General features: G+C 36.9%; 1 protein-coding gene across 1 annotated transcript; it reads right to left on the reverse strand.

Moving 5' to 3' along the window:
• Positions 1-1,351: 1,351 nt before the first annotated feature.
• On the reverse strand, positions 1,352-48,213 carry IGF1 (insulin like growth factor 1). Its single transcript, XM_041398654.1, has 4 exons — positions 47,905-48,213; positions 43,449-43,605; positions 8,638-8,819; positions 1,352-1,765 (listed from the first exon to the last, which is right to left on the reverse strand). Exons 1-4 carry the CDS (start codon positions 47,965-47,967, stop codon positions 1,706-1,708), a joined length of 462 nt encoding a protein of 153 aa, XP_041254588.1. The 5' UTR covers positions 47,968-48,213; the 3' UTR covers positions 1,352-1,705.
• Between the last annotated feature and the right edge of the window lie 23,876 nt (positions 48,214-72,089).

A 72,089-nucleotide genomic window follows, 5' to 3' on the forward strand; every position in this document is an offset into this window, starting at 1 on the left:
TCCCTTGCCTGAGCCTGCCACATAAAGCATGGTGAGGGGAAAAAGTTGAATGGGACTGCATTGGAGTTCTTGGACAGGGTGGAACAGTGCCTTCCTCTTCCCTCCCTCTTCCTTCCCTTCTCTCACAGACAGGTTTGATGATTACCTTGGGACACTGTTGGCTGCTTATCCGCCTTCACTCTTTGGCCAATCTACACTGGGCTGATTTACAAAAATGCAGCAGAGGTGTTATTCAAGGAAGAACCACTGCAGGGCCTATCAAAGTTACATGGCAGGGATTATCAGGGCATCTCTGACTCCCACAAGAGTGGGTGAATGGCACTTGTAAGTGAGGGTGCAAGGATGTTATGGTTAATCTCTCCTTGAGGACTCATTCTGCAGTAGTAATTTGTTGATTAGACTAGCTTTTCTGATTTAGAGAAATGCAGCCCAGCTCACAGTGAGGTAAGCCACATCTGGTTGTGGGAAGAATTAAAATGGAGGGGAGCTTGAGTACCCCTTTATGATTGAACAGAATGTTGATATTTCAGGAACAGTTAGTCCCTGGTGAACTACTCTTTGAAGTCACTTGTTTTTCAAATTGTTTTTCAAATTGTCTTCTCTGGGCCTACACACATGTTTGCGTTCCACACAATCGGATGTCAAAACACCACCCTTCGAGTACCTAAAAGGAAGCAAGTATTTTCTCTTGAAAATGGTAAAGTTATTTTCATGTTAAAATCTGAAGCTGTTTTAGTTGATTTAAGCTGAATATTTTTGAAAGTTGTTATTTAATCTTTGGCTTGGTCTTTCCATATTTGCTTTTACCTATTACCGTTTTGGCCAGACCCTTTCATGTAACAAACTATAAAATAGCACCGTTGTACTATAAAACAGAGATTTTTTTACATACTGTTTGATATATGTGTATTGTTGATATGCTAAATTTTACATACTGCATTATATGGAGGAAGAAAGAAGTTACCTATACTGTTACAAAATAATTATCTGGAGGAATCATTACTGGTTTGAGAGCCTATGTATGCTTTAACTGCTTTTAAAAACCTTTTGTCTCACAAATTGCAAAAAAAAATTTGCATGTTTGCAAGAGAAGGAAGAATAAAACTGTCTTAAAACAAATGCATCTATAACCCATATTTTGTCGAAATGCCACAGATGGAATTAATGGATGTTTAAAATTGTATATGTTACCTGCTGCTGTTACTGGGAATGTCACACTGTGCAAATATGAAGGGGTAGACAAACAATGTTTTCAGACACTGTAAAACAAACAGCCTGTTGCTTGTAAAGAAGTGCAAATAAAAAAACCCACCACTTAGACAAGGCTGATGAATGACTCCAGCAGCCAGTGTTCATAGGTTAATTTAGTGCAATTGGATCCATCAAAGGCCCAAAAATTTGTAGGCTTTTGAGGGGCACAGGACTTTAAGAGTTTTTGTGCAGGACAGATAAAACAGGTTAACAAACAGCAATATATCAACCACAGAATTTTTTAGGTTTGGTTAAAATGTTCTGTTTTCTAAAGACTTAATATTGGAATGTTTAGTTGCATTGTTCACTGGGAGAATGCCCATTGGTTGAAATTGCATCAAGCTTTTTAAAACAAAGGTTTTTTAAGTCTTCCAATGTTTAACAAATAATTTATTTACAGCAAAGTATCCTGCAGATGGCACATTCATTCTTCATTCTTGTGGATGGCATGTTCTTACATTCTGTAGTTTCTGTTTCCTGTGTTCCCTCTACTTGTGTTCTTCAAATGCACTTCCTGAAAGTTTAGAAAGAAAAATTTGTTACAGGTAGGTTTAAATACATTGTATGATCACGAAACTTATAATAGTGAGAAAACAGTTGTCCAGAGTGCTGGAACTGCTAGATAATTGTGTTTTAATCAATAATTCAGTTATCTACAGAGAACTTAACTATGCGGAACTTCTGTACCTGAAATTCCCTGTTCTCCTAGACATAAACATTTTGACTGTTGTCATTCTTGATCTTGGCGGAGGAGACATCTGCTGCTGGAGCCTGGATGGGCTTAGGGATGCAGCAGGTACCAAAGATTTCCTTTCTTTCCCAAAGATATTTCCAAAAGGAGGATGTAGAGGGGCCAGGGAACTTTTGAGTTGTAACTGCAGGATTTATGGAATCTCTTGGGCTTTGGTACCAGGTATTTTCAAAATTGCTCTGCTAACTACATATTGCATAGATGGCACAATAGTTTTCTTGGATAAGACCTTGAGGAGGAAAAAAGTTGTGGGCTTGCTGTACGAGCTGCAGCCATATAATTTGTGTTTTCAAAACAGACAAGGTGATGTGCCAGGCAAATCAAGGGAGCTTTGGAGTGAATTATGCCCTCAGTTCCCTGTCATTCCACACACAGACCAGAATCAGCAGCAGTGATGGGGGTGGTATATGCATTTCAATTTGATTTCCTTGTTTGCCACTCCAGTAAATACTAGCCAGGCCCAAGACTTCATATTCTGTATCAGACCAAAGCCAGAATTTTTAAGTGACTCTCCATATTTTTAATACTCATCAGAAGTCAAACACTTAGTTCAGTGAAATTATGGGTTTTTTCTAAGAAATGCAAAAACCAAAATGTCTGTAAAAGGTGAACCCATGTGTATGCAGCTCTACCACTGCATTAGCTATTATTTAAGCCCTAAAAATGAGTCTCTAAAATTTAAAGTAATAACATTTTCTTGCTTTTCTAATGGACAGAAATAAAATGGAAGCTAATTCAGTGCATTGGTTTTGTGGGGGTTTTTAGTGATTTCCCATAAAAAATACTCTTCTACATATAACCTTTCAATTTCCCTTCAGTATCTATTGAAAACAAAATCAGAAATTAAATTAAAAATAAAACAAATCAGACACTTTCAAAGGATCACAAAACTTGAACTCATAGAGAGCTTATTAATTTTCACTGGATTTGTATTGCCTTCTGATAGATGTGAGAGGAATTCTTACTTTATGTAAAACAAAAATTAGGCAGTACTAGTAATTGTTAACGTAATTATAGCACCACCAAGTATAAAACATTGAGCCAAACTAGGATTTATCAACACTGACAAGCCAAAGTTGTTAACAGCAAAATAGTCATAATGAAGAAATGTTTTTGTAAGGAATATGCCATTATAGACTAGATTAATCATCTAGTCACTATTTCTGTGAACAGTTCAGAAGGATACTGGCTTGTCCTCATCCAGTTTTGCTAATATTGCTGTAGAATAGCATCAATCAAATACAGAATCAGAAATGTCAACAGAATTCTTCTTATCCTTAAATTAGAATATATTTTGCTTTTCATTGCCTGTTTCTCTTCCAACTTTTCCAAAATGACCTTTGCTGCCTTCACTTTTTCCTAAGTTATACATTAGTTTTCACCCTGAAGAGCTCATTTTGGGTGAAGCCTTAAATTTTCACTGATTAAAGTCATCACTGCCAACACTAAGAATCCTGCCTTATTCTACAAGTGCTTATATTGGTTACAATGAGCTAAGAAAACAGGAATTTCTTTACTCATATGCCCAGGTTTTTTTTTTTCTACACAGCAACAAAACAAAATATTCTCCTCAGTGCTGACCCTAGGTGCTCCTCCTTGAAGAGAGTTTACCAGCATATAGAAAAAGCTCTATTCTTCATTTTATTTGCCAAAAGTCATATATTCTTAAAGATTACAAACTCCCCATCCATAAAATACACAGTGAGAGCCTTAAAACGAAACAACAGCCATTTTGCATTGCAGTGACGTTCAAAGTCTATTTATATTGAAATTTAACTGTGTGTTTCTGAAATGAAAATATAAATTCTCTCTGCTACTGTTGTTGTCTGACTTTGAAATGGCTTTTTCATTCAAGTAAAGCAGGTACTAAGATGCAGGAGTGCTTCACTTACAGATTTTAATAATGACATGTAGGTGGAAAAAGAGTTGTCATGATACAACTAGCTTTGAAATTGAAGGAAGATGGCAGGTTGCTTTTAGAACACTTCCTTCTCCAGAATGAGCATTTTGATACATTACTACCAATAAGTGGTAGCATGCATGCCAGAAAATGCTTTTACCCACATAATACATTTTTTTCAAGCATGAAATAGTGAGACCACTGGGGAAAAAAAAAAACCACAGACCCCAAAACCAGGTGTGAATGCTTGAATTAGGTTCTCAGACCTGCTCTTGTACTGGTGTAGAAAAGTTTGGTTTGTTTCTCAAGACTTTGAGAAGAAGGTAATCGGAAATAAAACTGCTCTGAGCTGATATTCAGGCTCAGACAAAGGCAATCATAATTTTGAGATGAGAGATGCAAAATGTGATCAATTTATAAGTTAGCTAAAGAACAGGGAAGCAGATTTCTAGCCCATCACCTTCAGCATGGATCTTTGGAGATAAGGCAGTATTAGCAGTGGGATTACAACTGCTTCAGTAATGGTCATTTGAGTGAGCTGGAAGGATGCTGGGAAGCAAGCAGCAGCATTCTTATCCCATTAGGGCAGACATTCAAACCTCATATTGGCATTGAAATTTCTCTTGCTCTATTGGTAATAAATGGAAAGTCTAATGTTTGTAGTAACAGGCATGATACCTTAGCTATGAATTCTCTGGGGTCTCTGAAAGCTTTCTAGTTCTGTGGGCAGTGTGATCACTCACATAAAAACAGGGCTGCAAAGCAAGCAATGGGAGAAAATAATTCTCTGAAAAAGCCAAGTCCTTCTATCTGTTACACCTAAACGTTCACTCATTGGCTTGGTAATGTGGCGTGGCTTCAACAGAAATTAGGATTGGTGCCGTGGTGCATATTTTGGCCTGTGAATGTATCTGAGTTGATGCTGAGCCAATTACAAAAGAATCTGCCAGTCTTAGAAAAATTAATGAGAAATAATGCAATACTTTTTCTGTTTTCTTAATGGCATTTTCTGAAACTAAAAATACCAATATCTTTTCCCTTTCTCTCTTAGTCCCACTCAGTATTTATTTAAATTTTGAAGATTAGATAAAATATGAAAAGTGTTTTTGAGAAAGCCCACCTCCTATACATACTTTGTTGGTATATATATTTATGTGTATTTTTCACATATGAGGCCTAAAGAAGAAAAAGGACTGTAAATCTGAGGAAGAGCAAAATTATATCTAGATATGCACCTCTTTTGCCATTTTGCTCAGGTTGTGAGGGGATGACATGGCACAATGTTCATGAACAAGTTCAAGTTGTGCCAGGGCTGGTGTAGATAGCATGGCAGGAAAACTTTTTTTCACAGAAAACATTGTCAAGCACTGTAAAGGGCTGCCTAAGGAAGTTTTGGAGTCATTATCCCTGCAGTTATTTAAAATATATGTAGATGTGGCACTTACAGACAGGATTTACTGGTGGACTTGGCAGTGTTTAGTTAATGGCTGGACTCAATGTTCTTAGAGTTCTTTTCTTACCTAAATGATTGTGTGGTTCTTTTTTTACTGGATTTTAAAATCAGCCTCACCAGCCTTCACATTCAGCAGTAATTTTCAAGGTACCTCGTAATCTTGAATTTACAAGACAATTTTGTGACATTGTTTCTGTGACACTGCTTCATTTGAAAAGGTCACAATCTTCCCTCATGTGTACAGTTGTGGAAATTGTTCAGTTGTTTCCTTTGGTAGGGCAGTTGTTTTTCAAAGAGCTACTCAATAGTTTTCCAAATTGCTGTTAAAACTTAATTCACTTAAGGATAATTGACTAAACTTTAAGCATTTTTCAGAAGAGAAAGAAACAAACAAACGAAAAGCTAGAGGGTACCATGACACCAAAGACAGGACTTAAACTCCCCTTCTTGCTCTTGTTTTGTGCTTTAGAACTCTAAATATAGTGTAGGACTTAGGAGAAACCATTACTTTGTTTTCCAGCAGAAATACTGAAACTGTAAATAAGAGAAGATCCCTACTCCACTGATCTGAGATCATCTACCAAATTGTGCCTAGCAGGAACCATCTGCACAAGGAACTGGGGAAATAGACCTCTTACTTAAGCACTAGAAATATTAAAACAAAACCCAAAATCCTGGACTTGTAATTTAAAAACATTGATGAGATGCTGAACAAAGACTGTCCAATGTATGAAATGAATAAGAAGTCTGAGAGGAACTGTACAACCTCTTATATATTGCATCTAGTCCTACCTTACATCTTGCATCTAAAGATGAAAATTTTGAAAAGATTGTATATATATGATAATAGCTATATATATTCACTTTCTGTGAAAAAGATATAGATCTCATATACAGCATATCATATTGAGAGAAACAGTGTTTAACAGAAAAATAATTTGACTTAAGCATATCTATATTATTTTAGTTAAAATCCGTGTCATATCAACACTATGAACTAGCTAACTACATTCATCCTGGGAGAGTGTGTCCAAAAAAAGTTTGAACACAGTTGCCTTACTTAATGGCAGCATGTACAACTGACTGCAAAAAGAAAAGAGAAAAAAATTAAATGAGGACATGTACTGGTTTTTCCTACTGAGTTCCACTTCTCTTCCCTCCACTGTACTTTCCTTTTATCTATCAGAAATCTGAATAATAGTTTCTCTTACCTGTTCTGTATTTTAATTTCCTCGAACTAATTTACTTCATCCACTGATAAAAATGAAAATTTGTTTGTATTTCCCATCAGATTTGTTACTTTATTGCCAAGTTCCTATTGAGAAGAATTTATGATTTCTTATATTATGTTTAACATGTTCCTTTTTGAGTACAGTTTCCTTAAAGATGTTTTCTTTAATATTAATTTATCTCTTATTTAATTTACTCTTCCATTTTCTAAAAATTCCATCCTTTATTTAGGATGCATGTTGATTCATTCAGTTTTGCAATATTTTACATCTTCTTGACCTCTTTTATCTAATTCCCTCACCTTTTTTTTGACCTCTTGAGCTCCTCATTGTCATTTTACTGCTCTTTTCACCTCTTCATTTTTTTCCCTTTTCAATTTCTGGGATGATTTCTTCAGCAGCTATGCTCTCTCAATTACTCAATTACATACTCCCTTTTATTTTTTTTTCTTTCTTCCAGTATCCCTCCTGAGTGCTACCTCCCCTGATGCTGCAGAAACATACAAGATCTTTTCTGTCTGTAAAAGACAATGCTCTCCTGCTTATGTTTTAAACTGGGAAGAGGACAGCTGCCTAAAGATGACATCATTCCTTAGTTCTCCAAGGAAAATGGTGTGGAGATTCATCAAAGAGCTGGCAGGTATCTTGTCTCCTTTACTCCAATGTTTTATCCATCGCCTTAGCAACAAGTATGGGAAGGAGCACACTGATTCCTGGCCAAGCCTGTTTTCTTCTCTCCAGCTTTCCTTAAATTTATGTGTGCCCAGACAGGAATAAACCTAAACCAGGGGTTTCTTGTCTGCAATTGAGCTCCACCTGAAGAAGCCTTCACTTGTTGCCCTGTGTGCCCTTTGAGGTCTCAAGGTGATATTTCCCAGGAAGGATCATTGATTTTTGGAAAACTCTTGAGGAAGGAAGGGGAAAAGATTGCATTCTATGAATTGACTTATGGAAAAGAATGGATGCTGGAATGACTACAATAGTTCTTTTCATAAAGTTGATATTAAGGATTTTAATATACAGCACTGGTTTCCTGACTTCCTATGAAATCTTAGGTTCCAGGTCTTGTAAGCAAAAATTTTCAGATAACTGCAGGAGTAGTGCCAACATGTGTGTAGGACAGACAGGGTCAACAGTAATAAAATAAATCATGGGGGGCTTACAGCAGAAGACAGATAATATGTAAAACAGATGTTCAGACCTCAAACAGCAGAGACAATTGAACATGAGCTTAATTGTAGCCTAGTCTAGGTTTTCTGAGCTATAGTCTCTATTGCTACATACAGTATACATACAGTACCCAGATGTACAGTACATCTGGTATCAGGGGAGCAAAAATCTGGATACTCAGAACTCCACAGCTCTAAAAAAAAATACCAATCAATATTGGAAGTGGCTTGGAGAATATATATATGTATTAAACTTTAAATAGTTAAAATGAAGTATGCAATGATTACAGTGACTATCCATTTAATTTAGTTCTGATAAATTAAAAAAAAAGGGAAAAATAATGAAGAAAAAAATTTGTTCATTTAAGTGTAAAATGAATAGCAGAATGTCTGATTTCCTTCTTGAGCATCCACTCTACCTCTACCTAACAGGGGAGCATGACTGAAGAGATTCTGGATAGATGAGTTATTAAATATTCAGTGTTTAGTTTCTCTTTTGAAAGAGGTCTTAGTTGGTATTTACGATTGGGTGATGTAGGTACTTGTCACTTACTACCCTATGGCAGGATGAGAGCTCACAACTTCTGGATCAGCAATTCTGTGTTTTATTCAGTAAAGGGATGAGATGGAACACACCTCTTCCCACTCTTAAGTAAAGAGATGAGATGGAACACCACTTCCCACTTATTTCCCACCTTGGCAACTGTTTTCCAAAGTTCTACTAAATCTAGTAGGCAGAACACACCAATTGTTTTCTATGTTACCAGCCTTGATAGAATTTTCCTTCCCTAAAACACGTAGGGGTTTTTTTGGTTGGTTCTTGTTTTGTTGCTTTGGTTTGGTTGTTGCTTGGTCGTCGGGAGTTTTTTGCCAGCCTGACCTACCTTTTGTGCTTTGGGCATGTCGGTGTGGCGCTGGGCGCGTACGGACCGCGCGGATTTGGGCGGTTTTATTGGAGCACAATACATCTCCAGCCTCCTCAGGTCACAGCTCTGGAAGCAGCATTCATCCACTATTCCCTTGTGGTGCAAGCGTCTACTGCTGGATCCATACCCTGTGGGCTTGCCTGTTCAAAACACAAAGGGGAAGTTTTTAGGTTAGAAAGGAAGTGCAAAGGTCTCGGGAGCACTCATATTATTGAGGTGTATTATGTTAACTGAATCACCAGTGGCCATTGTAGAGGCTGCCTGTGTCTATCTATTCTAAGGCCCTGTTCTCAGATACACCTTTGGATATTCCTTTCCAGATATTCCTGGAAATGGACAGCTTTGATCTCTATGTGTGGCTGCTATTTAAGCATTTGAGCAAATCTATGCCTCCTTAGAAAAGTATTATTAAAATATTTTATTGAACTGCAGTAGCCTCAAAAATAGAGAGGGAGGATGCTGAAATCTGACATTTGGACAGAAAAATTACCTTTTAGCTTTTGTATGAAAACATTGTTGAGGTAGCTGGTGTGTAAGTACCATAGATCATGACTGTGTTGTAGGCAAGTATTTCCTAATAAAAAAGGCTACACTGAGGTGCTGTGTGCAGTCAGAGTGTATTCCAAAGGGAAATACTGTGTGCCACTGCACATGTTGTAAGGTCTGCCAGCTCAAAAGTGGGAAGCAGGAATCGAACTTACAAAGTAACCGATGAAATAGGAAGGTTGATGGAACAGATAGAAATGGAAGATTTTTACATTCCATAGATGTGCACAAGATAAGAAATGGGACTGATATCACATGGCTTTCCTGTGCTTTGCATTTGCACCAGCCATCTATGGAAAATAATTAATTGGCAAATATTTTTCACTCAGCTCCAGTAAAGGCCAACATTTTCATTCATAAAACTCTTACACGCTTATATTTTTTGTCTTTTTTTCTGCTGTGGTTTATGATTTCCTTAGTAACTGCTGAATTCTCTGTTGTCCTACACAGAGATTATAGACCCATTATTTCCTGGGATTGTTTGTACACAGCCAAGTCGGATATGCAGTTGCCCTGTTATGACTAACTAGAAATGAAGGAACAGTAAATTCACAAAAAGTAAGTAGTTGCTTACTTACTACATCTATTTTAAAATTCTGATAGAATTTGATTTTAGACAGTAAAATTCTGAAAAGATTAAGTGTTTTGTTTTGACATTTTCAGCATTAAATGTTTCCACTTACAGAATGATCCACATTGGTTAAGAAATGAAAAATATGGAAAAAAAGACAAGCATGCCAAGAGCCAAAACATGAAGTAACTCAATTCAGTCAGCTCTACCAATTTCTTTTCTTCCCTTTTTTTTTCTCTTCTCCTTCTCAGTTATATCACTGAGACCAAAAATCTGTTATTCACAGAGTTTGGCAGGAGTTCACATTTTAAGAATTACTCAAGTTAAATAAAAGTTAGGGATATCAAAAAATATGAATATTCAGTTTCTCTTTGGGAACTTATTGCCCCCAATGCTTATACAGCAAAATCTAGGTTGATGTCCCTGTGTTTGTCCTGCAGTTGTCAATTTGAAAAGGCAGCACAACATTTTACTGTTCCCTGCGATTTAAACATGTATCCACTGATGAAGAACCCTTGAGGCCTTATAATATTAACAAATGAAAAGACCTCTAGTGGTACAGTGTGTTTCACATTTTAGCCAGCAATTCAACCAGTTGAACTAACTATCCCTATGAGCTTTGTAAACCCAGGAAACACCGTTTTTAAATGTCTTTTTTACCCCCAGGGACTATAAATTAAACAAAAAGAAAAATATGCTTACTTAGAATATTGCAATCCACTGGAGGCCTCTATATTGTACATTGCCTGCTAAATTATTTGTTTCATAAAACTAAACAGAACAGCATGCCAGGAATAGATTACAGTAATATTTTGGTTTGCATCTGTGTGTGTGTGTGTGTGTTGTTGTATGTGCATCACTGAAAAGTACTACAAATACTAAGATGTGGAGTTTGGTTTGGGTGGTTTTTTTTGTGGTGTTTTGTGTTTTTTTTTTTTTTCCCCTAGATTATTTTCCCTCACTGAATTATACCCACAGCTGTGCCACATTTGATATTGTTCCCATTTAAAGCAGGGAAAGGCAAATTCTGTTCCTGGATATGCAGGTGCCTGATCCAGCTGAACTGTAGGTACAAGAACTGATTAGTTAACCTTCCTTTTCTTTTATCAGTCTGTCCATTTTTCATAAGCAAGTAAACCCTAAAAACTTCTGCTCAAGTTATTTTACCCTTCAATATCCAAATTTAATAAAGTACCTTTACTATCCTATTCCTGCTGCCTGCTTTATTTAGTAATCAGTAGCAACATTTTCCCACACCATCATAAATATGCATAAATAGTTAATACAAATCCTGAATCCTGGAATCTTTCTGGTGAAAATCTTAGAGTACTTCAAAATCATTTTTAGAGTAGCCAGACCAAAGACATCTACATATTTTTCTTACAGAATAATAATTTTATGAATGACTATATAATGTCAAATAGCTCTTCTAAAAGCTTGTATGGGACATGTAACAAGATGGGAATGGAATCTCTATCACACCAGTGCTGATTTCATAATGAAACGTGACATTAACTTTTTTGTAGGCTTAAATATTCATGCATCATATAGCGTAATAAATCCTCATCCTTTATATAAAGACAACATTAGTATTGGGAAGTTGGAATTTTTTATTCCAATAAATGTTTTCCAAGGCTTTCAGAAGTCCAAAGCAATCAAGTATACTTAAAATTTGTGTGATGTAGAAAGTGATATTGCCTGAAGTGCTGTGCAACAGAGAGAGCAAATTAACAGAAAAAATATTCCTTTCCAGTAATCATGATCCACAATCATAATTGAGAAGTATCTGATGACTAAAGTAATTTTAAAGCAATAGATTTTAAATTGCTCCTGACCTCTTAAGTGCTGCAGTATACCAAGATACTATCACACTGAAAGATGAGATAAAGAATTACAAGGAGATACCACCACTTCTACAGATGTTATCACCATTCAGCCCATCTGTTCTGGCAGGACTTGCAGGGTCAAATGGTCCCGGTTCATCAAGTTAACAAAGTATGCACTTAAATCTAGGCAAATGTTCAAGCTCCTACGTGGTGCGTTGGATTAAATCACATATTAGACAGTGAGCTCTCCTGCATAGGGACTGATATATCTAAGCACTTCAGTTGAGCTTTAGACAAGAGTCCATAATGGTAAAAAATGGCAGGTGGTTCTGCATTTTTAATGTAATTTCTACTCCTTATTTTTATTTCAATAGTATTGCCTTCAGTATAGACTGCACCTTCTGTGTTACTGTACTGGAAACCCACATAGTTCTTTCTCATCTTTCTGACATCATTTGAGTGCTGCCTGCCAGCTGTTATCAAAAGTTCCTTCTATTTACTCAAACTTCAAAGTGCTGCCTGTGGACATACAACAGTCCTAGGCATTCCTTTTCGTTGATGTACACTGATTTCCTTGGAGTTTTCTTTCCTTTTTTGTCAATGGCTAGCTCAAAAGAATTTCATATCATGTAGGTCAAAGTTTACTTAATAAATATTTGGCTCTTATTTAGTCTACTTTATCAAATCTGTGGATGTCTCCTTTGGTGCACATCAAGAAGATACAAAGTCCAGTCGCAGTGATGTCTCCTGAAAGCAGTCCAAGGTATCAGATTCCAGTAGCTCAGGTGGCTTCTCCACTAACAGCACTTCCCTTTAAATGATGCAAAGTCAGTGGAGTAATTCAGCAGGACTTGTTTACACTTGGTTTCTTTCTGTTCTTCCTCATCCCTCCGAAATACCCTCCTGTTGCTGCCACTGGATCTGCTCTGCCACTGGTTTCAATGTGAGAAGAACTGGTGTAGGTGGATTACAGAAGTTTCAAATGTCAAGTTATCCAGGCATTCTGTGTAGAACCATAATCTGCTGTTGTAGTATTAAAATCAGAAATTACATGAGAAATAGCCCAGGATAAATGCAATCTAGGACTCTAGGAAAGAACTGGGGTTATATGTTCTGGAACGTTTATGTGACTCTTTGTATTTGCTGTTGTGTCTTTTTAGCCGAGCAGTAGACATGGCATGTAGACTGTAATTCAGAAATACATCATAAATCTGAAAAACAGTGCATTTAATCCTAATCTAGTATTGGAGTCAATCTTCAACTGCAGCTTTTAAAGTATGGTGAAAGGCCATTGACCTATTAGAGTGCTCTAGTCTTGTAGCAAGAAACTCAAAATGTTTCCATCAAAACATTGGGGTCAGGTGCAGTTTGGAAGCATTGACATCAGGAAGCATCAGGAGGTATGGGAGCATCCTGTAAGGCAGCAGGTCAGTCAGGATTTTCCTGTGGCCTAAACAACAGGCTGAGAGTTTGTGTTGCTCTATTACAGCACAGTAATTGAACAAGAACCTCCTGTGTGCTAGATCCAGACTGGAAGCTGGTGGTTGGAGAGGTTTTGAGTTGCATGTGCTGTGTGCCTTATGGTAGCACAAAAGGCTAGAAATGCTGAGCTTGAGATTCATCTTGCTCATCTTTGGTCTCTGAAAATTTGGGATCTAGTTTAAGATAGTGGAATCAGCAGGCAGATGTGTATTGAGAGTGAATTTTTCTTGTATTGAATGCTTTGTTTAAAATTAAATTTATTCTTGTCCTCTGAAGGAAAGAGTGTTCTCTCATCAGCTACAGATAAAGCTAATTGATCTAGTCTCAGCATACATGCACAGCTTCTTCTAGGAAACTGAACTCAAGGAAAATGAATTAAATTAACAATTATTTGTCCTAAATCACAGAATGTATTCACCTGGTGGAGTACAAAGCTGTTCTTTCATTTCCAATTTAACAATTAAATATGACAAATTGTCCTAAAGAACATGCCAGCCAGTGTGCTGTTTAATTATGTATCTCTGTATCTCTTTGACTAAATTCTGTATGTTAGTCTAGTACTGTCTATTTTTGCATTATAAATGCCTTCATATGCAAAATAAGAGACTGTTGATATCACTTTTCATCTCCCTGTAATCTTGGACAAATGGATTAGTGTTATATTGGTAATACTTCTTGAGGGTGCTCTGGAATTTCTCATCTGTATTTGAAAAATTATGAGTCAATGTTCAATCAGCAGGAAATTCCTGGGTTTTGATACTTCATATAAGTGTTAAAACAAACAAACAAGCAAATAAACAAACAAGCAAATAACAACTCTTGGAGATTGTTGTGAAGTCCCCTACCAGAGAAACCTCAAGGTTTAAATGTGCAAAGTAGGCAATCTGATTTTCATGTAAATAAGTTGCAAGCATTTTGAAGTGACAATATTTAATATTTAGTTTCCATTTTCCTTCAATGTTTTGTTAATGCAAAAAAATTATTATGCTTAGACTGATTTTTGTTTGTATTCATCAAAATGAGCATATATTAGCATTTATAAATGCTCAATGAATGGATGCCCTAGCTCTGAAATCTAATTTAATATGCATGAGAAGAGAGGATAAGCTTTGTCAGTATGCAAAAGTAAAATCTTTATGAAAGCATCTGCATTTGTGAATATTGAGATTGCACTACAGCTACTGCTTTGTGGAATTCTAGATTGTATTAACTACTGAGTCCAATGCATTGAGATGTTTACTCTTTGCTCTGAAATCCTAGCAAGTAAGACTGGTAAAACATGGACACTCAGTATTAATCTATAAGAGAAATATATCAGGACTTCACAGAGTGTTTTGCCTGAAAAAGTGAGATTTATAAGCTTCACCTTTTGAAAAGAAGATAGCTCTTTGATATTTCAAACACAGAGTAAAATAACTATTTCACTTCTTTAAAGTCAGTGAGACAAGTGTATCTTTTTTCCAGAAGATCTTAATTTGTAATTTGTATGACTGTGTTTATTTAGTCTGTTCCATAGTTAAATAATTTTTTTCTTATAGAAACATCCTTTCAGAGACATTTTTTTTCATTTCACTGTAGAATTGGGAAGGAGTTCTTCTTTTGCCCTAAACTTATTTCCAAAATACAGCACTTGTAACATTTTCTTCTCACATACAGGAGTGCTATACTCTGCTCTTGCTGTGGAATAGCTGTTTCGGAGGCCATCAAGTGTATTAAGCATGTGATATAGCCATTATACTTCACATAGTAATTCCCAAGCCATTTGCAATGTGTGAAGAGAAAGCACTACAGTTTTGAATGTTGTGCTGGGATATGAAGCAGGAATTTCAGTGTTTAGATATTTTTGACAAACAACTGGAAAAATAATGGGAAACAATATGATGTCTTATTTTGCACCAAAACAGTGCTCTGGAGGGTGAAAACCTTGCAGACCTAGCACAATTCACAGGCCTACATCAGATTCCAGGGCTGGAAAGTGCCAGATGCTGCCAAAAAATATATATACTTTGGCAGGGGAAATGCTTTGCTGAAAAGAAATTCACTATTGCAAGAATAGCCAGGTTGATCAGGATTTAGGACAAGTTAACTAGAAGCCAGTAGGTCATTGCTAAATTTGAATATTGCCCCTTAAAGTGCATTGAGGAGGGCAATGATAATACAGACATCCATCCATAATGAAAATACATCCTCTTCTCTTCTTATACATGCTCTCACAGGAGATGATTACTGTTTAGCCTTGTGTGTGGTGGAAGTAGGAACAGTCATGGTAGAACCTTTCATATCCTTCTTATCCCAAGCCAGTGTAAAACTGCATTCTATTTGGATTACCTAACTGGGTAAAATATAGCATTGCACATATAACTGGGTGAAATTGTAGCATTGCTGAAGTCACTGGTAAATTAGTGCAGTCAGGATTATGTCTTGATGGATCAGATGCCAGAAGTTACTTACATATAACCTGATCCAAGGTCTGCTAAAATCAATGGAAAGATTTCCACTGTCCTTAGTGGGCTTTTCAACATGCACTTATTGAACACTTGTTATTTATTCCAACTTTAAAGTTCAGTAAGTAAATATTGTCTTAGTGGCATCTAAAGAGATTCAGGCAATGGATGTGATGAGATTCCTTGAGGGAGGTAAGAAGAGGAGGACACTGATGTACAGTGTGAAGCTGAATGACTGATACTTGCTTAATGCCACTGACCACACAACATGCACTACATTGCTTTGTAATCTCACTTTGCAATCAGAATTTTCAGCTCTATAGTTACTCTTTCTCAGCTGTAGGCTGAGAAATGAAAACAAATAGCAAATGCCAAATATGGTACTCTAGCTTTTGCATTTTGGCGTCATCTTAGAGGCAGAAGGTGGGAATGGCTGCTTCAAGTCCCATTGAATACATTTCCCATTGTCCAGGAGTGCATGTATTGGCACACGTTACAATTTTAATTTCTACAGAATAGTCCTTACAGGAGGATTACATAGGTGGGCACAGGCCAATGTCACCTACCAGAGAGGCAGACAACTTTCATTTCCTTATTATAAACAAGTACTGGTTGACAGCAGCTGAACATGAGCCAGCAGTGGGCCCAGGTGGCCAAGAAGGCCAGTGACATCCTGGCTTGTATCAGCAACAGTGTGGCCAGCAGGACCAGTGATGGGCCCTCTGTTCCTGGTGAGGTGACACTTGGAGTGCTGTGCTCACTTTGGAGCTAAAAGAAAGGCATTGAGGTGGTGTCCAGTGAAGGGCAGGGAGCTGGGGAAGGGTCTGGGACACCAGTCTGCTAAGGAGCAGCTGAGGGAGAGAGCTGGGGATGTTTAGCCTGGAGAAAAGGAGACTCAGGGGAGATCACTCTCTACAGCCACCTGTAATGAAGCCATAGTGAGATGAGGGTTGCTTGATTTTCACTTCTTCCAAGTAAAAAGTGATAGGAAAAGGGGAAATGGCCTCAAGTAGTGCCAAGGGAGGTTCAGGTGGGATGTCAGGAAAAATTTCTTCACTAAAAGGGTGATCAAGTGTTGGAACAGACTGATCAGGGGAGGGTGGAGTCACCATCCCTGGAAGTGCTCAAAAAACATGTAGGCACTTTGTGATATGGTTTAGTGAGCAAGGTGGTATGCAGTCAAAGGCTGGACTTGATCTTGAAGGTCTTTTCCAACCTTAATGGTTCTGAAGGTGCAGCAATAGAAGAGAAAGTAGGAGGGGAAAAAAAGGTAAGGCCAGTAAGGGCCTGGCTCACTCCTCTCTGACACCATTAGCTTTAGAGGGCTTGCTCTAATGTGCTCTGAGGTCTATCTAGGAAGGTCTCACATCATTGCCAGGGGCTTTGCCAGGGAAAAGCGCTTAACCTTGTACAATGATGCAGCAACAGAGCCTAAGGAATGAACAAGATTCATTTTTTTGTGCCTATGAAGTCCTGAATCTTTAGACTCTCAGTTATTGAACTTTTCTGTACAATGACATGAATTACTCCAGAAGTTACTTTACACATGGTCAGATGACTTAATGCTTTTGGTGAAAGTCCAGCATGTAGTTTTCTTACAGCCAACAGTTTAGATGTGAATAATTTCCCCAAAAAATTAATTTTTTATTGTTAGCTACTTTTTGCCATATTGGGATGCTTTTACCTGTGAAGATTGACTTGCGAGATTCCTGATTAGAAAGTACAAATTAACCACTACATTCAGAAGGGAAATTAAGACAAAGAGACAGAATTGATACAGATTCTTTTATCTTCTGAGATGCTAAACAGTACTGTATCCTAAATTACAAAAGCTCTTTGTAGGGAAAGATAAGAACTAAATTTGAGTAATATTTATGGAATCTAACTATCAATTATTTGCACCAGAGAAGGCTGTGACACTGCCAGGAACTGAACCTACATCAACATAAGCCCCAGGCTTTAACTATATACCTGTCTTTCTTTAACCACATTTTTGAGTCAGTTGGACATGTAAAAATATAATCTTGAAATGAAACATTCATTTAAGGTCATGATGCTCCTGTTAAATTTGTCAAAGGAGATAAAAGAAAAGTGAAACTTTCCAGAGGAGTACAGAGTCATTAGCGAGTGAGGATGAGGTCATTGGGATGAGAAAGGGACAGTGTATTGTGGCTGGAAAAAAACCCAGAACTAAAACTAGCTAAAATATGGTCACATTTGGTTCATCTTTCTCTCACACTACCAGTTGTAGCTCCATCCTTTAGTGATTTGGTTTGGCAAGTAGGAGCTAGGAAAATCAATTATAATGAAAGGAACATAGAAAAAAAGAAGTCAGTGCTGAATAAGAGATGAAACTACGCTTGCTGTCCTTGTCCTTCCAGCTCACCCTGTTATTGCTGAAGACATGCAAGGGGATTAGAAGGGACCACTGGCATAGTGCAGGGAGAAATTGGCTGCAGTATAACACCTTAAGTACCAAAACTACAGTTTCTGTAGGATCCTTGATAATAGAAGTGCTTGTAAGCAGCAAAGCTGTTTTATGAAACAAAGAGGATGTCTTTTATGCCCCTTCTTTTATGGGGCTGACAATCTCCTCTGCAGTCCCACTTTCTAAAAGGGAATGTAGTTTCTGAATAATTTTTTTTTTCAGTTCTCACTTGCTAAGTTTCAGTGGCCTTTTCAGGGAAGTTCAAAGGTTGTAAAAGTTCATTTCTATTAAAATAAAAGTCTTTATAAATAACCAGAATTATTGTTTTCTTTTATTATTTTCTTTCCAACTTAAGTTTGATTAATGATTTAAAATTTTGCATCAATTAAAGATGTTTTTGAATGGCTTCCCTTATTTTGCAATCCTGTTGTCCTTTTGCTTCACTAGGCTTCTTCTCTGGGTCATATGGGAATACTGTAAACTTTAAAAGGGCAATGTTGATCTGGCCTTTAAATTCTAGGTACTCACTGACTTTTCTTGAGCCACAACATCCACAATTATTTAAGCAAGTGACTCCAGTTCAGCAGAAGAGCAGTAGGATGAATAAATATTCTGGAAAGTGTGTAGAGTTTTGCATTTCTCTTATAAGTGCCACAATGTGTAAGCTTAATGGTGACACTGTAAATCCTGTTAGATGTACTTTTTCTGCAAAATCATTCTTCCCAGTGCTTGGCCAATGTTTTTCACATCATGTCATCCACTTGGTCTGAGCCTAGCCCTGCTCAGGATCTATGGTGGCTATTTAAAAAAAAGTATTTTGGAAAGAATATACTTGTCTTAGGCATCACTGGCCAGTGGAGGGCTTACATGGTATCAGAGCAAATGAGAAAGTAGAACCAAGCAATTCCTGTAAAATGCATTTCTAAAGGATCTCTTGTTGGTTATTAAAAATCACAGCCCTTTTTAATCCTCAGGTCTTCAACACCTGTCACTCATTTTTTATTCCTTTACACGTTAATAAATCTCAAAGCCTAGAGGACTTTGAAGAAATCATTTGATCATCTGAAAGCAGAGATTCTGGGTTTTGTCTTGGACATAGACATCAGGATTAATATCTTTAGTGTGAGTCTTTAGATATTTAGTTCTGAGGTTACAAGTTATTAGCTGTATTTGAGATTAAGAACCTAGTATTCCAATTAAGAGTTAAGATGTACAAAGGAAAATGTTCAGTCATACCCTGTTGGTACCCAGAATTTGGCTTAATAAGGTCATAAATATCTTCATATAACTAGCCTTAAGTAAGTAGTTAATTGTAGTTTATCCTACAATTAAATCTGGTACTGATATACATAAAGTGAATCAAATGGCATAGAAAACAAAGCTTCCACACAAGAAAGCCACCAAAACACCAATCTCCTTGAAATTTTTTCCTCTTTGCTTCTTCTAGTTGATTGGGTAAACCTAAAGGAGTTGGAGAATGTCCAGGTGAGGTTAAATTATTTTTCAGATATTACATGTGCAGTGGATTTTCATTTAATAACATATCCAAGTCAACTTTGTCATTATCCACTCAAATGTCATTGAAAAAATGAAAAAATACTTGCAACTTCCTCCACTATTAGTATTTATACAATTTACGATATTTCTTTCTTTCTTTTAGGTCTTCTGTAGCAAAACCTTTTAGAGTTCTTTCCATGGAGAGAGATTTTTTGGATAAAATACGATCATTGCTCTCACTGAAAATTTGGGCAAAATGTATCCCAAACTAAATTGAATTTTTTGTGGTTTGGGAAAGTTGGATTAATTTTTTCCTTTGTTTTTTTTCTTCTAAATTCCTCTAAACTCCTCATTGCTTGCCAGAAAAGGAGGTGCCAAAATAACCCAAGGAGGCTGTGAAGCCTCTTCAGAAGTGAGAAGCACAGCAAGTTTAGTGAGTGTGGCTGTTCACTCATTTTCCCAATTTGTGAAATTTAGAAAAGTTTCATGTCTGCAACCAGAATAAAATCCTAAATGAAGTACAATGAAGTCAGTTCCACAATTCTTCTTGTCTAAAATGGGTCTGAGTTTTCCCTTCTTTGTTTCTAAATGATTACCTAAACTGAATCTCTTGTGATTTGGTTTAATTATTTGCAATTTCTCATCATCTCTTAGTTGCTTCTAACTAACAGATGATGAGAACACTAATGTGTTCTTTCTTGACTTCTTCTGATACAATTTCAAAACTTTTCTAATGAATTTCCTAAACTCATTCTAGAATTCTAGGTGTTCTTTGTTTATCCCTGTAGCAGTTAGACAGCAGGGCATTAAATACATTGCTATGAATTTAAACTTCATAGTTGTTTTGTCTTTCCATTCAGCATAATAAAACTGCTATGCAATCGACTGTGATCACTCTAAAGACAATACCCACAAAAAATAAATTATTGCATATGATTTCCTCTATGAAGCTTCAGAACAGTATTGCTTTAAACCAGACACATTTAATGTATGTCTCCTTTAGAATTGGTGACAATAAAATAAACAACATCCTTGCTGTTTGTTTTTTTTCTCTCATCTTAATGATACAAAGCATAAACCAAAAGATTTTTATACAGAAATAGCTGCACATTATGAACCTGTGTGGGACTGAATGTCTTTCTCTCTTTGTCTATCTCTCTCTACTTGCATGGCTGTGATCTTTTGCCATACTACCACTTGCAAATAGATCTGAGCCCTGGAATCTCCTGGATATGGTTACATTATAGTACAAACTGGCTATATCTTTGGAAGATTTGAATTATTCTGTAATAACTGATAAATTTTGCCCTAGTACATAAGGTTTTAAAAAAGGCTTTCTGTCCTTTCAATTGTTCATATCAATTGTTCTTAGGGTCACAGTCTATTGAAAAATTTAAACAAAATATTTATCTGGCAAGGGCTGCAGTTTATTTTTACACTATTCTCAAGTGTTTAGATCCTTTTTTCAATTAAGACTATTTTTACGGTCAGTCATACATTGTGACATATATGTTTGTTTGTTTGTTTGTTTGTTTTGACTTCAGGTTTGAGATCCAGGAGGCTTTTTAATTGTTGAATCTCCTGGGCAATGTGTGCTGTTGAAATGCCTGGAGACTGGCAGTGGCATTATTTGTAGTCGTTGTTATCCTGTGTTATTTGTGTACAAATTATGGGCTGTAGGTCCATTTCTTATTCACACTAGAGGGCTCCTTCACACTTGCTTAACAGTGTGGCAGCACCTACAAGTCAGAGCAGTGAAAACATGCTGCAGTGCAAGGGTTTGTCTGCATTTCAGGACATAACAGGCTCCTGTGTCTTCCCCTCACAGAAATTGCTTCTGCATATTGTAACACTGGCACCTCATGAGCAGTGTCAGACTGTTCTGTGGTAATTTTCTTTCCTTCTTACCACATAAGGTGGGAAGAACAGAAACACTACAGAACTATTTCTGAGCAAAGAGAAGTTAAGCTTTGCTCCCTGTTCAGCCTAAAGGTACTCATGAGAATAATAAATGTCATAATCAAGCCAGCTGATAAACTGTAAATCTTACCTTGAATGTTTCCTAAAATTAGGTAAGATAGTTGGAGACTATTGAAAATCATTTGGACTTGTCTTTCTGCATTTGGAGTGGAGGAGTTGATTTAATTTCAATATTGGGGATTAGTCTTTTTATAGGTTGAGGAAAATGCCTGTGCTAACTCTGCATGTTGCAGTAGTCTTTCCTGTCAGTATTTGTATCTTGGACTACAGTAGACCAGATAACAGAAAAGAACTAGAAAATTAGAAGAAAACTTAGCTGTTGGAAGAAGGTACCCCCATGTGACAACTATTCTTGACCTTTTTTTAAGACTAGAATTACAGGTCATTACAGTCATCAGCTGCAAATACAGCTCTGAAATTTGAAAACTAAGTTGGTAGAGGAGATGTGAAAATCAGGAAGCAAAACACTTCTCAAACATCTGTCCTGTTCTCTGTTATCTGTCCTCTTTTTCACAATATTAATAGTTTTCTTAATTTTCTATGCAGAAATTTCTTAGTGTTAATCAGATTCGGCTTTCTTAATGTCTAATTTAAGTGAAGTGTTATGGCAGAAAAACCTGAAATTTACTGACAAAACAGCTGTGTGCTATGGTTCAGTAAACTTTTGATTTTCTAAAATAACTGAACTCTCTTCAGTGTGAATGGCTGAGTAGAAAACAGCTCCTATTCAAGTAACAATATCGGAAATTGTTCCCAAAACACTGAGTTGTGTTGATATTTTAAAACACTGCTACTGTTTTCCACAGCTTCAGCACTCAAGCTCTGCCCTGCTCTATGTCAGCTTCATGCTTGGGAAATGTCACTGGAGTGACAGCTGGGGAAATGAAGGCAAAGAGCAGACAAGAAGCACTGGAAAAGGCAAAGAGCAGAAACAAAGCACTGAAAAAACCACTTGGAACATATTCCTGTGTTGTAAGGGGAAAGGATGCCAGAAATAAAGAAAGCAGCACATGGGTTTTAATGCGCACATGTTCCATCCTATGTAAAAGACTGTTCAGTGCTGGTTGCATTTAAACATCCATGCACCATGGGCAGCACATTTGTCAGGACTCCTTGTCATTCTTCAATAAAGCAGCAACAGGGAAGATTATCTTTCTCCTACTCCAGGGTGACGTCACTGCACCGATAAGTAGGACTTAGAAAAGGTTTATGTTCTTAGCTGTAGATTTAAAGAATATAATGCTTCTTTTAGTATAGTAATTTCTAGCTCTACTAATTTTCAATGTTTATCTTGCAAGATCATTAGGAAATTCAGAAATAATTTCTTTGGTTGGAGAGAAAAAGAGTGGGGTGATCTAAGGATAAATAAGCTTTCTGCTGTGGAGTTCCTCTACCACTGTATCATATCTGGCAAGTGTCCACAAGGTCTTTCAAAGTGATATGCTGTAAAATTGCTAAAAATGTAGTCTTTAAAAACTCAAAATACTGTTAAATTTTTGTATTGAAGTTGGTAGTAGTTATTGAGTACTTGTTTCCTAGCAGAACAGACATTTCTAATTTATTATTTCACATTTTAAACTTTCACATTAGGCACCATACTGGATTAAGAGAAAGTATCAATGACAGGACACTTGTTCTTTCCTTTTAATCAGAAGAAAACAGATATTATTGTACCATATCCTGCATCTAGCTCAGATTAATTTTGACTCATTTCCTTACAGAAATTGCTGAAAACGCTCCAGAGTTCTTCATGGACAATTCATTCATTATTGTCTCATTGCTCTGGCACAATTATATTATGTTGTATTTAGTGGCTGGAGAAAAAGAAAGATGAAGAGTTAGCTCTTCTGGATGGGCTGTATGGCATCTGCTATAGCTCAAACTGGAGTCAGTGGGGGGCAGCCCAATCCCTAAAGAGCAGTTCATCCTGATTTACTGCACAAAGTACATATAAGTATCTGAGAATTAAATACTTCTGCAAAAGCAAACTAAATATCTACTATCATCATCTGAGAAACAGAACTCAAAATGTGGTAATCATATACATAAATTCTGATTGTTTGGCATGGTAATATCGCCACTAATTGTTGGAGCAGGTCACGACACCTAATCTCCAGATTGCCTGACATCTGCTAATTTTAATCTCTGCATTAATGCTGTTATAACTTGTAACCAAACCTTAATTGTCTGGATTTCAGGTTTTGTGACTTGTGCATATTCTATAGGTTCATGAGGTGTTTTGTTTTCTTCTTGTAAAGGAGTTGGAAAGAAAAAGGTGCAGCTAAAACCACTGAGTCATTTCTGACACTAAGATTGGAAGCTATACAATTTTGCCCCTGTTAAAATGTACCCCACTCCTCCCTGAAGTGTAGGCCTGTTTTGCTGAATAACTTTTGTGCTTCCACCATGTGAAAGTGGAATTTGTGGAAGAGGCAAAAAGGAATCATGGTTCAGGTTGGAAGGGATCTTAAAGATCATCTAGTTCCAACCCCACTGGAGATTACTTTGGTTCAGATGTTCTTCTTGTTATACTTCCCTCATGATAATTGGAATTGTCATCTAGAAACTTTCCAGCTGTTTAGAGTGGCTGCTGTCATTTGTTACTGCTGCCAGATATTGACATTTCCCTATCTGAACATTGACGTGAGGTTTCTCTTAAAAACATTTTTTCTTGGAATCTACTGGTACTGGAGTTAAACAAGGTGTGGCTGCTTTGTGGTCAGGTGGGTTGGTGTGGGTGTTTCTGTAGAGATGCTTCACAGTCTGCACCAGCCAGGGCTGCAAAATCGATATTTGTGTATCTGTCCACTGACGGGCAATGGCTACTACAGGGGCAATCACTGCCCAGCCCAGACCTGGTAAGGAAAATGTGACAAGGTTGCATGTGCTGCGCGTTTGTGAGAGCAGAACTGTCCTTGAAACCTGGTTCAAAGATGATTCACCCTCAAAGGAGTCAAAGTCCTAGTTCAGGTAAGGTAGCTGCCAAACACAGAACTTTGTTAGCAACTTTTAAAGGCTCCTCTGTCTTAAATTACATTTTGTTCTGATTCATTGTTGTCACCTCTTTCTAGACCAGGTTTTTCTGCCTTTTTTGTAACACCTTTGTCTTATTGCTAATTCTCACCTCCTTATCTTCTTGATGCAATTCTTGATGTTGTATAATGAAAGTTTTTAGAAGAAATATACTAGAGTGTTGACTCCTTTAAAGTCATGATGGATACCTCAAAGCTCTAAGACTTTTTTTTTCTATTGTTTCTACATTAAAAATACTGGAAACTTTTGAAAAGAGTTTCTATTAAATTTGAAACAGTAACAATTTTCTCATGTGATTTTTCCAAGTCAAAATTATTTAGCAGTTCGGAAAAATAATGCCTTCACAGGTCATCAGCACAATATTGACCTAGAAATGACAGATATGCTAACTACAGGGAAGTCACTGACTTCAGAAAATTAATCTCATGGGAATATTGATAGATATGGGACTAGGAAAAGAGCATGCAAGGCAAGTGTGCTCTTCTCTGAGGTAGTTCTTTGGATTTATTGGCAGAATGTTGTGGAAAATAAAAGAAATTGCTTACTAGGCTCTACCGCTTTATTGAGAGGATGCAAAGGAAGTGTGAAAAGTGGAATGTGTGTGGGAATTTGAGTGAGAGCACAGTATTTTGTTGCTGGCAGATGTGTGCTAGGCTTCACCATTTTACTGGGGTGGTACAATTTAGTTGTTATGACACATCCAGGAAGAAAAACAGAAAACACGAGCTGGAGGCTTGGAGAAAATTAAAAGATGATGACTCAGAACTTACACCCCAAAGTAAAATGAAGATTGAAACGCTGCACCAATTTGTTTAGAAGAGAAATCTGATGCAAACATGAAAAAATGAGCTTCCTTCAAGTTGTTGAAGCTTTGCACTGATCTTCAGATGAGGAGGGTAATATTAGAAAGTTAGCATCAAGGTGAAAGGCGAGGATGATAATGGATAAACTACAAACTGAACTTATGTTTTTGCTGTAATTTTCTTTTCAAAGTATTCTTTTTGTTCATTGTGCAGTCAGCCCCACATCTGCTTCTGCTGAAAACTGAGGAAAAGTGTTTCAGTGCCTAAAAGTGTTATTGTTTGACTTGTTTGGCTGGGAGAATGAGTCTCAAGTAACCTATGAACTCTGTGCCATATTCCTGCAGCAGGCAGAGGGCCTGCTGGGGTGATCTACTTAACTTGCCATTAAGTTTTATGTAAACTGTTATAACATTGTTTTAAAAGGGTTTGCAGGATTCTCTGCAGTAATATGGCATATATTGACTTCTAGACTGAAAGTAGTAGCCAATTTGTATCCCTTATGTAAACAGATGTATTTTTTTTGTGTTTACTGAACTGTCTTCCTAAGTTTGATAGGCTATTACCTATAATTTATCATCAGTACTGCAATGTGACACTTAGCTTAAAACTTTAACCCTTGCAATATTTAGGTTGTATGTGGGTGAGCTTCTAAAAAGTAGTATTGCGTTGGGCCTGAATTGTTACCTGACTCAAGGGATTTCAAAAGCAGTTTTAAAAGGTGAATAAACATCATTGCCTCATTTTCACACGTGGTGAAAGTTAGACAAACACAGATAAAATTAGTTGGTTCAAGGTTATGTAAATCAGTTAGTCCCATAGCCAGAAATAGTCCTAACCCTCCCACCTGCTTGCTCTTTATCTATTTTCTATCTAAAGAAACACTTTGTCTCTTCTCTGAAATATAGAAGATGGGAGATGGTTTACATCAATTAGGCTTCTCATATTAGAAAGTCTAATTTCTGGATTCTTGGAATGCACAGAAAGGGACTGTGCTAGTCATAACTGCATACTGCTGGACTCCTACTTTTCAACACCTCAATTTCTTTTTCATGGTTGCAAAATTTATGAGTAAATTTTCTGTACTTTTTGAGAAATTGGCTAGTGACAAGATCATCTTATGCAGCATATCAGTTGAATGACTGTGGGTTTGATTCTGTAAGTAATCTTGTCCAGAAGTCTTGTGCACTGTAAGTAGCATTTATAATTACCTGGTGTTGAAAGGCAAGGTGGTGGTCTGGTTACCAGAGAAATTCAAGTTATTTTTATCTTTGCCAAAAAAGCTGTAGTACTGTCTATCCAAGACAATGATGTTGCATGGAGCACATCATCCCTTATCTTCTGAAAACCTAGCCTCAAATCTCACTGAATACAGCCCAGCCTAAAGGGCACAGTGAGCTTTTATTTCACATTTTCATGTGATAAAGACAGTGCTAGTGTTCTCCTTGATGGATTATCAGGAGGGCAAAGGCTACATCACACCACTGCTGCTGACTGTGGTCACAGAAAGGCACAATCAGACCGACATTAGTTCCTCTGGTTTATAGCTCCAACATGCTGATTCTCCAAAAGGATGGATAATGGATAACACCAGCTACTCCACACCACATGTCACCAGAGGCAAAGAGTACGTGCCATTCCCTTTACTAGTACATGGCAATGCTGAGCTCTGTTTATCACCAGCCATTTGGCCACAAGGGCTGTTCTTGGTCAGGGCTCTGCTGTTGCCCTGCAGAACAGCTTCTCTGGAATTTCTGCAGCTCACAGGAACGAGGCAATTTCTGTTGTTCCAGTGAGAAGATAATGTTTCTCTGGAAGGCCATTTAGGGTTGAAATAAAGGAAAGGAGGATTACATTCCAAATTTTTGTTACATGTTCTTCTCCATTGCTTGTAGTTGTTGAATCAAACCTGTATTAAACTCACTTGAGCTGATACCTGCACCATTTACTCAGCAATTTGGGTATGCTATGGGTTATTTTTTTTTTATTGACTGCATATATGTTGGTGCATTTTGGCCCATTTGTAATGTAAAAGCCCAAGTGTGTTGTTGTCCATTAAAATGAACATGATTAGCTCTCATACTAGACTATATCATTTTGTGAATTAGATTGGTGATGAAACCTGTTCTGTGTCTGTTGTCTGAATCCAAACCTCCAATATTAACATTGGCTTAACAAGCTTTATATTTTTCTACTTCCTTTATACAAAATACAAAGAGCTCATATTTCAAAATAGATCTCCTGAACTGTACTTTGTTTAATAGCTGACACAGCTGAGATTTTAAGAAGCTGAATGCACATATAATGCATTTTAAGAAGTGACATTGCTATGGTTATGAGTTACACAACAATATGATGTCAGCCCTCTTATTGGTGCCATGGTATTTAGCAATGCCACTTGGACAGAAAAGTTCACACACAGAAGCCTGTCCAACAGTTCTAAGAATTTTATATCTTTTGAAGTATTCAATATATTTCTTTATGTGTTGAAGCATTGGCCTTCCAAAACCCTTGTTTTCATTTTCCAGCAATCTCAGTGAACCTGGGGTCATTGGATTGTTTGCTTTCTCACTGGCTACACTGAAATCAAGCAGCCATCAGCTAAATTAGTATAGCTTGAATGTGTCTAGAAAGAATTCAAAGTAGACCTTTATGACAGTGTTATGACTGTGCTTTTAACTTAGCATGAGGTTATAATACAAACTTAAGAGGTAGAGGTGATTCAAAGGAAAGGTGAATTTTTAGTACTGGCTCAAAATGAGAAATGATGGAACTTTCAGATTTCAGCTGCATGTTTCAGTTTTATGTGATTGCAGCTGTTCCAGAAAGAAAACAATCTACTTTTGATACAAATTAAGTTTTGGTTTTCCAAGCCATCTCTCCATCTTCTGTGACTATAGGGAAACAGTAAAATGAATACTTTAGCAAGATATTATCAATGTGTACTGGCATTTTGGCAATCATAGCTTATCAATTCCTTTGTCTGGAGGAAAAAAAAAAAGGCAAATTGAGGCCAGTTTACTTGACCAAAAAAACATATTTATCTGTTTAGGTTGTTCAGAACCTCCAGTTTTCCAAGTGTTGTGTACAACATAGTGATGCAGAATGGAAAAAGGAGGAAGGAAACCAGGTGACATACTAAGTGGCTTTTTATTTAGTAGATTACTGTTCATTGCAAAGAAGGCTTGGTGTGTGAAAGACATTGAATTTTTATGGTGACTGTTGAGAAATGGACTGGTGGCTTCTGCTAAACACTCACATCATAAAATCACTTGAATGTATCCTCATCCAGTCGGTAGTTTCAACTGACTACCTATATGGATGAGCCTAATTCATGTCACTACAGAAGACAGGAAATTGCTGAAGGTTTAGAAGGAAACAGAGCTGGCAGTGTGCCCTTGCAGCCAGCAGGGCCAATGGTATCCTGGGGTACATTGGGAAGAGTGTGGCCAGCAGGTCGAGGGAGCTGATCTGTCCCCTCTGCTTGGCCCTGGGGAGGCACATCTGGAGTGATGGGTCCAATCCTGGGCTCCTCAGCACAAGAGAGACAAGGAGCTCCTGGAGAGGGGGCAATGGAGGGTGACAAAGAGGATGCAGGGTCTGGAGCATCTCTCTTATGAGACACTTTGGGAACTGGGTCTGTGTATTCTAGAGAAGACTGAGAGGGGATCTCATTAGTGTTTATGGAATACCATAGAGGTTTGTTCCAGGAGGATGGTGACAGACTCTTTTCAGTGGTGCCCAGTGACAGGATGAGGACCAAAGGCCATGAACTGAAACACAAGAAGTTTCACCTCAACATGAGGAAGAATTTCTTTCCATTGAGGATGGCAGAGCCCTGGAACAGTCTGCTCAGGGAGGTTGTGGAATCTCCCTCTTTGGAGACATTCCAAACCCATCTGGACTCGTTCCTGTGTCACCTGCTCTAGGTGACCTTGCCTTGGCAGGGGGCTTGGACTACATCATTTCCAGAGGTCCTGTCCAACCCTAACAATTCTTCTGAGAAGAACTTCTGAGAAGTGTTAACACAACTAGAGTACTTGATGAACTTTTAGTGGACAGATTTAGGGGTTTTCTGTACCACCTTCGATGGGGTCCTTCATTAGCTGAAAAGGAAATTTAATTATTTTATGTTTTCTCTTAATTGCTTTTAACCTGTTCATCTAAAATCAGAACTCTTGACCAAGAGATTTCAGTAATTTAAAACTTTAAATATTTTTGCATTGACTTCTGTTTATCGTCAGACACTTGGCAGCAAATCGTGTTCCTACTCAGAGCTTTGCTGCTGTCCTTCACAGGAGGTGCTCTGGAATTTCTGCTGCTCACAAGAATGAGGCAATTTCTGTCACTCCAATGAAAGAAGCTAATGAGCCTTTGGAAAGGTGTTTGGATTTGAACAAAACCAGAGGAGGACCATGTTGCTTTTTTTCCAGATTTTTTGGCAAGAGTGTTTTGTTAGTTCAGGGAGGATAGAGTATATGATGAAGTTGCTTTTGAGGAAGGGGCACACTTGCAGCTTTGGTTTTGACTTTATCCTTCATTGTTCCCTGTATAAAGGGAAAGCAATACTTCACTCTATTGCTAGGTTAAATTAATTGACATTTGTATTCTATTTTGGACCTGCAAAGTTCTAGCAGAAATACAAAAATTTTTTAGGAAATAAAAGTTTTTGCCACCTCCAGTTGAATATTCAATCACTAGGGCTAAAAAAACCTTAGAAATATTCAGAGGAACAGATGATTTCCTGGGATATCGTAGTGTGTAACGTATTTGTCTGAAGGCTGCAAGGAAGGCTTCTATGATGAGCACTTAAAAGGATTTTATGAGGAAAATATTAATTCTTATTGTCTGCAGTGTTTGGATCTTGGAAGTCAATAAGAGATGAGACCACCTATGACATAATGAAGACATTGATTCTTTTCCTTCTCCCAAGAAGTATATATTCTGCATAACTATGGATACAATTTTTTTTTGTAAAATGCTTTAGTTGTTTAGTGATGGGCTGTGTCTAATAACATAAAATTCATAGGCCTGTGGCCAAAATTAAGACTAATATTCCCAGATTTTAAGGAATTCCTAGACACAACTTCAGTCACTGGTTCTTCCATTAAACTCTGTTTGCATTGCAGCGTGCTCACAAGTGAGTTTAATTTACATATTCCTGTATTATTTGCTGTTACACAAAGTAATACTTTTTAATAATACTTATTCCTTATATTACAATGTACTTTGAATTATTGCAGTAAATTTAGGTGCAGTCAGTCTCATTGCAGTGGAGACAAGGTCTAGGCCACAAGCATCTGAAACTCCTAAATAAGACATCCTAAAGAATTTTGTGAGAATTTAAATTAAATTATCCAGGTTAGAAGACAAAGAAAATTATAAGGTATGCATTGTCTCCAACTTTCTGCAGTGATTATAATTTTTCTCATGTTTGGTTTTCATCCAGTATTGTTTGTGGTGCATGTTTAGACTTTGGCGTCTTGCAAATGAGGTTAGTAGAAAGGTAGCATTTACAGTACTTATTAACCACTGTCGATTCCATAATGCCTCTTAGAATATTAATTCAAATTCAGCCAACATTATTTTTAGCTCGCTTGGGAAATTATTAGCTTTCATCTGATGCCTCACATATTTATGCTAGAAATAAGAAGATTTCATACTAAGCGCATTAGTGTGTTTAACGTCAGAGAGGAAGCCAAGTCATTATGCCAATTCTCATTTTGAAGAGCTTTTAATAGTGATAACTTTTTCACAAATAGTCAATAAGGTCCATAAGTAAAATTTAGACAAGTAACTAAGGACCCTGACTTGTATTTCCAAAGATGCTGAAGCAACTAAAAACACAGGCGTATGCCTGGAAGGATTAGAAAAGCAAATTAAAAAAAAACAAAAACAAAAAACAACATACCTAGGTTCACCTATCATTGATTTTAGTGGAAATTAGACAGATGACTGCTTTTGAAAAATCTCTTGAGCGTCCATCTGCCTCTTCAATGCCTAAAAGTCTGACTCCTATTCCTTTAGGATCTTTAAAGGTCTCACTGGCTATTCATGGGACTCATGCTGCTTTTTGAAAATAGAGTAACACTTCTCAAAAGTCAGTTTTCAATCTTTTACATCTAGCCATCTACCTGCCACAAAATCAAGACTAATTTAGGCACTTAAGCAAACAATTATGTATGAACTTGGACAAATTAGAGAGATGGGCAATCAGCAACTACATGAAGTTTAACAAGGGTAAGTGCTAGACCGTGCACCTGGGACAGGGCAACCCTGGTTGTGTGAGGGAGGCTGGAGAGTAGAAAGGGAGCTGGGGGTCCTGGTCAGTGGCAAGTTCAACATGAGCCATCAGTGCCATGGCAGCCAGGAGGGACATCCCTGTCCTGGGGGCATCAGGCAAGGGAGGGATTGTGCTGCTCTGCTCTGGGCTGGGGTGGCCTCACCTCCAGTACTGGGGCAGTTTTGGGTGCCACAATGTAAAACAGACATTAAGCTCTTAGAGGATGTTCAAAGGAGGCCATGGGAATGGTGAAGAACCTTGGGGAAGCCGTGTGAGGAGTGGCTGAGGGCACTGGGTCTGTTCAGCCTGGAGAAGAGAAGCCTGATGGGAGACCTCATTTCAGCCTACGATGTTCTTGTGAGGGGAAGAGGAGGGGCAGGCACTGATTCTTTCTCTGTGGTAACCAGTGACAGGACTTGACGGAACAACATGAAGATGTGTAAAGGAAGTTTAAGTTGGATATTAGGGAAAGGTTCTTCATCCAGTGGGTGATTGGGCACTGGAACAGGCTCCCCAGAGAAGTGGTAACAGCACCAAGCCTGACAGAGTTCAAGCATTTGGACAGGCACTTGGTGTGACCCTTGGAGTGTCCTCTGCAGGGTCAGGAGTTGGATTTGATGATCCTGATGGGGTTGCTCAAACTCAGTACATTCTATGACTGTATGAAGAACCGAATGGTAGATGATCTTTAAAATTACACTACAAACCTTTCAGGTTGGTCTGAATAATGTTAAAAATGAGGAGTTTTTTGATGTGCATGTACCCTTTTCAAATCAGGAACAAATGGTATCTATTGATTGCTCAAAAGAGCCTTTATTTGCTGTATTTATACACAGAAAGAAAAATATTAGAAGTTCAGTGGGTAGTTCTTAGGAAAAACAGGTGACTAGTAGGAAAGCAATGGGAATCCAGTCAAGGGAAAATATTTGTGGTGTAATGACACTTATGGCCAAAAGACCTAGGAAAATCAATGATCAATGTTTTCTTTAGTGAGCATAGCACAGAGAGCTCATGAAATAGAATTCCTCAGACTAAATCCTACTATCGTCAATGAACTGAACTAAAGCCATATGAAGTTAACAGATAACCGTGAGTGAGTATCCATGGAATCATAATTTTGGATTATGAAGAAACTCCTGGACAGGGCCAGCCTTGCTTATTAACATTACTATTTTCTCTTTCTCTGGCATTGGCTTTGTCCCTACTTTATTATACTACATATCAGATTTTCCTTAACATTTTCCCTTTGCCACATGAAAAAGTAGAAATACACCTTAAAAACATTACATCCTAAAATAAAAAATAAACAAGATATTTCCACCTGTTTCATAATTCAAATATAATCATTTTGCATTCAGAATCTGTTGCAGTTTAATTGATTCTTGATGGGGGAAGGGAAAGCCTTATTTATTAAAATTTTTTTGTTTTTCACAGATTTGAATTTCATCTGTTTCATATCAGAGTATAAACTATTTGAAAAGAACAGCAGACAGTAGGAATATCACCACTTATGAATTCTGCTCATTTTATTAGACTTCATCTTAGTGATAACAGGAAATAGTTGTACTTTATTGCATCAAGTCCTGCTTTCAAAAACTAAAATGAAATGACTATGAAAGAGAAATTAGGGGAGTTGACTTAATGCCATTGTAGCTGCAGTTGTAGAATTTCATTCTATTTTTTTGCAAAAAGAAAGACAAGGGGGAAATTCTGCAAAATGTCTTTCTTTTTTTTTTTTTTTTTAATTCAATAGATTTTCTTGACCATTCCACATTTTAAAATGTGTGTATCTTGGACTAGCTATATTAAATTTAGTGTATGTAATTTCTGAAATAGTGGTAGAACTCCTTAAGCATCTGAAATAATTTTTGTGTCTCATATGAGAACACCCTTTATGTCTTTTAAATGCAGAAGCAAATATGAAGTGACAGCATCATTTCTATCCCATTTTCCTCAAGCCAAACCAGCTGGGAATAGTACAACGCACAATACTAAGAGCACCTTGAAATAAGCTAAGTCATATACATATTTATTCATAGCAAGTATAAATAATTCTTTCTTGATTTTGGTGCTTGTTTTCTACTCTGCTTCAAAACAATACTTGTACTGGAAAAGGGTTATCAATGTCCGAACAACCTAAAGAACAGTTTCTGTCCCCATAGATGGTTTGGAAATTTTAACTACAGTGATTACTGTTCCCTCCAAAGGGATCACTTTAGAGAAGATAATGAAATGCCAATGTCTTGGAAGTGGTTCTGTGCTTTTCTATATTGCCTTGGATGAGGAGGGGTACTGGAGTGAGGAAGGTAGAGATGCTTTGTGTTCTTGTTTCAACTCACTGAATGGTTTACAGCCTCAGTGGGATTCTTTCTTAACTCAGTCACATTACTGCTTTTAGAGGTGAGCTCATTAGGTCAGCAGTAGCTATATTTTAAATCTTCCAACTGATAGAATAGTTTGGGTTGGAAGAGACCTTTAAAGATCACGTAATCCAACCCTCTGCAATTAGCAAGAACATCTTCAACTAGATCAAGTTTCTCAGAGCCCCGTCCAACCTGACTTTGAATGTTTAATTGCCTGAGTATCTCAAAACTGTACTTGAGTGTCATTCTGTGTCTTTCTCCATGACGATACCATGATAGAAGGCACAGCCCTCTAACAGAGAAAATCCTTCTTTAATGACATCTGATATTGAGTTGTCTCTGTAGGTTGTAAATATTATTGTTGTCTCAATTTCTTTAAAAGCTGGGAAATGAATATTCATAGGAATAAAAATGATCTTGTGTGAACAGCAGTGTAAAATACTGCTTCATTACTTATGCATGGAAAAGTGCACCTTGTTTTGTAGAAAAAAAACACAAAGGAGTTGCTATACTTGCTATAACATGTAAGAGTATATTCTATATATTATATCAAGAAAGAAAAGATAGATAAACTTTTCCCTTGCACTTTTACTGTGTCCAACTGGAGTGCTTTCTCTAACAGGATTCACACTTAGTCAGATTAAAGCCTGGGAGTTTTTAAGAGCTAGAGGAGCAGCTATAACTAGTGTTACCTGCATAAGGCACTTTCTGGGTCGTTGCTTAACTGCACTATACCATAGCAGCTAAAAAAAATCTTGGATTTGCTTTGATCTAAAACGGGGTCTGTATGAGTGCATCCTTACCTCTACATGGAAGTTCACTGTGTGGTTTTAAACAGATTAATTCCACCAAAATTTAGGCTCCCAATGGAGGGTCCTTACTCAACCGACTTAATGACCATAAGAGTACAATTGCTACAGCTTCCTGCTTAATTTAGTGGAGAAAGAAAAGTATGTCCTCGGGAAAATTCATAACTTAATGACAGCCCTGAAAGTTTTTTAGTCCTCTCACTGACTGCAGGATGAGCTTGAGTAGACTCCTAGCTCAGAATCCTCATTTAAGTGCCCAAAAGTAGACGGACTGAATCTGAACCAGAGTCTCCTTATTTCAGGTCACACTCTGTTCAGTGTTAATCATTCAGCAAGTTCATTCTGTATGTGGACAAATTAAAATGATATATGTCTAAGAAGGTCTGAATTTAAAAGTCTTTTGTCTGAAAAGATATGAAAGGAGCAGTATAGTCATAAACATAAAATACAGATGAGATCTTTTTGAATACATCTATGTTTCTTTATATAAATCATGGAGGTATAATAACATCACCTATGCTTCCTACACCTCTATCCTCCCTTGAAGATATGAAAAAAACCCAAAAAAACCTCACCAAAAAACATCATAAGGAGCACTTTTACATTACTGAATTCCAAAATATAAGTAAGATTGTAATGCAAATTGTTTCAACTAGTGCCTCTGTTTTTCATTCAGTGTCCATTGATTTAGAGAGAAATGCCAGAAACAATTAAACAAAAACTCCAGAAGTGTTCTAAAAGCAAATATATATGGTATTTTTGCATTTAATCTTAGCTATATATTTCAGAAATAAACATGGCTTTTATTCAGAACATGTATTTGCCAATAATACATTTGATTAAGCTAGGAAAATTAGACATACTATCAGTAGCTTGCTCCCAAATTACACAAGAAGAAATTAGATACATTTTCAGTAGCTTGCTCTCAAATTTCTACAGTCTATGAGTCACCAGATTCTTCCTGCCAAACTAAATATGTCTGTAAAAGGCTGGAAACTTTAATGGAAAGAAACATAAAACTTGAAATACGTAGGAAAAACTAAGTTTTTTTCATGGAAGACCTGTTGACTAGTAATTCAGGAACTTGGGGGATGTAGAAGCAAATTATTGCAAGAATATTATTATTTATCCACTGAAGTTTCAAGGTAGGAAGCATATTCAATTTAAACCTGCTATGTTAACCTAAAATAAATATCCTTATTAGCTCTCATGGAGTCTGAAGTAATCAATGAAGACTTGCAAAAAGAAGCCATAAAGCTTTCATTTTAAGAATAGAAGACCTTATCCAGTCTTTTTCATGGGCCTGAGCTAAAAGAAACCTTCACTATAGTCAATGGAAGTCTGAAAAAAAAAAAAAAATCCCCTCTTGTAAATTTGATTTATTGTATGTGGTCTGGAACAGCCTTCAAACATAATTAGGAATGTACTCATCTTTTCAGATCCACAAGCAGAATGACATCTTCCCTACAATACTCTCCATGACACTTAGATGTTTTATACCTTTGCATAAACCTTACACTTTAAGATTTTCTTTAGAATACAGAGTTTGTGTGCATAATTTAAGATTTTATCCATTGCCTTAGAAGGATATGGCTGTTAATGAACCTTCTTTTGAAGTCATACCGATTTTCAGTATGATTTTTTTTACTTAGAACCTGCTGTTTATAGGATTTGGGGGTATTAAGTGTTTACTTTTTTGGAGATAGAAATAGTGTTCCTAGAATATTTATTTTCAGAAAGAAAAGAGTTCACTAAGCTGGATTGAATCAGAATGGTCTGAACCATCACCTTCTTTTTTCTGCATACTGAGCTTTGTGTAAATTTCTGCCCAATACACAAAGACAAAAACAATATAAACAAATAGTTCTGTATAAAAAATATAATATAATTTCAGGTTTGTGTGAGTCGTAATTTCCCAAAGGAAGTGTTTTAACAGCACACTTTTTCCCTACTTCCACACTTTTATGGGCACATAAGGAAGCAGAAGGGCCTGCTGTCTGGAAGCTTCCTCTTACTCTAGAAGAGATATATTACATAAATGGAAAGACTGGGATCACAGCTGAATTTCAGAATAAGACGGGAAATATTTAAATATGCTGTAGACTCAAGGAAAAAAAAAAAAGGCAAGAGACACATGAGCCCTAGAAAGTTTCTTTGATAAAAGAAAGCTGTTCCAGTTTTCACTATTAAAGGATTTAACTTGAGATAAGAAAACGCATTCTGCCCTGCCTAGTAAGAGTAAGGACACTGAAAACATGAAATTTCTCTGTATGGGATTCAATCAGAAAACACAGCAAGTATCTCAGACTAGGGCTGGATTTTTGAAGGAATTTAAGTAACTTTCCACAAGCTGGACTTACCCACTGGTCATTACATGGTATGCCCCTCCAAAGACTATGGATGTGTTAGAATTTTTGTTCTCAGAACCTTATTTAGTGATGCAAACATGAAATATGGCTGTCATTACTTAAAAGTTAGAACCAGCAGTTTGGGCTTTATCTTTCATAATAATTTTGCACTAAATGCACTACATAGAAAGTAGGAATTAATGGCTTTTCCTTCCTCTTGACATTGAAGTTCCTGTGGTTATTACCAGAGATAAATTTAGCATAATTTCTTCAATAAGTATACATTTGTGGTATTTGTCTTGATTTCTGGACTGAGAAATTACTTAGCTGTTGGTTATCTCTTCCATTTGTTGTCATATTTTTGAACAATTAAGCTTGTGTCACAGAGAAATAGTGACGTTAGGACATGGTTTAATAAGAAAGCCCAGATCCATCCTTTGTTAGCAAAGCTCCAAGGTGCCTTCAAGTCTCTGTTGGATTTTCAGTGATGTGAAAGGGTTTGAAATGTGCCTAAGAGCTAAAGTGCTGAATAAGCCCTAGAGAAATTGCTCTGTGAATTTCTGCCTTTGGAATGAGCACTGTGCATGGAATGCCCTCCACGCACAGGTAGTAAATGCAAAAGGTTTTCGTTAAGGGAGCATGTGGCTCTGCCAAAAGGAATGATTTGCTTTGTGACTCCTGCTGCTGTTGATCAAGAATCACAAATGCTTTATTGATACCAGAACAAACAAGGAGGTCCATAGGCAAAGGTTTTGGCTGATTGCACAGAGCATGTGCCAGAGCTGAAGTCAGGGAAGGGTTTTTCTCAGTATTTAAGATTCAGTGGAAAAGTAAGAGGGGCAGCTATGCCAAGAATTAATGTTGATCTTGCCAAGCACTTCTTTGAGTGACTTTATCCAACATGAGACTAAACAGTGTATTAAATACACATCTAGCAGTTAGGGAATCAAATGTCAAGTAACAGCTTTCTGTTATTTGAGACCAAATTTGAAGCTTGGTCTAGTGCATGAAAAAAAGGTAAACATCATAAAAAGCATTAACATCTCTAATATCTACCAGCTAATAAGGGCATATATAAATTGAACTTCTGGAGAAAATGTACTTATTTGGTTTTGATAGTAGGCACTTTGTACAGAGATGTTTCTTGTTGAAATTTTGATCAATGATTTGTTTCCAGTCACTTCATTAAAATTATCATCACTACTGCAGTCCTTCTTAAGGAAAAGGCTGAAAAACTATAAAATCCTTGGTGACTTGAGGAACTAGCTGTAGAGACCTGTTTGCAGGAGCTAAATTTAGTGTCTATCAGAGGCTAACTCCTCCTAGATTTTGCAATCCGTGGAGAAAGAAGACAGAACCTCTCTCTCTGTTATTAAGGAGGTAACTTAAGGAGATTAACCACACTAAACTAAGGTTAACCTTTATTATCCTTTCTTAAAGTGGTAAAAAATGAGATAATTCTTTCAAAGACTGGCTTATTTTCAGAGATCTTCCTCAGTGTTTACTACCAGGGGCAACAAAGCACACATCAAACTTGTGTCAGCTGTTTGACAGCACAGTGATATCATTCCAGAAGCCAGAATTGTTTTCTTTCTTATACAGATACATCTGTAGCTGTGCCTATAGTTCTTGTTCCCTGAGCACTGACCCTGCAGACCTGGCTAAAGCATACCTGAGCTCCTTTCCAGGTTGGCTTTCTCGTGAGAGGTAAGGAACCTAGGGATAGATAGAGGAATACACTCAAATCTTCCATAGATATAATATTTGGACGTGAGTGGGGCATGTAGCCAGACCAAGGAACTTAAAAACACTCTCAGATCTTTCTGTGTGAACACAGCCAAGATGACCAGCATATGTTTGCAAAGATTTGTAAGACTGTCAGTGACACCAGAGTCTGTGTGTGTCCGTGGCAGCTTTTCAGCATGCCTCTGCTGGGCTTCTAACATTAACATTCCTTTCAATCAGGGATGCAGAGAGGAGCTAATGACTCATAGCTCCTACAGGTATGGAGTGCTTAAAGAACTGAGTGCCATGCCATCTCTTGTAATTATGCTGATAGGTTTGACAGGCCTAGAAACTTTAATAACATCTTAAAAGCAGACTTCCTAAAGTAAACAAGAAGCTCTTAACAAGAGGGAAATGGGAGAAGCAAAACGTAATTGCCTATTGCTCTGCTGCTTGTTTCCTCTTTTCTAAGGCAGCAATTCCTCCACATACACCTTAGCTCTACAAAGCAATGGGAATCTCACGACAGCTCTTGTTACCCAAAATTATGTTCACGGGTTTATCTTGATTTTCTGATGATTATAAACTAATAGTCTTACACTGTTCACAGCTGAGGTTTTCCCAAGGACAGCACACAATTTTGATTGTCTTAGTGGGCAAAAAAAAAAAAATAGTAGTAAAAATCTGCAGTAATTCTCCTCAAAGCAGTTGACACAGGGAATATTAAGCTGGATGCCAGAAAAGCCCATCTTTTATGGGATTCACTGCTTTACACATGGAAGCATGTGCTAGATCATTCTCCATTCTCTGAAGAATATCAGAGGAACTCCAGTGTCTCAGGTACCTAAATTCAGCTCTTTTCTTTTTTATGCAAGTGATGGTTCAGAAGTTTCACCACAAGACTAAAGCAGTGTTTTTGGCAGGAAAAAAAGGTGGAGTTTAAATTCATGAAGTTGATTGTCATGGTTTCAAGTAAGTATTGCCATCTAACTTGGGCTTTAGAAATTAGAAGATTGAAAATGTCTAATGAATTAAGAAATCTCTTTCTTTATTGGTTCTTGTGTATTGTTAGCAAGACTGCTATGTATTTATTGTAAAAGGAAAAGGTATGTTTCCAAAGGAGAAGAAACTAGATAAAAAAGAATAAAGCATTTTATCCTTAGAACAAACTACTAGATCTCATGGTAGTAACAGCCCTGAGAAAACAGCATGAACAAGAATGAATGATTGTTCAGCAAATTCTGCATTTATAAAGAATTTTTTTTGAGTAATTTACAAAGTAAATTCCTGTGATAAGACTGGACTATTCCAAGAAAAAAAAAAATCCCCCTCTTAGGCTTTCAATTTTGTAAGTTTCCTATAATTTCTCCTTTAAGTTTTTCCAACATTCTCTCCTCTCAGCATTGTTTTGTAATGAGCGTACCATGGTAGACCTTCCTGGACATTAAAATTTAAGTGAATGTTGAAGCCATTCCACTTGGCTTCATGACTGTCGGATCCAGAGGTTTTGAGATTGGAAAAACATTGAGAAAAGCTGTGTTCAAGTGTAGCTACTTTTGTAGCTGTGGCCAGGTTCTCTGTCACCTTCTCTTAACAATACCTAGCACACACGAGCCTCAGGGGCAGAAATTCTCCTAGAGAGATGTCCCTAAATAAAAAGTGGCAACAATCTGCTTTTCTCTGGTAAATCATAGGAGACAAAAAGCTGTCTGAGGAGTAGCCAGTGCTGGTTGGAGGTAAATGTCACCAAGGAAAAAAAGTAGATGCTCAGTTTGGGGATTTGTGCTGTGTTTTCCGCTAAAAACTTTGAAAAATGCTCCTTGTCAGTCTATCTAAAGAAAAAAGAGAGTGGTAGAAATCACATTTGACTTTCTCTTGAAGTCAGTACTTCTCCTTGTGTGTGGCAAGCAGCTGGGGCATCTCCTCAGAAGCTGTAAAGAGTTTCCTTTTATAGCTAGAAAGTTGGGCAGAGTAGATTGTATAAAGGAAATTTTTGTCTCCCAGTCCTAGCCATAGATATAGCCTTGTGGCTGGGAAGTACAGAGTTTCAACAGAAAGTAATACAATTATTTCTATCTTCACTTCCACCCACAACTCCCAAGGAATAGCCAGAAGCTTTGACCTTGACTCTGAACCAGGAATTTCACCTCAGCCAAAAGGTATTCTTTAAATTTGGAGTCTCTAGTGAAATACAGAATGATGGAAGAAAAATAATTTTACAGCTATTTCCTGTGCAAGTTAAAGGCAAATACTACTATTGATTATACTTTATTTAAAGGAACCAGAGTATGAGAAAAGAAGGCTTAAAATACTACTTTTATTGACATACTCTTTATAACAAAATAAAAATTTCTTTGGGTTTTTACCTCTGCAAATGACGTGGCATTCCTAAAAAGTCCCAAGAGATCATGCAACATTTTTAACTTCTGATAGTATGCTGCATTTAGTTGTAGTACATTTAAAATGAAGATCTCAATTTGTTTTACCAATGTTACTGGGCTTACTTTTCTCTAGTTCTGTATTTTAGATTGAACTCTAACAAATAAGAGGAAGAGGGTTAAAACAGATTAATTTTCTTCCTCATAAATAAGAAGTAGCCAGGTAGAGCACACACATTACTTGGCATCCAAGGGGTCACATACATGTCAGCTTCATAACATTCCTGTTGAGTGATGCAACTGCAGGCTATTGATTGCAACTGTGCAAGGCTCCTAAGACAGGGTGGTCATTCATAAGTAAAACCTTCCATAGTTTTCCATAGAAAACAAGGTCGACATTTATAGTGTTGTTGCATTATTTTTGGTGAAAACTCAGAATGTCAGAAAACAACAAAGATTAGAAAGAAAGTCTAACCTGACAGCAGATAAAGGTCAAGATTGCAAAGGTAATGATCTCCTTTGAAACACTGGAAGCCCATCACGGTGTTTTAAATTAAGGATGACCCAGCTTAGGGTAGAGGTTTGAAACAGATTGTGAAACCTTAGAATAACTGAGACTAAAAGCAAAGAGAGTTATTGCTAATGATTAGCATTTCACATGACCTCTTACCTTGAGGATCACAAAGTACACCCAACTGTAGGTCTGATTGCTGGGCAGTAACAGCTGCTCTTGTGGAAAGCAAGCATGAGGGGTCTCTGAACCAGCAGCAAACATTTTGCTGGTAGAGAAACTCCTGAGATATGTACACAGTAAAAGAACAATTGCTCTGCTGTTCTTAGGATGTATTGTTTCATTGTTTTCTGGTGCAGAAACAGGAGGGGGAGATGACAGTCTTTACATGCACTCCAGCAATAAAACATTTGTAGGACACTCAAATAATCCCTAATTCTGCCGCTAATAAATGCAACAGACTTTGGTATATAAATGAACACCTAATGAGTTTTTAGGAAAACGTAAATTCCTGTATGAGAGACTCCAGTTCTCTTAATACTGTGTTTAGCACCAGAATACTAAGCTAAACAGCACCCTGGAGTAGGTGCTTATCTGCAAGAGTTGAGGTGTTAAATACAGAAAAGGAGAGTTCTTTTGTGAATAGTGGATTACTTTGCATATGTAAAACTAAGGTTCCAAATTGAACTTTAATAAAATGTGCCAAGAAGACAGTGAAAATCTCTACAGTTCATATGTTGACGAGATTAGAATTTTCTGTAATTTAGAAGTGCAAGAGTCTGAATTTGTTTTTATTGCAAGCAAGGAGAAAACATTCAAAGCAGTGACTCTATGAATAGAAATAAATAGGAATAGGGTGGGTATGATCAGAAAACCAAAAATGGTAGCACAGAAGACAAGAAACTTCAGCCATGAAGGAATAGCAAGGATATCAGAGATGCACATATTGTCATTAAAAGTAAATGCTAGCTTTAGAAGCTACAGGAGCACAAATTCGATCATGTTTTGAAAAAAATGTATGAATGAATGAATTCAGAATGAATATATTCTTAACTATTTGTTTTTAAAGTGGCAAATAGCTGAAAATCAGAAATAGATTTCTACTACATAAATGTTGAGTATTTCTTGATCCTCACTATTGCAGAGTTAATTTTATCTGTTGCCTGTACTGGTGTTAGTCTTTATTATCTCACCATGCATGAATTTTCCTCCACCTGTATTTAAATGATGAAGCATGTGGATACTTGGATGCAGTAACTTTCTGCTTGCTGCCTTCCAGCTCTTTGGGTTTTTTTTAAACCAGATGTTGAAGCTTAGTGTGTTTTTAATATGAAAAAGTGTGTACTTCAAGTGTTTACTAGTAGTCTGACATAACAGGTACATGTAGTTTTGCCTCATGAGTGTCTTGGGTTTAGTATGTGCTCTCATTCGTTTAATTTCAGTGACAGGTCAGTGGAAAGCAGGAACACAGCAGGTGAAATAGCGACAGCTGGAAAGTGGTGAAAAACAATAACAAGTCTGAAAGTAAAAATTTATCAGAAAGTCGGAGTGGTTTAACACAGGCACAACATTATTCTTCACTGAGGCTTTATGGTAACTGAAGGCTTCAGCATCTTCCAGGTATAAGATACCAGTCCTAGCTGGCAGCCTGCATGATCATAGCTAAGCTCATTTACAGCAGTTGTAGACTCCAATGGATTACATGCAGGTGTTTAGCAGTTAAATGAAAGAAAGCGTGGACTTACTGAAGTAAAAGCCTCTGTCTCCACACACGAACTGAAGAGCATCAACCAGCTCAGCACCACAGAGTGTTTCTGGGCCAGCAGCAACAGAACTGGTTAAGGTAAGCAAACACAGGCCAAAGTAGAAGAAATGGATGTAGGACACAGTGTGCATCTTCACCTGCCAAGGAAGCAGAAGCAGTGTCAGAATTTCCCCAAAGAGTCTTACAAAAAATGACTCCTGCACCCTTGTGAATGAGAATATATTCACTCTTGTGAATACATATATGAACACATATTCATATATGTACTGTGATTTCTTGGACAACAAACATGGTATCAGGAAATGTCTCCCCATGATTTTGCAACTGCCTACATGTTCTAGTCCATGTATTTTGGAAACTGATAATTTATTCTGGTGAATACTCACAATCATATCTAGTTAGGGAACCCTGTAGTATCTATAACTTATATTTGCTTCTGGATAGCAAAATAAGGAAGAGTGGAATAGATAGACAAAGGGAAGCCTGGAATAATATAAATAAAGAAAACAACCTTGAATTGGTTTGTCTCAGAGCAGGTAAGCTAAGAGGGAATGTGACAGGTGTCTGCCAATGTACTGTGGGAAATGGGGGTAGTATACGATGGAGAAGGGCTGTTTGAACTAAAATCAACATTGTCACAAGAATAAATGGCTCCAAACTTGCTGTAAGGAAATTTGCACCAATAGAAAAATAGTTCATTATTAGTACTTCAGCCACCTTCAGTTCTCCAGCCACCTTAGAGACGAAAACACCAGGACAAAGCAAAAATGTTGCAAGGTTCTACTTGCCATAGTTACAGGAGTTGATGTGGGATCTTCTGTAGCAGAAGACCATGTTCAGTGACTCTTACAGTTCCCTGTTACTAGCATGCAAACATTTGAGAAATTAACATGAGCGTGAGTTTTAAACCATTAAAGATTTCAGCTTTTACTTGTTGTAAGCAGCTGTACTTCACTGACCTTCATTATTCCCTCATAGGCAGATGTGCCTAGAGGTTTCTACAGAGGTGATAATTCTTTTCTCATTTACATTTGGTTACAAACTATCTTTTCCCTGTACTTGTGACTGAAGAAAAGCCAGTTCTCAATGGGTGTAAAATTGCACCAATCCATTTTTCCACTTCTTTTTGTATCCCTTTATGTCCACCTAATTTCTTACCCAACATGCAAAGAAGATAGCTTTTTCTTTTAATACTAGAAGAAGATGTTTGTGTATGGTAGCAGGACACTGAGTAATGTGCTTAATGCATATTCTGAACTTGCTTAGATCACTTGCCAAAAATGATAGTTTGGAAAGGTGTAAATCTGCATTTAATTTCATTCTCTTTTAAGGTTAGCATTAGCATTGCAGTCAGGTAAGAAGTTACATATCTGTCTTCCACATATAGTTAAACTTGGCTTAAAACTGCTTTGTGTTAGCAGTCTAGTGCAAAGTATTTGAAAGTAAAATGATTCATCTTCCCTAAAGTTTGTTTCAGGGTTCCAGGGACCATTTAATCTTTAATATTTCTCCACTGAACTTTTGAAAAAAAGATAAAGTTATCTATTTTCTGATCAATTGGGATCTGATCCAGTGGGATATTGAGCCTTTTTTAGTCAATAATTTTTAAGAATTCTTATTTTCTTGGCAAGAGATCTTAGTGCCTTGCTGGATGAGTCTCTTATTTCCACTGTGAAAATAATGAACAATTTTAAATCCCATGATATATCATAAAAAAAAAAAAAATTATTTTCCCATTCACAAGTGTCTTTAGCCAACTTTGCCATGCAAACCCCAACAAGCTCGAATGCACGGTCATGATTTCAATGGCAAATGGAGAAAGATCAGATTATAAATGAATGATGATAACATGAGGCACTATTTCCTGTAATGGTTCCATATCTTAACAACAATTTCTTTTTTCCTTTGCCATATTTTTGAATTTATAAGATAAATGTGATGCACCTGCAGTTTAAGATGGTTCCCAGTTCTGAGGAAGTAAAGCAGAAAGCTGTTTAGCACACTGCCTCAGAAAGCTGAAAGACATTACAAATACAAGAACATTATGTATTTAACAATTTGTTCTCGTATAACATTTGGTTCAGAAATAAACATAAATTTTAGACATTTAACAATTTTTTATTTTTCAAGACTTCTCAGCTGGCTTGCATTTTCAGATAAATATCAGCACTGAACTACGACAAAACAGATTATCTACTGTTTTTCCTTTAGTGGAAGCCAAAAAATCTGCACAGTATAAACCACAGAGAATTTCTAACTTTATCTCCAAATTTAACAACAGTCAAGAACTTTCAAACAAGTAAAAACTTTGCAGAAAAGAAAACAGGCTCACATGTTTGTAGAGTTCAATCAATTATTTGACAAATTAAGAACTATTTCATTAAAGCAAATTCCAAAACATAGTTTAAAACTTTAACTTTACTTCAGCATTTTAATTAAACACAACATTAATTGATTCAATATGCCTGTGATAAAATCAAAGTACCCATTTATATCTGAGGGGAATATTCTTAAGAAAATACAAAGTTGTAATCCAATATTGCTTCAGGTTCTCTACAATCAAGCAGAGTACTTACATTATCCCCAATTTGACTAGAAAGTTGAGAGCTTAAAAGAAAACGCATTGGAGTGTGGGTGGGGTTTATCGAAGCATCTAATTACATTAGGAAATTGAATACAGGTTCAAGATGAGCCTGGTTAAGCACTTCTTTTAGTTGCATAGAATGACTGACCATATTTTTACAGCTGGAATTTCCTCTTTTTTCAGTAAAATAGCCAACTTTTGCTACATTCCTCTTTTAGTAGTCCAAAAGAGAAGCACTACAAAGGAATGTCATATATGAACACTCTACATCTCATTCACTTCTTAATTCTTCTATGTAAGTCCCCTTCATTTAACAAATTACCACTTGACACAAGTTGTATATAAGAATTATTCACATGCTTGGTCATTTCAGTAACATGTAAGAACATCTGCAAGAATTATAAGTATTGTGCAGGAGGCAACATTTTTTTGGAGACTATATGCTACAGCAAGAAATCAAGAGTTATATGTTCAAAATTACATTTTATTCCAGAGGGGTTGGGCCTGATTATCAAGCCATAGTAGAAATGTGCAATTATTATGAAATATCAGTATTCACTAGTAATTGTTATATAAATAAAGCATATATACTCTGGAGTGGATCAAGGCTTAAATACTGTTAACTTTGAGCAAGGAATCTGGGCTACATGCTAACCTAAATCAATATGTTCCATTGATTCCAAGGAAGCTTGGCAGGATGCACAGCTGAGGAACTAGCACATTACTTTTATGTCTCTTAGTGCCTTGCTCAATACTTAAAAAAAAACCCCAACCCTTCTTCTTTCAAGTATGTTGGAAAGGATGCCCATTTATACATTAAGGGAATGATTTCATCCCTTGCAATTACAGATCTGTAATTAGGTCATTAAGGAATGAGATAAGTGTGTTTTAAGTGTAAGAACAACTAAAAAAATATTACTCTCTAAGCAATTAAAATAAGAGAATTCTTTCAACTACATAAATATCCTTGCAAAATACTAAGGGGAAAAAAAGTTCTTGAAGGGTATAAATTTGCAGATAATGGAAAGTTGGACTAGAGCCAATTGACAGAAACAGAGGTCAATGCACCTACTGAAGTAAAATTTACCTTAAGACAGTTTATATTACTGTGCAGAAATTATAGGGTCATAACATCAAACTTCACATGCAAACTTTCCTGAGAAAGCCCTCCCTAGGAGGGAAAACTTGGAGATGAACATGTAAAGGAATTTCCATTTTCTTTATGCACAATTGCTTAAGCTGTACAAATATGCAAGGTCAGCAAGAGTCGCAGCTGGTTTCTAATGTAGAAAACAAACTGAACTTCTCATTTACTTTTAATTTATGAAAGCAAAAACCAAGTAAATGCCACGATGTTGCCAGAAAATTGCTGCAGTGACAACATCCCTTAAAAGTTTCCTTGTGAAAGCATGAACATTTTCTCTCTAACTGTGTATAATAAAACTGCAGAAACTTAACATGTGAATAGTACCTTTTTTTCCTATAAAACCCTGCACCTGCAGAAAACAGCTAAAAGTTCTTGTTTTCAGAAGCAGTCATTAACAATATAGAAAATGATGTAAGTGGACCTTTTAATAATGACATAACTGAAATATTACAAAGTTCTCTGAATAGAAGTGAAATTTAAGACATGTATTTGCAATAGTTTACCCTTACAGTTATCTATGTAATTGCAACTATTACATACAGCCATTTTCCAGATCACATAAAATTGCATGTTCAGCAATTTATAAATAATTCTCAGTTCTAAAATAATGTTATTGAAAAGTGCACAATACTCCTCAAGCCAGTAGCAGACAATACACAGCAAAATAAAACTAAAAAATTATTTGAAATAGTAATAAAGATTTACCTTCAAGAAATCACACAAGCAGCACTTAACTAATTGTGTTGAAAGACTGTTGATTTTTTCCATTGCTTCTTGAAAGTGCAAAGTCTGGAAATGAATTTGTTAGCAGTAATGATGAGAAAAAAGAAATCCAGAGAGATGTGAGATGTTGAGAGCAATGTCACATTTCAATATTGAGGACTTTATTCCATTGCGCAGGCTCTATCTGCTCTGATTTTAGCAGTGACAGTGAGATTTAGCAAACAGAAGAGGGATTTAGAGAAAATCCTCACATTTATCTACATTACACAGACACTGTAGACAGGAAACAGCTGGGGGAGCATTTGCCTCTCTCTCTCTCCCTCTTCTGGCAAAGTTACCGAGTAAGGACTTTTTTGGGCATGGTGACAAATAACATCATACCTTTGCATTTTAAAACTAGAGCACAGAAGCATATTTTTTTCCCTTTAAAAGAATGTGAATTAGTGACTGAGGCGATAGCAGACAAAAAGAGCTTGTGCTGCCATGAAAAATAAGAAAATGTATTCTGGTTGACTTTCAGGTGGCTGTGTGTGCTTTTGTATTTATGTGTGTGTGTGTCTGCATTTCAAATATATGAAAACCTAAATACCTATGGGCAATGTTTGTATATATGCATACCTTTGTGTATATATATATACACACACATTTTATTTATGCATAGCAGCATAGGTATTTTATTTGTATAGTACAAAAAGACAGGCAGGCAGTTATCTACTTTTCCCTTAATGTGTCTTTACGTTATGAAACTTGGCACGCCTATATGCTGACTACCAATTAAAACCTCCAGCTCTCTCCGTGATTAACCCTAAAACAGCAGTTTGTAATTTGCTAAAAATAACAGAATTGTTGAGAACTCCTTGTAAATAGGGCAAAATAGCTTTGTGATCTTTCAACAACCACACAGGAGAATTAATGTAATTTCCTAGAACTTACTAAACTATGAATATAGTAACACAAGTAGCCCAGTTTGGGGGGCTTCCATGACATTTATCTTAAATCTGCTGTTGTAATTATAAAGCGATTGCCCCCCCTTTTTAGTAGTAATCTTTGAATTTCTCTTGATAACAATTTAAATGACACTGGGAAAGAGAGAATTCAACTTTATTAGTTCTGCAATACCTAACTTCTGTCTTTTTATTTTTCCTCAATTATGAGTATATTATAAATAACACCAGCTGGCCAGCAACATGCTCTCACGGGTTATGATGTCATTCAAATCCCTCAACTGTATTAGTGGCTTGCAATGTGCTCCAAGCCAGCTGTTTTTCTATTTATAATGTATGCTTGCATTTCAATACTTAGCTATTGAGAATAAAGTTGTGATGTTGTTTTATAGACACAGTTTAGACTTGTTACCCTTTGAGTTTGGAAGATGGCATTTAAAAGTAGAGGAATAAACAAGGCTGCATCTCCAGAGACCAAACACATGTCACAAGCAGTGCATGATTTCCATAAAAGCTCTTTCAGAACATTGCATTTTGTCCCTGTCTGCTTCCACTAAGTGAGGGTTGCACGCTGAGGTGCTAGCTGTACTTTATTATTGAAAATAACAATTGAGATCATGTTGGCCCAGATCTGTTGTCAGTTTTGAGATCCACCTTGAACTATAGGGTGCTTGCCAGGCAGAAAGGACACATTTAGTTATTTGTGTCTTCTATGAATGGCTAATACTCTGCTCTGTGCAGTTTTAAACAATGTATGGTTAGCTAAGCTGAATAATCTTTGGAAGGGATTTCTTCTAATGTACCATCATGGCAGAAGCACAGGGGTCTTGGAGGTAAGTTTAATTAGTTCAGATAATACTAATATTTCAAGTTATTCTGATGTGCATTTGTACTGCAGGTGCTGTGTTTTAATGTTCTGCTCTGTTTTATTCTCCCCTCTGCATTTCAGAGGTCACTGAATGGTGGTACCATTCTGCACATACCTTGATGAAGCCTGCTGCAACTCACAGGACATCTATCACTCATTCCACTAGCCTTAGAGAAGAATGTGGGAAGACAAATTAGAAAGCTCTGATAATCTTTACCTTTTTTTTTTTTTTTTTTTTTTTTTTTTTACTTTTTGCAGTACTACAGATGGGTGCACACACTTCTGCCTTTTCCTTCCTAAATAAGAGAAGGAATACACTCCTTCATAACCTCCCTGCTGTCTGGGCTTCAGACGCTCTTCTCACTCCTCACTGCTTGCTTTCTCCTAGGTTTCAGCAGGCCTCTCTTGCTCATGAGAGCAGCAAGCAGTAGAAGGATTCAGCTTTGGGCTGTCAGGGAAATCAGAGAATTATAGCATCTCTTAACAACTGGTGATGCTGGTTCTCTCCACAGAGCCACTCTCGGCACACCTGACCAGCCTAAGGTTCTGTCACACTTCACTTCTTTCTTTTGGTTCTTGTTTTAAAATGGTATTGTGAAAAGGCAGGAAAACAGAAGAGATTCAAGAAAGGTTTCCATCACAGATTTTTAGACTTAGTGCAGTGCTTTTCTTCACATAGACCTTTTTTTTTTGTTTTTTTTTTTTCTTACAGAAAATTAAAAATCCCTTAGGGCATACTGATCTGGGGATCACTAGTTTCCTAAATATAGCTTCTATGGTGGTGATAGTATTCTAGTCAGTATAGCAGTCACTTAACTATTGGAGATTAGTTCACTTCTCCCTTGTTAAATATAATAACTCCTTTTTTTAACCACTTAAATAAAGTACTATGTGTCTGCATGCTCATGCAGTTGTATACATTCCCTTAAATAAAATGCACCTGTAAACTACAGAGTTTATGGCAGTTTTCAAAGTATTTACAAAATATGTACAGTTTTCTAATTGGAATGTGTGTAGCTATTCAACATTAAAAAGCTAAAAGTATATATTAAAATTATACATTAAAAGTATATATATCCTTGTTTGGCTTCTTAAGTATAACTTTCAGCATTATAGTAGCCAAAAAGATATATGAAATATGTGAGAGATGGAACGAGGTATTTATGTGTATTTATGTGTCCTGACCCTCATATTTGTACTTTAATACTCCAATGATTTCACCAACACACACTAATGCTGTAGATCTCTTGTGTCCAGGGGCAACTCTGTTTTATAGAAGATAACAAATACAAAAATATCCAATTATCCTTATTAATATATTGTCCCTACTTGAATCCTTTCTTAAAAGGTAAGAACATTGCCACAATACCTAAAAATGCCTGAACTAGTGTGCCTTTGTCATTCCTCTCTGTTAGATCACTCTTACCAAATGGAATTATTTGTAGCTGTTGTTTGGGTTTCTTTACACTGATATTACAAGTTTTCCTATAGAAAACCAAGACAGAACCACTCTATTAGATAGAACCACTGTAACAGATATCACTGAGAGGGTGGTAGGGCATGGTTTAGGAGAGGCTGGAAAAAGGCAATAAACAGAGTGGCTGGCAAACAGCTGTTCTTCATTATATAAAATGGCCAAAACAAATCTGTCTTTGGAGAAAGAGATGAAGGGGAGTATCTTATTAATATGGAATTCTGTGTTGAAGTTAGTGATTAGTGAAGTATATGGTGGAAAATTCCTTTCATCTAATTAAAAGTAAAAAAAAAAAATTGCTAATTGGTTTGAGAGAAGGAACTTTTTTTTTTTTTTTTTTTTTTTTTTAAAAAAAAGCCTCCAACACCTTTTATAATGGTGACCCAAGCAGCATCATCACCAGATGAAATACAAGTAACAAATTTAATGGGAAGGATGAGGGCATGCAGACTGAGCTGTCATTGCTTTGTCAGTATTGAAGAGACACCAAGGACAAAGCAGTGCCTTGAAAAACAGTTTCTCATTTGAGCAAAACAAGGAGAGTGCAAGCTTCATTATTAGGTTTTAGGGAGGACCACAGAAATTGAAATCTTTGTATTTGCTGATCAAGAGAAACATGAGTGCTTCCAGAGAAGGTTGGATGTGTGAGAAAGTCCAGGATCCAGAACGGCTTATAGGTAGCAGTGGTAAAAAAAAATGATGTTAGTAACAGCTCAAAATTAATCCATGGACTTGTAAACTGATGGTGTATGGTGAAAATATTGTCATGAATAAGATAAAATTACTTTAAAATGTTAATGTACAGCATTAATTAAAGTAGCTACTGTTTTGATATCTTTATTTTAACATGGGGTTTTCTTTGCTTTCTGAAAGAAACATGCTGAGAGTAATAGAAAGCCAAATATTGATCACATTTTCCTACTCAAATGAAATATACATCAACTATTGGTTATAATTGTTCACAATATGAACAATTAAATTAAAAAAAATTATACTATATTATGGAAGTTACATATTAGTTGTGTCATGAGATGAGCTATAGTTACAACTGTAAAACAAAAATACAAAATATGAAATTTAACATGAAATAAACAAAACTAAAAAGCTCAAACAAAATGTGTTTCAACATTTTTGAAAGCATTTTTTTAGTTTTTTTTTTTAATTTCTGCTTTGTGGGAAATTTTGAAATAGTTTGTTCTGATTCAAAATAATCAAAATACCAGCATTTTCCGTTAAACTGGAAATTCCCAGTTTTAGCTGTTTGTAGTCTTGCTCTCACTTTCCCAATATTAAGTCCTGAATAGGTCATCTTTGCTCAAAAAAAAAAGTTGCTTACTTTCCTATTCCTAAAAGCAGCAAAAAGTCAGAATTAGAAAAGAGTGAAATTTAGGAGATATGACTGCATAAACTTTATCCTTGCATTTGTAGAAAGAAGGTAAAATTAGTGGGAATTGGGATGGGCAACCATTAACATATATGTGTATGAAGGGTGATTTCTATGATTCATTTAAGTGCTTCTGTCACAGGAAGAAGAATGCACAACCTTAGTTATTCCCTTAATTTCCTAGACTGTTTCTTCTACATTTAGGTGGAATGTAGAGACATATTAATTTTTTTCCTGAGTCCTCATTAGCATCAACGCTAAATCTGTGCTCATAGATTTTTATAAAATAGGGTCTAGCACATATGTTTAGTGGTATTTTGCTTTTTCTGTAAGTTAGACACATGAATGCCAATGCTTATGTGTGATTTTTTTTTTTTTTAATTGCTGACTTAGGAAAAACTGTAAAGAGAACTGAATACTGTAAATTTTATTACAAGCAGGTTCTCTATGTCCATACAAAGCAAACAGTGTAAGAAAATGACAAAAATGTCGATATATTTTATCTTGGCCAGAAGAATATTTGCATGAGTTAGACACTTCAGAAACTACTACTTATTCTCCTTAAAAGCAAACTCTATTTGAAGATGAAATAAGATGTCTCTTAATTAAAAAAAAAAAAAAAAAAGAACATCTGCTTTGAGCATTTTAAATGTATTTAATTTGCAATTAATCTGGTGCTTATTGTATGTTTTAGGACTATTTCTTCTGGGTGCATTTCTCTCCACTCTCATGATTTGCTACTCAGAAGGGGCTTATCCCATTAAATTTATACAGTGTTTTATGGACTGAAGCCAATATGTTCTGCACGTTCAAATACTGAGCTCTCTCACTGACATTTTTCTGTATATTTTCTTCAAATAGAAGTTGCAGATAAATCAGTCGCCTCTAGCTTGGCTTATTGGTATAATGATACTCTGGTTTGTTTTGAACAAAACATTAAAAGCTAATGGAAAAGAAAAATTAACCCAGATCCATAAACAACCTAATCAAATTCTGATTCTTAGATTTTGGTCAGCTGTGCTTTCATCAAGAAACTACTGAATAATTTAAGTACTAAAAAGAGCCCACAAAAGGACAAAGTTGCTCCAAATAAAAGCTATGTTGACTCTGATTCATGAGTGCTTCTCTGTAACAGACTTCACTGTCATTTTGAACAGAATTGTCTGATCAAATGACCAATTCTGATTTCCTTCCCTATTTCCATCTTAAAATATGAAGTATGTTGAACTATAGCAGATTGATCTTAACCTGTGCATGGATTTTATTGTTCTGAGCAATATCTGTTTAGTAAGCTTGATGTATTTTACACCTTTTATTTTTATCTGCTTTTGCTTTGATAGCATTATTTTTTTGTCATTGGATGTGTTTTTAGATTTTCTGAAAGGCAGTGGCAGGTTAGGCCATTGAGACCAATTTTGCAAACCTGTGGTTCTGGACTTCAGGGCATCCTGTATATAAATGAATTAAAACAAACAAAAATGCACATTTGATCTCTCACAGATCTTAAATATGGTTAAAATGAACTTGGCTCTTATTATAATTTCTACCTTTGAATGACCTGAGCCACTTGGGTAATTTCTCCAACCAGTTCCATGTTTTTCCTCTGTGAGATAGGAATAATAGTTACTTTAGGTACTTTGAGACTCAGAGTGAAAGTAGAGCAAGCCATATTATGTATTTTTTGGAAAACCTTATCATGGCTGAAAGAACACCTCTGTATGTTTATAGGAAGTGACAAGCTACTGTGTTAGCCTTGCACATATTATGTCTCTGTCATCTTCCAAATGTGTTAAGCACAGCTGGAAGAATTCCCAACAGATGCTTCCTTTTACTTATTTTCTTATTTTTTAGTATTTCACCATTCACAAGTGTTCTTGTCAAAGACCTTCTTCACAAAACTTTTTCTGGAATGATTGTTGTACAATACAAGTACAATTAGGTATGATAAAAGTTCATGCTTCATTACTATGCTGCTTAAAAAAGCAAGGTTGGTATTTAAACTTAAGTAAGAGAGGAGTAACATCTCTGAAAACAATGAAATGTACTGGAAAGGGAACTGCATCCCAAGAAGTGGCAGACACCAATACCTAGCTTATGGATTACTTAGGATGTAAGGGAAGAATTTATGAACTACTCCTTAGTCTAAATATGGACACATGACTGGTTTATGGAATAGGGTCCTGGTTCTACAAACAAACTCATGAGCATGATATTTTTGAGGCACTGAACCTGCCTTTGTGCAGAAAAAAACTCCCCTTTTTGCCCAGGTTACTGGCTGGGGTGCTTTTCAGTGATAATGAGCACCTGCAGTGTTAACTGGACTTCTTTTGGTGCTAGTAGGTGGTAACTACCCTTTAAGATTGGCAAGATCATTTTGAATCCTATGCACGCTTTCTGTGATAGTTCAACCTCTTTTCCTTCACTGTTATGTAGAATTTTAGATTTAAAAAAAAACCCAACAAAGTAAAAAAAGCATGATTATAAAGATTTTCTAATATGATAAAAAAGAAGAAAGTAGGAACACATGTTTTAACTTTGTTAAAGAAGGGCAAGTCCTGTGAGGAGAATCATGGGCTAGAAGTTTAAATGATGAAGAGAAATAAATCTTAAGCTATTTTCTTTCATTGTTTGGAATTTTAGCTTTCCTCACAAAAGATTAAGAGAAGGGGGAGCACATTTACTTTGTATTCTGTGTTATCTGTTTAAACAGGACTTTCCTGTTTCTATGTCTACTTCAGAGCTCTCCTATTTCTGTTTCCTAAGTCTTTATTTTTCTTGCTTTTTTCTTCTTACATAGGATATTTTCTACATCAAAGATTATTATTGCTTCCTTAAAAAAATGTTGCTTTTTGAAAACTTTTTTATGAGCAAGAGCATTAGCATTATGGTAAAGAACTGAATATTGGTGCAGTTCTGAGGTCATCACACATCATCAATGTTTCAAAACACTTTGAGATTTGAAAAGCCTAGCAGGCTGTGTAGCAGATTTTATCAGTGGACCAAAAACCTTTGCTTAGTATTTGATTTTAAAGTTTCTCATTCTTTATAAGTTTCTATTTTCATTCTTTTTTCCTTTTGACATAAAATAAAGAGTACATGCAAGCACAGTATCTACCTATATTTTGAATGCTTATATTTATTTGGGAATTTTTTATACTTTTCTGTCTTTTGGTGAATGGTTCATATTTTAACAGACCTTTTTCACATATAGCCTGTGTGGCTATAGTCATGGTAGTGCATCTGTATGGGACGAGGTCATTTAGAATCACAACTCTGAGCCAGATCAGCTGTGAACACAAGATCACATTTCAGCTAATAAGGCAGGGCAGAATTCAGCGTTGATGTGGTTTTGTGCTGCTTGCAGAAGGAGACATGGTATTTCATTCTTCATAACAGGATAGGGGTAAAGGCAATTTTTATGTGAGCTGGCATAAAGACTGCAGGTACAGAATTAACCTGTCAAAACTCCAACAAATTTTAACAGGCACACTGAATTTTGTTTGAAGCTTTGTGTCATGTATGCTTAGAATATTTTTATCTAGTATTAGAAGCCCTAAAATTCAGTACTAATAATTGAACTGTGGACTTTAGTAAGATTGGAAAATATTGGCTTGGAATCAGTTGGTTTTTTAAAATTCTAGAAATATTTTTGATACTCTTTACAGAAGACTACATTATTCTGATAGGTGCATTAAATTTGTTTCTTTTATTCTAATATTTACTGATAATTTTCATCATTTTCTTCTACTCTTATTCCAGACACATTGTTTACAGGGAAACAAAGAGTATGCTATGTGCTTTTCTGTCTACTTTTTGTTGTGATAGCTATATATGATTCTAGTCATAGTGCACTATGTGTAAACTTACTGTTCAGTTCATTACTGGAAAACATTTCCCTATTTTGCCAGTACTTCTTCCATCATAAGAATCCATAACATTATTACAACATAAAAATAACATCCCTTTCACTCTAAACTAAATAATGGGATTTTATGGTTGAAAAATAAAGTGCAGGATATGATAAGAATAAGATACAGTTTCACCTGAACCCTTTCAGCAGCCCCCACTGTGCATTCAGCTTCTTTCCTGAATGGAAATTGAATGTTTTTGGAAATACTTTGTACCTCGGTAATAGGACAAAAAGTGGGGACTCAAGGCTACCTGAATGAGCACATATTTGGCATCTCCAAGACCACTTTCCAGCCTTACAAGACATCCTTCTGAATTGCAAGCATATAATTTCTTGGTCTTTGAGCATGGAACTCACTTTTTCTTCACAGTTTACTCCTCCTGCCATGAAAATGGTGTCTCACTCCTATTTAGTAAAATTATTACTGCGTCTCTGCGGGTGCACATGACAGGTGGTGCCCAAAGACTGGAAAACCAGTATTTTTTTACCAGCAATGTTGAGTTTGAGGGCTGTGCCTACACTTCACTGGGCAGACAACCCAGTCACCACCTTTTTTTGGAGATCACAGCAGGAAAGATCTCACACTGTGGTCAGGTCTTGACTCGAGGCTCAAAATGCACATCTCAGCTGGGGAACTAAGAAGTCCTTCTCAGTTTCACTGTCCTTACATAGTCACAGGAAACTCACTGACTAAAGGTTGCCTGAGAAACAGCCTCCTGAATTTTTATGTGTCTCAGTCTTCCTGGAGGCAACCATTCCGTGACCTCGCACTTCAAAAAATCCAATGTGATCCAGAAGCATTGTGTACTAATGACTTGTACTTGCTGACTACTGGGTTTTCTTGGCTCTCAGGTGAGCTGAGGAGTCTAGAACAATCTTCATTCCAAACACATGGAATGCTTTCATAGCTCAGCAAGCACATGGCCTTTGGCTATCTCACTGCTATAGGTGACAAACGAATCAGGTGTTCTCATGATACAGCTGGGAAGCTCTGTCGAGGAGGTTTGTCTCATAAAAACAAATGGCTTAACCACCACTTTTATTCTCCCAAAGGTGTGAAGGCATAAACTGATGCCAAAAGCAGGTGTTAATGACAGGTACTAGGTCCCCCATATTATCACTGTAGTTGCAGATGGCTGGTTTTTATTTTCCTTCCTGTCTTGCACTGTTACATCAAGCTGTGCATAGTGAGAAAAAGAGCTGTCATGGTCCACTTGGGCTTTATGCAGGGAGATATTTTTAACATTCTGACATAATCAAATCTAATGAAGTCTGTGTTTGATTTTTTTTGTCATGTGTGCCACTTTTTAAAAGGTATTGTTTGAATAACAGGTGAGACAGAATGGTTTGACAAAAAGGATAAACAGTATTTTCATTGATGGTGTTTGCTGGCTTCCTTACTACCCACAGAACTGTTAACATGTTTACATGTGAGCTTAAATACTGTTCAGAGTTATATGGGTAGTGAAATCTGTCCTCAAAACAACTGCTTGAACTGGTAAGTAATCTTAATATTAATGCAAATGTTCTCAGAATCTTGTCTTACAATAGAGTATTTTAAATATCCATATGTGTACACGTCTGGCATGAGTTGACCGTGTGTTATAAGAACCAGCTGAAGCTCATGATGTAATCATGTTAACACTTTTTAATAGCTTTTTGAGAACACAACACAATTGTGTTAATGATAATCAGTTAAAGACTCTATTTGTTCCAGATGTTACTTTTCTTTTCAAAAAATAAAAAAAATCTTCTATATCCCTGCTTAATATCAAGTAGTCAGAAAAGTCCTAATGTGAACCTAATCTTTTTCTTTAGATAGCATATTACTGAGCCATAGCTTGGATTGGATATGTGAATACAATTGTGAAAGAAACATAGATGCCTAGAAAAGCTTTTTTTTTTTTTTTTTTTTTCTTTCTGGCATGGATCTTTAGTTCCCAGTGGCCTCAAGTCCCACACCACAAAATCACTATAATTGGCACGGCTGGCAACTTCTTCTCTCATTGTCAAACAGATCTTTTACAGTAAATTTGTAGGAACTCTGAAATTGGTCTAATACCAGAAGTATCAAAAGAGAAAAAAGAAAGGAAACCACACACAGATTCAAGCATACCATTAAATGACTGACTTTTGATAAACTGTACTATTAAGTGACCTATATTAACAAAAAAAGACACATTTATTTATTAGTTTCTTACATTTCAAAGGGTCATCCAAGACAAACTTGACATTTAATGCCTCATCAATAAGAAGGGTACATTTTACTAGACTTGTAATAAATAGACATGTCCAGGCTTGTTACTAATGTTAAATAAACATTTATCTTAAAGAATATATCTTCAGGAAAGAAAAGAATTTGCAAATTTGGAGGTGGGGAAACATTATACATGTAAGTCTGTGCTGCAGTAGTAGCTGGAAAATATCTTTAGTTATTACAGTTGACTGCAAGAAATACCTTCTTCTAGGGCTTTTCACTCCTGTGTGAAATAGGAACAGGTATGATGGCCCAGAAACCCTCCTGCTCTAGGACAAATAAAAGGAAGGAAGTTCACTACGGGTTCTAGATTCCTACAGTTATGTACTTCTCTGCATTGCTCCAGAGCATCTCTGCAATGAAGACATCTCAGGCAGAGGACACACACACAAGACCACAATGGACGTGTGACCGCGCGAGGTGACAACACGAGATGACCACACGACTTTCAGCCGTGCCATTCACGTTCACAGGATGTCCTTGGCATGCTCTTATAAGGATGTTTCCTCCTTTCTTTGCTCTATACCATAAACACTCTGTGATTCATCACCCTGCTTTTCATAAAGGAGCCTTCTCATTGCTGTCCTTCAGCACTGCCATTGGCCTTTCTGTGACTGTGTGTTACTGGTCAGGGCGTTCAAGAAGAGTGAGGAAGGGAGCAGGAGGCTCCAAGGAAGGAGCTGACCCTACTGCCCAGAAGGAAAACAGTATTGTTCTGCCCTGGCACATCATTCTTGGCCTGTTTTCTCAGCATCCTGTCCTACCCAATGAGGTGACTACAAGGAATTTAGCTACATGGAACAGGTGCCACACATCTGCTGAGATTTCCTCCAATTTAGTCAAAGAACAAAGGAATTGTCTGTGAAGCAGGTGGACTGGCAGTGTAGAGAGTGCTATAAGGATCACTCAGGACTATAGAGCTCTTCAAAATGCCTGTGGGGAGGGCATGGATTGCCACTGTTGATACAAATACAGAAAAGACCTTGACCTTGGTGGATACTGCTCTTGCAAGGTGAGGGCGATATACCATCTGTATCAACATATATTGGGCATTAGGCCAAAGTAATAATCTCTTTGCAAATAGCAAAACCTTTCTTTTAGTCAAGTGTAAAAGTCACTTCTGTTTCTCAATTCCACTTCTGTTTTACAATTTAAGATGATTTTATTAGCCTTACATGGATAAAGGGTTGTAAAATATTGTAAAATCTGAAAGACAGGCCTTTTTTTCTCAGCTGTTAAATACAAACACTCTTCCCCAAAAGGCATAAAATTATTTTTGCTAATACAGACAGATTCTATATAAAAAGGCTACCCATATTAATCACAGTCAGATTAAGCACTGACTTTTTTTTAGAAGCACTATATCATGTTTATACCCTTGATGTTCTGCCTTATTTTGATGTTTTTATAGTGTTAGCACATTTTGCTGTTCAGGAAAAACCAGAAAATTGAAATACCAGTCATGCAGTGACAAGGTTGTTTTTTCTCCAAAGTATTTAAGAAAAAATTTCATCCCCTAACAGCCATATGTTTTTTTGAAAGAACAATGGGGAAAGTGTGAGTGCCATGAGCTTTCTCTGCCATGCAGACTGTTGAATTCTCCACTAAATGTTATTTAAAAAATATCTGTTATCACATTTTATGCATATGAATGTGGACAGAATGTCCTGCATAGGGAACAGCGGTCATGTAGACAGGAGAGATGTTCCACTGCCTTTATCTGCATCCTCATGACTGTAGACCTGGACATCTGATTCACTGAATTTCCCCTCCCAGGGAATGATGTACTCCACTTGCTCTTGCTTGTCCCAGACATCATGGTCACACCTTCACTCCAAAGGGAAAAGATGCCTGCCAGTGAGTTTGATCTGTTCAGCAGGGCTTTGGAAAGGACATATCCTGCGTCGAGCTACAGGGGTTAAACAGTCTGATATGAGATGAGGGCAGGATGGGTTATGCTGTGTTAGGCGTGATGTTTTGGAATACTGGGGTGGGCTGGCAGAAATGCCGATCATCTAAGCTGTGTAAGGAATTCAGAGCATGCTGAAGGAAAATTCTCTTAAGGTTTATTTCTTGACATTAAAACTGCAATGCTCTCAGTTTCACATAAAGGAGATGTGAAGTGCTAGACAATGTGGGCAGTCAGAGAGTCTGGTCTTGAGTGTGTTGCTGAAACTGCAACAAGGCAAACTAGCTGCAACACAGCAGTTGACTTGATTCGTTCTGGCCATAGCCCTGGCATGGGTGTTTTAACATGTGCCAAGCTGATTATAGTCTGCAGGAGACTATGTGCCAACTGAGAATTGCTGGAAGGCAGGCCAACATCAAAACAGTTAGAGGGTAAACTGCTTGTTGACTTTGTGAGTGACTTCTGGGAAGAGGGGCAGCCTCTGGCAGCCTCTGAAATTGCTGAGAATGGAAGGAAGTAGTGTCCTCTCAGAAATGCAGTTTAGGGTGGTTATGAGAAAAAATAACCCTTGAGCTTCTTTGAGACAAGAGTTGTGGGAAAGATAAAGTAAGTGCATGGACTCAGTGTGGGGGAAGGGAATGAAGAAACTTGCTGGGTTTGTTAGGAAATTGGTTCATTTTCCCTTGTTCACTCCAGTTCAGTCTGGAGGATTAGGACCCTATATCAGCCAGTGAAGTCAGGAAGGTTTGGAAGACATTGGTCCTTATTTTCCATGAAAGCCAAAAATAGAATATATATAAGAACAAGCTTTTAATAAAAATGGGCACACATCATGCAGCTACCCTTGCACTTTACTCTTTCTGCTGGTAATAGGCTGACCAACACCCTCAGTTTATCCTTGCCAGTTTTCTTAATAGGGACTGAAATTCATAAGTCATAGCTGTATTTCTTGGCTTTGGTATGTGATTAAAATCATTGCAGATGGAGCAGGAGTGGATAGGTAAACTTGTGGCACTTAAATTCAGACATTTATTCATGATAAATTGCATTTAGTTCATTAGATCAATCTCTCCAAGCATTTTTTCTTCTGCCCTCAATTCCCTGTATCGCTAGAACCAAAGGGAGTTGTAGTGTCTGCATGTTTTTAAAATAAACAGAAAAATCCTTGATGGTGCTGGACTAGATGTTCCTGATAACATGTTGCCAACAGAAAAGTTCTCATCCTTGAAGAAAGTTTTTCAAGTGGTCATGACACTCTCAATCGCGTAAGCCTCTCTTCAGAACAGACATTCGGTGCCCTCAAATGACTCTTCAGACTTGGCTCAGAAACAGGCTGACACAAAAGGGGCTAATTAACACACACATTTTCATGTGGAGGAATCTGGTTTCCAAACAGATTTTTACCAGTAATATAGCTGACAAGCTGAATCTGCTAGCACTGTTTCTTCCGTCCAATTTGAATGAAAATGGGAACAAGGGATAGGAGAAAGAGACATTTCATTCCAATGATAGTACAGACATGATGAATTCCTTTGAGCCCAACTTCTGTCATGTTATATTTCTTCTTAAATGGAGCAATGCACAAAATATGAGAGGCAACAAATTAAAATACAGATGTTGCATGTGCCATTTACATATCCACAGAAAATGTGGGTATGAACATTTCAGGAGTGTGTATGCATTTATGGAGAAGAAAGAACAGGGGTAAAAAGGTGGCTCCACGTTACAACACTGGTACATTATAAACTCCATTTTTCACTTCTGCTATAGACTTCAGATCCTGTAATTCCCTTATAATGGTTGCAGCAGTATAGCCCCACTCTGTACAAGATATTTTAATACTGTCTGTGTGTCTGTCCAGACAATTGTGAGAGGACTTTGAGGAAAAACAGTGCAATTAGTAGAACCCTAAATTCAAACACTTCCTCTACTCCCTCACACTCCCCCCAACACCAGTTAGGAGAACAAATCCTTAATGTGCAGGGCCTTGGGCTCTCCTACTTCATATTCTCTCTATTCCACCTAGATTGATTTGGAATCCATTATTATATTACTGTCACCTTTATGGGAAGTTATACATATACTCTCTCACACCATAGAAACAACTACCAAGTGTTGTTTCTACCAAGCTAATTGTTTCAGACTAATCCACTGCCTGTAGCCCTGTATCTGGCAGAATATTGTAGTGGCTTCTAGTAAAGGGCTCTGGAGATACGAAGAGATTTTCACATGTTTTGGTGAAACTCACAAGGAGTCCATTGTAACATTGTGCCCTTTGGATTAAGATTAAAGAAATTACTTTTTTGTCAGTTTATCAAAGGAAAATTAAAGTTCCTTAGACATCAGTTACATTGAATCTGAGCCTTTAATCATACTGACAAGAAAAGATAGAGAATTTGAGCTAAAGAATGTGTTCATAGCCTTAATGTTGGATGATTGGTATTTAACTCTGTGTAAACTACTGACTTTTACCAGAAAGAGTTTTAACTCACTCAAGTTATGTACTTCTGTATCATTTCGGTTTAAAGTATTCTACCCCATATCACTCTATATATTTATCCCATATGGTAGACTGAATCACTACAAAGACTATTAGATAAAATTCTGTAAATATTTGATTCACAAACCTGTTTGGTTTGCATGCAGCAATACAAGGAACTCGAGGAACAGTTTATGGGGGGAAGAAAGTTGTGATTCTAAATGACACTGCCTGGGCAGTCTTTATTTCATGTAAAACTCTATTTACAGTATTACCAAATATTAATATACTGAAAGCTGTTATAAATGGGTGCTGGACCAAATCCCAGAAAAACCTTTAGGAAATGCTTAATGAAAAAAAGTGTTGAACTTGAGGCTTATCTTTGAGAAAGGAAGAGAATGCTAAGTGGAAATTATATGTAAACAGAAGATGACCTGGTTAATACATGAATTACTATGCAGTTATTTCAGATTAGAGGATTTCCACATCTGACCAATAGAAAAATGTACAAACAAGTTATAATTCCAGAAAGAAAACCTCCTGGACAAACAGCTGGGGGTAATTATGAGACCGTGACCAAGCCATCAACAGTATAGGTGTTACTTTCAGTTTGGAACCAAAGGGAAAAGGAGGCAGTTAAAAATGTGCCCTGGGGAGGAGGAGGATGGAGCTGTAAATACAATAACAAAGAGAGGCCACTTCAAAAAATAGTAGTAGCAGTAGAGAGCATACAAGGAATAAAAAATATACATGTTCAAAAGAAAAACAGATTTTTAGAAGCAGAAAAGTGCAGAAATAGCTTAGGAGTTGTCCAAAGTCAAGCTGAATCAGATGTTACAATCCCCCCACCCCCCAGAAAAACCTAAATAAAATATGTATCTAATTTTCTTTTCTACCCTTCCTAGAGTGGGTTTGTGACACTCTTCTTCTCTTGCCCTACAGTTTCCATTTTTCTCCTATATAATTTGCAGTGCACCAGAATTTTTTTTGTCTCCCCTGTGTTATGTGCTATTCTTCACTTTTATTGATGTGCACTTTCTTGGATTGTCTGCATCCTTTAGCATTAATTCTCCTTTTCACTGCTATTTACTTAGTCTACCATACTGAGGATTTGGGATAATGAACTTCAGATGAAATGAAGTATACAAGAGAATTTTCTTAAAAAATCTTTGCTTCTAATTAAACATTTTTTTTTTTCTTTTTGCTATGAGGGATGTCCAATCATTGAATGCCATGGGTGTAACTTCAGCCATGTAGTCTAACATTGTGGACAGATACATTTTTGACAAATACAGTCATCGACTTTACTTTTCTTGTGGCCTTTGCTCAACAGAACAGTGTCAAATTTAGTATTGCTAAATGAGATGACTGGAATTGTCAGTTCTACAGTGATGTAAGATGTAGAAAGAGATTTATCAGTGTTGTTGATCCAGAAAGAGTAATTTTTCTTTCTGAACCTTTAAAAATGTAAGCAAGACTGACCATTTCCAGGCCCTGGAGGAACTATGAGATGAAGTTCAATCTCTCATTCAGAGCCAAGGAAAATAATTATGACAGAAGGTCAGTATGCATTCACACAGAAAATAGGTAAGGAGAATCAAAGAAGCCAAGTCCTGTCACTAAGTCTCATCTGAAACATCCTGGTGCAAGCAGATAAGTAGCTCTCTAGTTTTGTTACAACTTGATTAAAGTACAGATGAATTTTTGGTTGATTTTTAATTATAGGATTTCTGCTATGTGTTTTACCTTCAAGCTATTTCATTTTTTTTCCATTTCATAAATTACCTATGTAGATTTTGTAAGTTGTTTCTTGCCTTAGCGCTCTGAAATACTGGTTTATAATTTGATTGACACTAGGAGACATCAGGTACACCACGTGTAGGTTTTGAACATTTTTTTAGCCTAAGTTCTTGTAGGAAGAACCATACAAACACCGGAAAATCTTTTTACAAAAAAAAAAAGTCTTGAAGGCTGTTGAAAGAAAATGTTGAGCTAGGAGAAGCAAAAAAATAAAAGAGATGTAACTCTAACTTGTTATGTTGGTGGGGACTAAGAGTGTATTCCACTGTTTGGGAGGTGTCAAGTTGAGCATGCTGTCTTAACCACAGCCCTTTATAGTGCCTGAGGTCTAAACTTGACCCAAGTGCATGTTTAGCCAGATGTCACTTGTGATTACAGGAATTTGGACTGACTTTCAACTAAGCCACAAACCTGGATGAATGAATGTTGTTCCAGATGCATTATCTCATAATCCTAAAGAAAATAACATCTCAGATGAAAGGACTATAGAACTTTCCTTTGTATGAGCTTTGAAAGCAAAGGCTAATCCTGAGATCATTGAAAAGGTTTAGCCTACCACTGCATGAAATTTTAGTCAAACAGAACTTAAGAGCTCTAATACTTTTAAAATCCCCTCTAATTAGTAAAAGAATATTCAAAATTAATTCAAATGGAAACAGTGATCTTGAAACTTACAACAATTTCTCACTTTAAAACATTTATATGCATTTTTATGTGTTTATTAGCTTACATTGTGCTAGTAACATCTCAGGCATGCATGGAATATGCTTCATTGTGAGGAACTCTTTACACAAACTATTATGCAGAAAGATCCCAGAGATAATAAAATTCAATAACCACAGAATCTTTTAGGTTGGAAAAGATCTTTTTCTTTTAGATCTTTGAGTCCAACCATTAACCCACTGTCAAGTCAAAATTTGTTGACATAATGATTTTCATTGAATATCTGGAGAAAAAGGGACTGGAAGAAGGACAGCAAATGTTTTGGGGAGCTTCAATCAATAAATAGCCACTGTACTGTTGCCTTTTTGTCCAGCCTGGAAATGAAACTTGAGGTAATTTTGGCAACGAGGTAATAGAAAAGAGGATCTTTAATGAAGACTTTCAGAGGCAGTTATGGAAAGATGTCCACCAAAGCCCACCCCTACAGGGATGAGTACACATTTATAGGTTTTAGTAAATTAGTAATTGATAAAAACACCAATTAGGAGGACAAGTGGTGATGCAATTCCCTCCCAGGTAAAGCCTCTCCTCTGCAGCTTCTCTTCAGCACTAGTTGTACTTTGTCCATGAGAATGTATCCCCAAGTGTTGTTCTTGACCTTGGTTCCCAGGAAGAACCAAGATAACACTGGGGCTTTGTACCTTCCAGGGCCTGGAGCTCTGGAATTTGTTCTGTCTTTCTGCTTAGGAAAGGCCATGGAAAAGTACTGGGAAAACTATCTACTAATACAATGGGTGCCAGAGTTACAAATGTGTTTGTGAAGAGTACAGAGAACATATAAACGAAAAAAGGCAAAACCCAAACAGCATCAGTACATTTCTGATCATTTATGTGTGTCTATAGATGTGATTAATATCATCAATCTTACTCTTCTGTGCTTCAGAAGACACTCCAGGTCACTAGTTTAGTTACTGGCTTTTAGCTTAAGACTTTGGATGAAATCTTCTCCCCCACAAAATATTCCAGAAGACATGAAAATAAGCAGGGCTTTCAAACAGACATGTTAGACCTGTATGTTCAGTGCACAGCTGAAGGTTCACTGTAGTCAGTACTGTGCTATCAACCTGGATTTCAAATCAAGTTACGGTGTGTTAACATGCTGTCTTCTCAGCTAAGCTATTGCAAATCTAAGTGGGTCTTCTTAGCCTCTAGCATGAGCAGAAATGAGTCTCAGTTTTAGTTGTTTTCATTGCAGGCTGATCTAAGTCACAGTAATTTCCCGTTGTTTCTGGCAGAGTGAACTGGCAAACAAAGATCATGTGTTGTACAATAATTTGTCAAGCAACCTGATGATGTGTCTGAGTCTTTATTGAGAGCTATCTGAGATATTCTAAAAAATATATGCCTGATAAAACTTACAGAGCAAGCTGATTTATATGCAGATGCAATAATTAACAAAAGTAGGCCCATTTTCTCAGTGGTGGGGCAATGTATTGGATTACTGGAATAACAGAATTAAAACAGGAAAAATGACTTGTATTTCCCTAACAGACTGTGAGTATCATTGTTTGGTTTCTTTGGTATGACCAGGAGTGGGTAAAAGTTTTTGAACTCCAACTGCAGAAGCAGCCAGAAAATGAATGCATATAGAGGTATGAGAAACAGTGACATGGGCAAACATACATGCATTGGAATTCAGTTATGCTGAAGATATTATTACTGTTAATATCTTAGAAAAAGATATTTGGGTTTGCTCACAGGGCATATACCTTTGAGATATATGTATTAAGCTAATGATGAAGGATTAGGTATTAAACTAGGCAGCTAATTCATACATGTTTGTGTGAAAAAAAAAAAATAAATCTCTTAGCTGGAATTTGACACCTCGTTATAGATAAAGTGTATGAGTGTATCTTCCTGATGCTAAACAGAAATCTCCAATAATGGCCAGCAATGTTATAATGAGCATCATAGATTTGAGTAGCTATTCCTTCCAAGTGTACCCTTCTGTAGGAGAAATGAGAGTCTGCTAACATGATATTCAATTATTTCCTTTCCTTCTTTAACCTCCAGCAGCCAAGTAGGCCTCTTCTCATTGACTGTTTACATAGCTAACCCTTTCCCACCACAGACAATTTAAGATAAATGACACCTATTCAGTGAAATAAGCATTGTTCTGCTTTTGTGCCACTACTTGTTTAAACTCAGGTGATGCTCTTATCATCTTGGGAAGAATAAGGAGAATAAGCAATTACTGGCTTTGCTAAGAATAGCTAGTGCATGAATTACCTGAAGGTTTAAATTCTTTACCTGTGCAACACAGATCAGAAAACACAGCTGTCACACAATTCAAGGTTTGTTTTCCACATATACATATAAATTAGCTACAGAAATACTTTGATAGTGTTTTCTAAATGTGGTGTAGCACGGCCAACGAAATAATAATTTAAGAGTGCTGAGGTAGCCATCCAATGTCATTGCAAGGCTGCTCTAAAAAAATCTTTTAAAAGTCATGGCAGTTGGGCAAAATTCTCAAGGACTAGCAGACAGCAAAACCACTTCTATCTTCAAGAAGGATGGGAACAAAAAAGCAGCTGATATTGTTTATTTTGACTTTTTTAAGGCTTTCAACACTCCTATAATATCTGCATAGACAAACTGGTGAAGTTTGGATGATGCAGTGAGGTGGATTGAAGACTGGCTGAACTGCTGGGATCAAAGGGAAGCAGCATGAAGCTGTACTGGAGGGTAATCATGATTTGGGTTCTCCAAGACTGGGATAGTGGAGCTAAAATTGTTTAACACCTTCACTTAGGATCTGGATAAAGGGGCAGAGTGCACCCACAGCAAGTTTGTGGATGATGCAAAATTAGAATGATTAACACACTAAGTGGTTGTGCTGCCTTTTAGAGACCTTGGCAGGCTGGAGAAATGGGTCAACAGAAATCTCATGATTTATAACAAAGAGAAATGTAAAGTGCTGGGTACCTGTGAAGCTTCATGGTTTAGAAACAGTGCTCTCCAACTTAATTCTTCCCACTGAAAGCACTCCAAGATACACACCTCTCATTTGGTCCTTGCTCAGGCCGGAGAGGAGAACTGTAGGCACAGTAAAGGTAAAGCTCATGGGCTGAGGTAAGAAGAAGCAGCAATGAAATTAGTAAACAAACAGTAACAGCAACAATGCTAGTGACAGAGGGTAGAAGAAAAGAATATGCTATTGCTCACTGCAGCAACACCCTACCATAGGCAATTCCAGATGGTTCCTGCTGCCATGCTCCTGTACTGCTCCCTCTGGCTCTCACAAGCCCACCACACAGCCCCCTCTGCCAAGCTTCACCCCACTGGAAGGAGCCCCTCCTCCCCAGAAGAGATTCCCCTGGGGTGGTTTGGAATAACCACTAGGTCCTGGTAACTGCAAAATACAGCCTTGTCCTGGCCAGACCCAGAACAAAGGAATAGCCTCATTCATCAACACAGGCTGGAGACCAACCAGTTGGAAATCAGCTTTACAGAAAAGAACTTTGTGCCCTGAGGATTCTGGTGGACAAGTGGACCATGGGCTAAGATTGTGACCTTGTGGCAATGAAGGCCTGCCAAGTTCTGGGTTGTATTAGCCAAATAATTTCCAGAGGATGGAGGGAAGTGTCTGTTTCCCTTTTTCCACTCCAGTCATGAACTCCTCTATATATAAAAAGAATACTGTTGTATGTGCTGGTAAAGGGCATGAAGACAATTTAGGGACTCGAACACGTGGATGACAGACAGAGAACTAGAACTCGTAAACCTAGGGAAGCCTTACAGGGATATTTTCAAAGTGGAAAAGGGGGAGAAGGAGTGAGAAGGAAGCTGGGTTCTTCTCACTGATATCCTATTAAAAAATATGAAGCAATGGAAACAAACTGAAACACAATATATTTAGGTAAAACATAAGAGAAAGGTTTTCAGTGTGAGTGTGTTCAAAGGCTGGAAGTAGTTGCCCACAGAGATTGCAGAGTCTCTGTTCTTGGAGACATTCAAACCCCCCATGGACAGAGTACCAAACCAGGAGCAATAGTTGACCCTACTCAGACCAAAAGGGTTGTGTGTAAGGGGAGAAGATCTGATATTTTTAGAGGCTTGATAGACAATATCCAGAGGTTCTTCCCAGTCCTAATGATTCTATCCTTCTATGAAATGAGTTTCAAGAACTACACTTTTCACACACTCTTAACAAACTACAAAGTCTAGGATGTCAGCATAACAGTTTCATAACTTAGGTGACCAAAACTGTCAGAAAATCTGATTAAGCAAAATGTTTTGTGGATCACAGTGCACAAGAATTTAACCTTTCCTGAGGTTGTGACAAATTGGTTGTGTACACAGGTAGCAGAGAAGTATGGCCAGGGAGGTTCTTTGGAAGAAGCTAATTTTGCTTCCATTTCTAGAGCCCATGAGAAAGTTTTGACAGATGTCTTGGCATTCAGCTGTTTACAGGAAACCATATGCAGGACATGCAAAGCAGAAGTCTGAAACCACTGAGCATTCTTCACTTTTCATGAGACTACATTCCTACAGAAAACCACACATTGACTTATTAATAAGATGGAGAATATTTTGTCTCTTAATAAACAAGACTTCTAAAGTGACACCTACCATTCACTGTGAAATACCCTAGAGAGTATTTCAGAGATTGAATAGAGCTACGTTTCTAGCTCTCAGTATTAACTTATTTGGGATAACATTTTTTTTTCTTGTATGGAGGCAAATAGCTGGGTAAATCATACTATTATTACTAATTTGGCTCAAGTCACAATTATGGTGTTCAAAACTAGACAGTACTTCTACAAATATCTTGCTTTTTTTGCTGTCTGAAGTTTTATATGTTTTAACTTTCAGCAGTAAATGTGTCACTCATCCAGAATCTTTATCCAAAAGTCAAAGTTGGCACACATTCCATTATACCAAATAATACCAAATAATGAAGAAGAATGGAGACTGATTATTAATGCAAAATGGCTTGAATAAGCAAATGAATAGAATGACAAAAATAGATTAAATAATTGAGTCTCAGAAAGGATGTTAAAATGTACGTCTTTCATAAATCAAAAATGAAGTGTGTACCACACAGAATGAGTCATCCTGTGAATAAGAGGAAGATGAATTCAGATGTTATTTGCCAGTAGTAATAGATGGTACCACTCTGGTTCTGTCAATCTGCTAAATAATAAAGATGGACCTAAGACAGGAAGTCAGTAGGAGTTTTGCTTGGCTAAGGAATGTAGCATAGAGCACTAGGAAAGTAATGAATTTAAATATGAAATATCTGTTGTGTTGCCCTACATTCTAATCCTGTCTCCAGTGAATCAACTAGCTAAATAATTATTAGCATCACTGAGAACAGGGAAGAACCCCCTCTCCACTGGGAAAAATTAATTTCTTTATTAGATGGAAAGTAAAATTTAAAGTAATCTGCAAATAGCCCATAAAATGTTAGGTTTTTATCAGAATAGTAAAATCTTAACAGTTTTTTTTTAGTAATGTCTATCAGTGAAGGATAAGGTAGAAATGCTGTTCATTTTAGAGTCAGTAGAAATTTAAATTTCCAGAGGAAACATGAAAGAAGTGGTAAACCTATAGAACAAGAGTCTTTTAAGCATTAGCATTTACATAATATTACATTATCAAATCTGAATTATATAAATAGGTATTACTACATTCAGCACTGAATATATCATTATTGGATTAGAAAATGTAAATTTAATATCAAATGGCATTTTCATATGAATTTCTATGCATAAGATGTTACAGATGAAGCTTGAAAGTTGCTATTGTTTTTAGCCATGTCCAGATTGAAGCAGTTTTAAAAAGCCTCCTAAAAGCTCTACATATTAGGCTGAAAAAAACCAGGACAATGACTGCTATTTTATTGCTTTTACTAATCTGAATTCTCAAGTTTTAGTTTGTCACTGCTAAAGGGAAAGTAAAATAAGAAGAAATAGTGGCATGGTTTTAGTGCACTAAGGGTAGAAAAAAAATAGAGAAGTAAAAAAAGGCTTGAGAGACAGAGGGGAAATAAACTTGGCAAAAAAAGTCCTGAAGTGCAGGAAGGTCAGAACAGGAGAGAAAGCTTGGAGGAGACAGATGTGCCTGGGAACAAAAAGGGTAAATGCAATTTCTGGAGTAGAGCGAAGCCTTGGACTCATTAAAGCAGAGAAAAATAATCAAGAAGGAGACTTTGGGGAGCAAAGAGAGCAATCACACCTTGGAAGGAAAAAGAGAAAGAAACTGGGAAACGGGCCTGAAAGAGGAGAGCAGGGGAGAACTGAGAAATGAGGTTTTGGGAGAAGAGATAGGGCTTTGTTAGGATGGAGTTAAGCAAAAAATATTGCTAAAGGCTCCAGCTCTCTGAAATGTCAGCCAAGGTGGCTGTCTGTAAATCTCTGGGTTTATTTATTTGTCTTGCCACAATATATAAAGGAATTTATTTAGTTAGTGAA

This window comes from Onychostruthus taczanowskii, unplaced genomic scaffold, assembly GCF_017590055.1.
Source record: "Onychostruthus taczanowskii isolate IOZ18803 unplaced genomic scaffold, ASM1759005v1 scaffold15, whole genome shotgun sequence".
Taxonomy (NCBI): Eukaryota; Metazoa; Chordata; class Aves; order Passeriformes; family Passeridae; genus Onychostruthus; species Onychostruthus taczanowskii.

Bases quoted from the DNA above. Each gene is read 5' to 3' on its own strand.
- IGF1 (XM_041398654.1), bottom strand. From the start codon at position 47,967: ATGGAAAAAATCAACAGTCTTTCAACACAATTAGTTAAGTGCTGCTTG. The intron at 43,606-47,904 runs GTAAATCTTTAT...CTTCCTTGGCAG, and splicing joins GCTTGTGTGATTTCTTGAAG to GTGAAGATGCACACTGTGTC. The intron at 8,820-43,448 runs GTAAGTCCACGC...TGTTTTGAACAG, and splicing joins AGACAGAGGCTTTTACTTCA to GCAAGCCCACAGGGTATGGA.